At 41.3% G+C, this 72,089-nt stretch overlaps 2 protein-coding genes across 2 annotated transcripts; both read right to left on the bottom strand.

Moving 5' to 3' along the window:
* Positions 1 to 46,703: 46,703 nt before the first annotated feature.
* Positions 46,704 to 53,691, bottom strand: LOC131750546 (zinc finger protein 502-like). The gene is given in 3 exon segments (XM_067025208.1): positions 46,704 to 49,001; positions 49,004 to 49,909; positions 53,671 to 53,691. Coding segments are annotated over 2 exon segments (1,617 nt in total). The 5' UTR covers positions 49,782 to 49,909; positions 53,671 to 53,691; the 3' UTR covers positions 46,704 to 48,162.
* Positions 53,692 to 54,857: 1,166 nt separating this feature from the next.
* On the bottom strand, positions 54,858 to 70,857 carry FRMPD2 (FERM and PDZ domain containing 2). The gene is made up of 6 exons (XM_059051979.2): positions 70,750 to 70,857; positions 68,765 to 68,912; positions 66,547 to 66,761; positions 64,245 to 64,343; positions 60,606 to 60,949; positions 54,858 to 54,939 (listed from the first exon to the last, which is right to left on the bottom strand). The coding sequence occupies exons 1-6, from the start codon at positions 70,855 to 70,857 to the stop codon at positions 54,891 to 54,893; spliced, it is 963 nt and encodes a 320-aa protein (XP_058907962.1). The 3' UTR covers positions 54,858 to 54,890.
* Positions 70,858 to 72,089: the final 1,232 nt, after the last annotated feature.

The raw sequence follows: 72,089 nt of genomic DNA, 5'->3' as shown, positions 1-72,089 counted from the left end.
TATTGTATGGCTAGCCATCAAAACATTTTATAATGTTCTCGATAAAGGCAATTAACACCTTTTCTTAGATTTACTCCTACATACTTTATAGCTGGTATCATTATAAATGTATTGGTATAGATTATATAATTATATATGCTAACTACTGCATAGTGAGTAAACCACAAGTTTTTTTTTTTTTTTTTTTTTTTTTTTTTTGCTGTACGCGGGCCCCTCACTGTTGTGGCCTCTCCCGTTGCGGAGCACAGGCTCCGGACGTGCAGGCTCAGCGGCCATGGCTTACGGGCCTAGCCGCTCCTCGGCATGTGGGATCTTCCCGGACCAGGGCACGAACCCATGTCCCCTGCATCGGCAGGCGGACTCTCAAACACTGCGCCACCAGGGAAGCCCAACCACAAGTTTTTATAGATAGTAATTTTGTTTTTATTATATTCTAAAATTTTAAACTTCCATTATGACTTCTTCTTTGACTCATGAGTTAGAAGTATGTGTCTTTAGTGCAGCGTTGGTGGTATAGTGGTGAGCATAGCTGCCTTCCGATCTTTTCCTGAACAAAGAAAAGGAAAAGAAGTGATCAAATGCAAAGGGCGACAGAGAAGGACAGTTTGAGCCTTAGCGAGAAAAGCCAAGCTACATGAGGGGAATTTTCACCTACTTCTCCTGTTTTAGTCATCTCATCTTTATCTCCTATATTAATCATTGTTCTCCCTGCTTTGAAAAAATAACAGCAAACATGATCCTTCTTCTAGGATCATCCTCAGAAAGTGGATTTTTGAGCAGTCCGTTTGTTCCTACTTCCATATTATTCAAGAAAGTACCCTTGGGCTTCCCTGGTGGCACAGTGGTTAAGAATACTCCTGCCAATGCAGGGGACATGGGTTCAATCCCTAGTCGGGGAAGATCCCACATGCCGCGGAGCAACTAAGCCCATGCACCACAATTGCGGAGTCTGTGCTCTAGAGCCCACGAGCCACAACTCCTGAAGCCTGTGCACCTAGAGCCTGTGCTCCGCAACAAGAGAAGCCACTGCAATGAGAAGGCCGCGCACTGCAACGAAGAGTAGCCCCCACTACTGCAACTAGAGAATGCCCATGTGCAGCAACAAAGACCCAATGCAGCCAAAAATAAATAAATAAAATAAATAAATTTATTTTTAAAAAAAAGAAAGTACCCTTCAAGTAAATTCTAAATATATACCACCTACAGAACCTATGCATTGGGATCTAAAGAATTCAATTTTTCTGTATTTCAGAGTCTCCTTCTTGGATAAAGAATAGTATGTTATGTGTCTCATTTTTACATCTTGCATTGTTAATAATAAATAAATTAGTAATATGTTAATGTACACAAAGTTGTTTTAGACTTTATTGAAGAATGTAATATGAATCATCCCTAGGAAACTCTTTGTTGGTTTTATTTTAAGATTTTTATTAATTACTCTATTAATTTCACTGCACACAATCTTTCATATAGTAGCCAAGGAAGATATTTTTCTCTGATCTTAGAACTGATCACTCAGAGTACTGCTTCTTATATCATGGCAGCCTTAAATATTATGATTTAGAAATTTATGACATAGCATATTAAAAAATCAACAATAAAAAGTATAGTAAAAATATAGTAAACAAGTACTTTAGAAACTAAAAACTGCATTTCTTAAAGTGCCAAAAAGGAAATCAAATAGAAATTATGAACTATTACAGCATATGAGTTAATTTTCTAAGTATATAGTAAGAAATATCAATGAAAAGACAACATATCAAAACTAACGTGAAATAGCTAAAGCAGTGTTTAAAGGGGAAATGTAGAGTTTTAAAAACATTTTTAAAAAGACAAAAAAAATAACAAAAATTAGTTTCATATTCAATCACAAAGGCCAAGAATAACTGAGGAAACCCCCCCCAAAATAGAAAGATATCATAAAGAAAAACAGCAAATAGAAAATAAGATAAAACAATAGAATAATCAACAAAATCCACGACTGGTTCTTTGAAAACAAAGACTTAAAAATATACAAAACTCTTTCACTACTCAATAATATCAAAATGAAAAAAAGGCACAACCACAAATCCAATTATCATTTTAAGAACTAAAAAGAAATTACAATTAGACAAATTTGATAAAATGGAAACTTTTATAGAATTATAAATTATCAAAATCTACTCAAGAATATACAGAAAGCCTGAATAGTATAATAACTATTTAAAAGGTTAAACCAATAATCAAAAGTCTCACACCAAGGAGGAAAAAGGCATCTGGACCCAAACAGACTTCTAGATGAGATTTTACCAAACTTCCAACAAACAAAAATCTCTTCCTTATACAAACTGTTTTAGAGAATTTTTTTAAGTAAAGGTATTTAATTTATATTAAAAGGTTAGTAAATCCTCACATGAAAACCAAACATGTAAAATACGAGTAAGAAAAATTGTAAGCCAAACTCAAAAATGACCATAGATGCAAAAGTCCTAAATAAAATATTACTAAATGGTGCAGTGGAAAAAATGCATAGACTAAGATTTATCTCAAGAATTCAAAGTATACTCAGTTTCATAAAAATCTATCAATGTAAATTGGCATATTAACAAATGTTAACAGAATAAGAGACAGAAATCATATTATCATCTGAACATATAAAGAAAAATCATCTGAAAAATTCAATAATCTTTCAAGGTAGAAATAGAAGAAAACTTCTTTAACTTATAGACAAGGTTATCTAATCAAAATATTGAGCCAACATTATCCTTAATGGTAAAGCTTTAGAAACATTCTCACTGTTTTAAAGAAAATACAGGAAAGCCTACTACTTATTTAACATTGTATAAGATACAGGGCCCAAGCAATGAAAAGAAAGAAGGAAAGAAAATAAAAGCCATAAGGATTGGAAAAAAAGCAAGTTAACTGTTATTTGCAAATATTGTAATTGTCTACATAGAAAATTAAAGACACTCCATGGTCAAACACTAGAAATAATAAAAAAGTCTGACAGAAGAGATGACACAAGATCAATAAATTAGAAACATTCCATAGGCCAACAATAATCAGCCAGATACTGCAACAAAAGAAAATATGTCAAAAAAGAAAATGTCATTCACAATAGAAATAAAAATATAAGGTAACTAGAAATAAATCAAACCAAAAATATATATTGAAAATGGCAAAATTTTGGTGAAAGCTACAAAAAAATAGAATAAATAACCTATATTCATACAGGCAAAAACTCCTATCATAATAATGGTAAGTACCTTCTAAAGTAATCCACAGATTCAATGAAAATCTACTCAAAATTCAAGCAGGATGTGTGGGTGTATTTGTGTGTACGTATGTATGTGTGTAGAAAACTAGAAAACAGAAATCTAAGAACAGGAAAGACAACTCTGGAAGAGTAGAACAGAGAGAGGGCATTTGCCCTGTAAGATATCAATACTTATTATAAGCTAGAGTAATCAGAACAGTGTGAATTCGTGTAGGGATGGAAAAGATCAATAAAAGAGAGCTGGGATTCAAAAACAGTCTCAATCAAGCACATAAGAGCACCTACCATTTGATAATGATGGCAATGCAGATCAGAGTGGGGAAAGTACTAAAATAAGTGGGGTTGGGACAATTGGCTTTCCTACCAGAAAAAAATGATCATATCCCTTTCTCACAGCATAAGATCAAAGACCAAAATATGCAAAATAAAAGAGGCTATTTTTGTTATCTCAGGTTAGGGATGGATTCTGGAATCATGAAAGCACAAATTATGGTATAAGAAAATATGGATAAGTTTGAATATTCAATTAAAAGACACTATCAACAAAAAATAAGCATTTACCAGGGAAAAGTGATACAACAGATGACAGAATTTATCTAGGATATATAGAGAATTCTTGAAATTCAATATGAAAAGCAACCAACTATCACTGATTGACAAATAAAGAAAATTTACCACATGTCCTCTGGGAAACTCCTTTAACCACCAAAAAAGCTGAGTGATAAGATATTGTCCTCTGAATGCTGTGGGGTGCACATCTAACACTCCTGATGCTGAATGCTAAAACTGCACCATATCTTCCTAAAGTCCCTTACTTTGGATAACACTGCCAATATTAACTCATACCAAGATTTAAAGGACAGGGAGCTCTCCAAACCTAAGAAGGAGCTTCAAATTCTAGGGAGGCCAGTTACAAGGAGAAGAAAATGTCTAGAAGAACTATAAACAAGCAACTCATAGAAGTAGAAAACGTAAAGGCCAATAATGGTATGAAAAAATGTCCACCATCACCTAATAAACAAAGAAATGAAAATTAGAATAACCTACCACTGACTTTCACTTCTGCCCATGAGGGATTTACTGCTGCAAATTTATGCACAACCAGAAAATAGGACAAAATACATGTGATGACAATTTTCAGATGCTGTACAACAGACTGTGATCTCTGAAAGAGGGAAAACAAATGATGTGAGCCTTATGATTACCCCAGATTAAGGCCTCAAGGAGTTTCCAGGCTAGAGATCAGGGAAAGAAACCTTGAGAGTCTGATCTTTCTTTCACTGAGTTGAGAAGAAAGAGGTCAAACTTCAGAAGATTAGGGCAGTTAGAATTTGTAGGGCAAAATATCAGAGAGAAGGGAGCTAGCTGTACAGAACAAGAGAAGTCTGAATATTGGCAAAGAAATCTTCTCATGTCCTTTACAGAATATGGATCTGCTTTTATGTAGAGGACAATCCTTGACACCCAGGAAGAGTCACTGGAAAGCAGCAAGCCAGACAATTCCTAGAGATTAGTAAGGGCTAGGAACAGTGTATGTTCTCACAGCGAGAATAAGAACTTGTAAAACATGGGGGCACTGGAGAGAGTGCACAAAAAAGATACCTCCTAGTAGTAAAACTAAGTTATCCTCAGAATAAAAGCTACTCTGGACCACCTACAAAAAGTTTAACAGCAAGCCTCAAAAAGGATCAAGTTACCCAAACTTCAAGTAACATAACTGCAAGGCAGAAAATACTTAACTTTTATATAGGAATACAAAAAAAAATTCAGAACCCCAAATTGTATAATTCACAATGTCCATCATCTTGTCAACAGTTAACAGGCATGTAAAGAAACAGGAAAATATGGCCCATAACCAGATAAGTCAATTAATAGAAATACACTTAGAAATAGCAGATGATGAAATCTGTAAACAAGAACCTTTAACAAGCTATTATAACTTTTATAAAGGTGTTCAAGGAAGTAAAGAAAACATCATGTAATGAGAAGAGAAATGTAAAGTGTAAAAATGAGATCCAAATGGAACTTGTAGAAATGAAATGAACAATATATGAACCGAATGGAATTAATAGCAGATAAGCAGAGAAGAAAAGATAAGTATATACCAACAGATAGCAATAGAAACTATCCAAAAATGAAGCATGGGGGGCCAGTGGGGGGAGGAGACTGAACAGAGATTCAGCAAACTTTAAAAGAAGAGAAAAGGGAAAGAGATACCATGTTAACACTAGTAAAAGAAAGTTGGAATGGCTAAATTATTATAAAACTAGACTTCAGAACAAAGAATGTTACCAGGGATAAAGAGGGACATAACATAATGATAAAGAAGTTAATTCATTAGAAATATAACAACTCAAAATATGTATATAACTAATAGCAAAACTTCAAATTACATGAAGTAAATACCAACACAATTGAAAGGAGAAAGACACATATGCACAAAATTCTCTTTCAGCAACTGACATAACAAATAGAAAAAAATATTAGTAAAGACATGGAAGACTTGAAACACCCTATAATTCACATTGTCCTAATTTAAAAGAATAGACACTTCACCCTAAAACAACAGAATACCCATTCAAGCACACATGGAACATTCTCAAAGATCACATACTAGGTCATAAAACAAATTTTAATAAATTTCTAAGCTATTAAATAATACAGAGTTTATCATATAAATTATAAAATATATCATGTAAATATCTTCAATTCACAATGAAACTCAAAACCAGTAATAATAAGATATATGGTAAATCTCCAAATATTTGGAGACTAAACAACAAATTTCTATTTAACCAATGAGTCAAAGAAGAAATCACAGGGAATCTAGAAAATATCTTAAACTTCATGAAGGTGAATAAAACAGCACTTTGAAATTTTAAAGAGGGAGCAAAAGTAATGGTTTTGTAAATGTACAGCACTGGATACTTCTGTGAAAAAAATAGAAAAGCCTAAAATCCATGATCTAAACTTCTACCTTAAGAAGTTAGAAAAAGAAGAAAAAATTAAATTTAAAGAAGCAGAAAAATGGATATGTTGGTTAGAACAGAAATCAATTAAAAAAGGAGAAAAAGAAAATGGAACCAACGTCTGGTTCATTGAAAAGATCGATAAAATTGGTAAGTATCTTGACAGATGAAGAAACAAACTAGCAATCTCAGGAATGGAAGGGAAGAACTTGTAATACTTTCAATAGAAATTTAAAGGATATTAAAGAAATATTATGAATAACTTTAAGTTAGTAAGTTTGACAACTTAGATGAAATGAACAAATAATTTGAAAGTCACAATCTACCATAGCTCACCCAAAAAGAAACACATAATCTGAATAGCCCTATAGCTAGTAAAGAAACTGAATTCATAATTTAAAACTCTCCCACAAAGAAAACACCAGGCCCAAAGAGTTTCACTGTCAAATCCAAAACATTTATGGAAAAAATACCAATTCTACACCAACTTTCAAAAAAATTGAAAAGAAGGAAACACTTCTCACCTCATTTTATGAGGTAAACACTACTGTATTAGTTTGTTAGGGCTGTCATAAAAATATACCACAGACTGGGTGGCTTAAACAATAGAAATTTATTTTCTCACAGTCCTGCAGGCTGGAAATACAAAATCAAGGTTCCAGCAGGTTTGGTTTCTTCTGAGGCATCTCTCCTTGGCATGTAGATGGCCTCCCTCCTGTTGCGTCTGCTTTGATCCCAGTTCTGTCACTTGATGTGATCTAGACCAAGTTCCCTACACTCTCTGTTCCTCAGTTTCTTTATCTACAGAACAGAAATACTAACCGTACCTATGTCACAAGGATGTCGCTATGATTAAACAAGATATACATGAAGTGCTCAGCACAGCACTTGACACAGGGTCAGCATTTAGTAAGTTGGTTACTACTATTTGAGTTTCCAGAATTAATTTTCTTCATTTACATTTTTCAAGAAATATTTATTCCATTAAACCATGTGATTATTTTTCAATTTATTTTAAAAAAATATCCAGAGCATAGAAACAGTGATACTACATCAGCAACAAACATGCCCAGTGTCCATATCTTGATTTCTAAATGTTATTATCCAATAAGAGAAAATTAAGTTCTTAGGAGAAATGGCTGCATCTAGGGCTGGGACAGGAGGAAATGCAAGTATCTTATAATGCAATAAGGTGGTCAAAAAACAAAAGGATGGGTTACGTCAAAGGAACCCAGGAGTCAACCTGAAAGAGCTCTCAAGGACCCAGACTAGAACAATTTGAACAAAGTAAATAACATAACAACTAGATTATAATATAAAGTACAAAATACATATACTGAGTCCATACCGATATAAACAAATAACTGAATAAATAAATAAGTAGGGGAGTAGAAACAAATCTTCTTTATAGGGCAATCCCAAATAATGTACATATATTATTCCCTTGTCTAGGAAGCAGAGCTACCTCCCTTCCCTACCTATGAAAGCAACCTTGTTGTTTTGACCTCTTGAATGTTACTCTCCTTTTCTAATGCCACAACCATTGTCCAATTTGTCACCATGTGTCTTAATTACTGCCACAGCCTCTTAACAAGCCTGCTATTTTCACTCTTACTATCCATCCGATACATCTTCAACATTGAAGCCAGAGAAATAACAGATAATAGAAACAGACAGATAGCAGTTCTAGATACTGGCATTAACAAATACAGACTTTAAATGTTCTATGTTTAAGGCATAAAAGACGAATGAAAATCTAGGAAAGAAACTGAAGAAAGACTTCTATGGTTTGAAAAGAACACAATAGAAAGACTAATACTGAAACTAAGACATCAGTGGTGAATTTAACAGCAGATTGCATACAGAGAAACAGAATATTAGTTAACTGAAAACAAAGTCAGAAGAAACATTTCAATAAAAATACAAAAAAAAAAAAGACAATCTAGAGCCTGGGAGATCTTTGACTTACATACTAAAGATAAGATTAGCTATAATATATAAAATCTACAAACTAAAAAAAAAAAAAAAAAAGCAACCCAGGATAGAAAGCCCAGAGATAAACCCATGCACCTATGGTCACCTAATCTATGACAAACGAGGCAAGAATATACAATGGAGAAAAGACAGCCTCTTCAATAAGTGGTGCTGGGAAAACTGGACAGCTACATGTAAAAGAATGAAATTAGAGCACTCCCTAACACCATACACAAAAATAAATGCAAAATGGATTAAAGACCTAAATGTAGGACCTGACACTCTAAAAACTCTCAGAGGAAAACACAGGAAGAACACTCTAACATAAATCACAGCAAGATCTTTTTTGACCCACCTCCTTGAGTAATGAAAATAAAAACAAAAATAAACAAATGGGACCTAATTAAACTTAAAAGCTTTTGCACAGCAAAGGAAACCATAAACAAGACAAAAAGACAGCCCTCAGAATGGGAGAAAATATTTGCAGATGAAGCAACCGACAAGGGATTAAGCTCCAAAATAAACAAACAGCTCATGCAGCTCAACATCAAAAAAACAAAAAACCCAGTCAAAAAATGGGCAGAAGATCTAAATAGACATTTCTCCAAAGAAGACATACAGATGGCCAAGAGGCACATGAAAAGATGCTCAACATCACTAATCATTAGAGAAATGCATATCAAAACTACAATGAGGTATCACCTCACACTGGTCAGAAAGGCCATCATCAAAAATCTACAAACAATAAATGCTGGAGAGGGTGTGGAGAAAAGGGAACCCTCTTACACTGTTGGTGGGAACGTAAATTGATACAGCCACTGTGGAGAACAGTAGGAAGGTTCTTTAAAAAACTAAAAATAGAACTACCATATGACCCAGCAATCCCACTACTGGGCATATACCCTTGAGAAAACCATAATTCAAAAAGACACATGTACCCCAATGTTCACTGCAGTACTATCTACAATAGCCAGGTCATGGAAACAACCTAGATGTCCACTGACAGATGAATGGATAAAGATGTGGTACATATATACAATGGAATATTACTCATCCATAAAAAGGAACGAAATTGGGTCATTTGTAGAGATGTGGATGAACCTAGAGTCTGTCATACAGAGTGAAGTAAGTTAGAAAGAGAAAAACAAATATTGTATATTAATGCATATATGTGGAATCTAAGAGAAAAAAATGTCATGAAGAGACTAGGGGTAGGACGGGAATAAAACACAGACCTACTAGAGCATGGACCTGAGGAGATGGGGAGGGGGAAGGGTAAGCTGTGACGAAGCGAGAGAGTGGCATGGACATATATACACTACCAAACGTAGGGTGGATAGCTAGTGGGAAGCAGCCGCATAGAACAGGGAGATCAGCTGGGTGCTTTGTGACCACCTAGAGGGGTGGGATAGGGAGGGTGGGAGGGAGGGAGACACAAGATGGAAGAGATATGGGGATATATGTATATGTATAACTGATTCACTTTGTTATAAAGCAGAAACTAACACACCAATGTAAAGCAGTTATACTCCAATAAAGATGTTTAAAAAAAAAGAACTAAAGTTGCAGGTAATATATGTATAAGTTATATCAGAAGTAAAGTTAATAATTTAATAATATCATTTTGTTAAGATGTCTGTCTGACAGAAAAGGTTTTAGTTTCAATACCCTGTAGAATATTAATCAATTTTATTTCTAATTCAGCAAACATTTCAAAATTCCCTTCCTAGTGGATCAAACATACCCTGTTCTCAAAAATGCTCTTTCAACCAGCTTTTATCCTCTCACTATTCCTTGATTATTTAATGAGTTGAATAAATTATTTGAGAAAGGTTCTTCCTATATTTATTTGTATGGGTCTTCCTCTAATATAAGGTAGCTAAATGAACTGACACTTAAGTGCAGAGTGATTTTTTTCAAGCATATATGATTTTAACCTTTAGGAAAAAAGGATTGTGTCTTCTTGTCTATGATGCTTTTGAGAATTTTGTCAAATTTTAAGCTTTTTAATTTTGATTTCAATAAATGAAGAGCCCTCAAGTTTACCAGACCTTGTATATACTTTTTAAGTAACCTACCTTCTCTAAAGGAATGCAGGGCTCTGTTAAGATTTTTTTTTTAACTAAAACAAAAACCTTCTAGATTTCTGACCCGCTTTTTTTGCCTATGCCAGACAGCTTCCTGTCTATTAATTTAAAGAATAAAATGGTATTTATGGGCTTCCCTGGTGGCGCAGTGGTTGAGAGTCCGCTTGCCGATGCAGCGGACACGGGTTTGTGGCCCGGTCCGGGAAGATCCCACATGCCTTGGAGCGGCTGGGCCCGTGAGCCATGACCACTGAGCCTGCGCATCCGGAGCCTGTGCTCCGCAGCGGGAGAGGCCACAACAGTGAGAGGTCCGCGTACCGCAAAAAAAAAAAAAAAAAAAAAAAAAGGTATTTATTGTCATAATGGCATCTTATTGTCTAGTTAGATTTTACATTAAATAGTCTAGCAATCCCTCAAGAAGATTCCCTTATATAATTCTATTCAATATTGCATAGGTTTGTGTTAGATGATCATGATTTCATCATTGCATATCACAGACCATTAACATGTTAAGGCAGAGTCTCACTCTGTAATCCTTGTTCTGGCTTCCTCACTCTGGAGCACTACAGAGTGGGTCCTCCCGCCATAGCTCCTGGCATCTCTGCACACTGGTGTAATACCTACTGTTAGGTTCTCTTCTCCAGGGTAAACATCTTTAGCTCCTTATATTACTCCTTCAGATTTTTTACTTATTCTACATTGAAAATAAACGTGAAGACACTTCATGTCTGAGAAACCCTTTATTCTAGCTTCCAGTGAGATAATTTGATAAATTGACAATTTGATGCTAATTTCACTCTAGAGCACATTCTTTTACATGTAACTTGTTTTATTCTCCACCACTGGAAGCTTTTAGGATCTTTCCCATGTTTGGAGGTTTCACAATAATATGCTTTGTTGTGCTCTTTTTCCTTTCATTTTGCTGGGTAATGGAACTTAATCTCAATCTGGAAACTCACCTTAGTCTAGGAGCTTTTCTTTAATAATTAGCTCCTCAGTCTCCACTTTTTTTCTGAATTCCTGTTAGTTAAATGCAGGCTCTTAGATTCATGCTCTAACTTTCCCTTTTTTCTATTTTCTATCTCTTTATCTTTTTGTTTTATTTTCTGAAAGATATATCCAACTTTATCTTCCTCTCTTGAATTTTTTCATTTCTGCTTACACTTCTCTATTTCCAACCTAGAACACAGTGCCCAGGCCAGAACATGCAGTAGAAAAATGTCCATGGAAAAATGAATTTTGTTAGCAATTATCATTGTGTGATTAATATTATTATATGTTTCTCTAGCAATAAGAGTATTTTTCCCAGGTTTGGACAAATGCAAGATGCTAGGCAACAGGGAAAGCTTTTCTGTTATGGTAGTAGGGGATGTGCCCTTCCAACATGGATTCTAGATTAGTAGACTAGAATAAACAAGGTATTTTCTCAAAATCATGATAATCACTTGGCCAGAAGAGTCCAAATCAGAATCAAATAAGGAAAGTAACAGGTCAAAACTGGAGAAGGGGTGCTAAGCGTCAGTTCAAGGAATGAAATATGAAGTGGAAAGCTAGAAAACCAGAAGTCATATAAGACACAGAAGGCCATAAATTAATGGGGTCCATGACAAATGAAAAGACATCAGAGAGCCATTTTTATGTGTGCTCATGTGTGGCTTAGGGGCAGATATGAGAGTTTAAAAGCACCAGCCTGCATAGAACACCCCCTTCTCCCTTCCTACTCATTCCTAGATACCGTAACCTTGGGGTAAGGCAAGGGGTGTCCCTTTTTTGTCCAGTCTGAGATCCTGCCCCTAAGAAAGCTTGTTTGACCTCACGTTCCTATGAACTCCTATGGTGTCCAGCCTTTCTCCTTGGCTTGGCACTGGAACAAGCCCTGGTGGAGGCTATTTGTGGAGCACATCCTGAAAGTCCTGGCAGCATGCTAATGCCCCGAAGACTGGGTATGGTCATAAAGGGATGGTAAGGACCAGTGAAAGACAGAGAGAACAGGAACAGATGAAGTAGTGGTAGTAGAAAGGTAGCAACCTTTATAACTTCAGTGACTCAGGAAGAGTTCAGAATGCAGTCTTCAATGTTCTTGAAGGGTCAGGTGATACAGATTATATGGGAGCTGAGTGAGTCTAGGTTGCCTATGGGATGCTTTCTACTGGTGAGCAATGCTATGTCAATTGAGTCCTACTAGCAGCCCCTCATGTGGTATCCTATAAACCCTTCTTGTGAATTGAAATTCCTTAACCAATGGCCAGAGTCAGGATGGCTCTAGATACAGTACAGAACTAAGACTGAAGGACATAATTACCATGAAAGATGTGTGGACTGATTTAACTACCTGTTGTTCATTAACGCTGCATTTGGGAGCTATGTAACCTGTCATTTTACCCATATTAAAGGCACAGTATCAATAGTACTTCACAGTGACTCCTTTAAATACTCCACTTGGCTTATTGATAGATGGACATGAACTTATAAGGTCTTAAAAATTACAAGTTACAAATGTGGCCCTCTCTCAGACACATGAGTGGGAAGGTTAGAAAAAAATTATCTCAAGAAAAGTAGGGTCGGTTCCGGGTCGTGGCGCGGCTCGGGGCAACAGGGCTGCTGCTCAGCTGGCCAGCGGCGGTGAGTGGCTGGGGCATGAAGGCGAGCCCGGAAAGCGGCTGCTGAGCCGGCCGGGAGGAGCGCCAGTCCCCGAGGATTCCGAGAGTGCGGAGCTCGGGCAGGGGCCGGGAGGCGCGGGGGAGCCGAGCCCCCACCTCAGGAACGTGTCCCAGGGCCGACCCGGCCCGTAGTGTGGCAGCAGCTTCAGGATGATAATGAGGGAGCACAACTGAAGTCTTGGTGAGGTCTTTTCAGGATGCCAAGCTTTCTGATTCTAATTGACATGCTTAAAGCTGCACAACTGATTACTGGCAGACTCCAGTGGAGAACAGTTCAGATCTAAAATGCTGCTTCTCTCTTGATGGCAGTTGCTGACATATAGGAGACTAACAAAGAAGAACTGAGGTGCAGACTTGAATCTTGAAGCAATGTGAGGTGGAGTCACACCCACCTGGATTTGAATATTGGCTCTGTCGGTTATTAACTGCGTGATCCAGACAATGCAAAATGAGGACAGTACTGCCAGTCTCATATGATACTTGTGAGGATTAAAGGAAACAGTTTATGGGACTTGCCTGGTGGCACAGTGGATAAGATTCCGTGCTCCCAGTGCAGGGGGCCGTGGTTCGATCCCTGCTCAGGGAACTAGATCCAACGTGTATGCTGCAACTAAGAGTTTGCACGCCGTAACTAAGGAGCCCACCTGCTGCAAGTAAGGAGCCAGCAAGCTGCAACTAAGGAGCCTGCCTGCCGCAACTGAGACCCAGCGCAACCAAAATAAATTTAGAAAAACAAAACAAAACAAAAACTTAATGCCTGTAGAAAGTTGTTATTGATTATGTTGTGAGAGTGTTTGGTTACAGGTATACTCTTATGATTTGAAGTTTAATGATTTAATAAAACTCTAATAATACTCACAAAAAAAAAAAAAAAAAAAAAAAGAAAAGTAGGGTTGACTGGAAAAACTAAAGATGAACCAGCACAAAGAACCTAGTGGTCTGTTCTGGCATAGATATTTACTATGTTCTCCTCCAGGATACTCAGGAATTGACAGAGGGTAGCATAAACCCTGGGCTAGCTAGCTCAGGTCCTACATGGTACCACATAATTCAGATTTTGGACCTGATGCAGTAAGATAACCAGAAATTTCAGGTCACTGTGGTTAAGTTTTAAAGGTGCCTGAAACATGAAGAAGGCCGAGGATCTTCACATAGACTTTGCCAATGGGACATCTAAGTGACTAGTATACTAGTTCAACTAGTAAATGAATCTCCTGTGTATTCCACAATTTTTCAGAATTATAAAAGGATGATTTCTAATTTCAGCATGCATTGCTAGGCTCAAGCAACTATTTGACCTTGCAATAGGGTTCCAAGGGAGGCTTTAGGGCCACCAGATGTTCCAAGCAAAGAATTTCCAGGGGTTTGGTGGTTTGAGTCATTCTAATCTTAGGGTGACCAGGAAGAAGAATGCCTACTCCATCAGGATAAGGAGAGCTTCCTCTTGATCCAGGGCTTCTCTAGACTACTCTAGTTAGAGGCTGGTTTAACCTATCTTGCTCTTAGTGAAACTCAGTTAGTTCTTAAATATCACTTCATTCTTTCCTAAGGGCTTGAAGATCACTTCATTCTTTCTATTACAAACATCTGTTTGGTAATAGAAATTTACTGTAAGTCAAAACTGCTAACCTGTCATTTGTTGAAGGACAGCATATTGCAGAAACTACAGGTTAGTACCTCCTCTGTTCTGTTTCCTTTCAACACTACGAGCAGCTCTGAGATCATGTTCAAACCAACAAATACTTATTAAACATCTACAATACACAAAGTACTGAGCTTGCTTAAGGAAAGAGGAAAAAGACTCAATCTCTATCCTCAATGAGTCTGCAGTTCAATAAGAAAATATAAAAATGAATGAGGCAATAAAACATACACTCCAATAAGGATATAAATAAAGGCGTATGGGAGCCAAGAAAAGAGAATACAAATTTCAGCTGGAATTCCATAAATACTATAATTTCAATAAGGGATAATAAGTGATTTGGGGACTGTGTCTGTGACTAAAGATTTTGATCCATTTAAAGGAACCTGGTAGGCAGAACACTGACATTAATCACAGCAAGACCCTTTTCGATCCACCTCCTAGAGTAATGAAAATAAAAACAAAAATAAACAAATGGGACCTAATTAAACTTAAAAGCTTTTGCACAGCAAAGGAAATCATAAACAAGACAAAAAGACAGAGATATGGGAACATATGTATATGTATAACTGATTCACTTTGTTGTAAAGGAGAAACTAACACACTATTGTAAAACAGTTATACTCCAATAAAGATGTTAAAAAAAAAAGACAAAAAGACAGCCCTCAGAATGGGATAAAATATATGCAAATGAAGCAACCAACAAGGGATTAATCTCCAAAATATACAAACAGCCCATGCAGCTCAACATCAAAAAAACAACCCAATCAAAAAATGGGTGCAAGATCTAAATAGACAATTCTCCAAAGAAGACATACAGATGGCTAAAAAGCACATGAGAAGATGCTCAACATCACTAATTATTAGAGAAATGCAAATCAAAGCTACAATGCAGTATCACCATACACCAGTCAGAATGGCCATCACCAAAAAATCTATAAACAACAAATGCTGGAGAGGGTGTGGAAAAAAGGGAGCTCTCCTACACTGTTGGTGGGCATGTAAACTGGTACAGCCACTATGGAGGTTCCTTTAAAAACTAAAAATAGAGCTACCATATGATCCAGCAATCCCACTCCTGGGCATATATCCAGAGAAAACCATAATTTGAAAAGGTACATGCACCCCAATGTTCACTGCAGCATTATTTACAATAGCCAGGACATGGGAGCAACCTAAATGCCCATCAACAGAGGAATGGACAAAAAAGATGTGGTACATATATACTATGGAATACTACTCAGCCATACAAAGAACAAAATAATGCTATTTGCAGCAACATGGATGGACCTAGAGATTGTCATACGGAGCGAAGTAAGTCAGACAGAGAAAGATAAATATCATATGATATCGCTTATATATGGAATCTTAAAAAAGGTACAAATGAACTTATCTACAAAACAGAAGTAGAGTTACAGATGTAGAAAACAAACTTATGGTTACCAGGGAGTAAGGGGTGGGGGGAGGGATAAACTGGAAGGTTGGGATTGACATATACACACTACTATACATAAAATAGATAACTAATAAGGACCTACCATATAGCATAGGTAACTCTACTCAATACTTTGTAATGACCTATATGGGAAAAGAATCTAAAAAAGAGTGGATATATGTATATGCATAACTGATTCACTTTGCTGTACACCTGAAACTACACATTATAAATCAACTATGCTCCAATAAAAATTTTAAAAATAATATTAATAAAGTAACTTGATTCTTGCTCTGTCACTCTCTTATTGTGTACTTTAAATCCATCTATATGTTTAACTTTTCAATTTTGCTAATCATTCTCTTTCCTTGAGAAAAGAGATAATTTGCTAGGTGGCAATAAAGAATAAAACTATAAATTACTACAATGTAGTACTTTTTGAATACAGAAAAATATATTCATGAAAAGTTCTGATGACAAAATATGAGAATTGCTAATTTTATTTTAATTTCTTTTAAGGAAACCCACCCAGTTTGGCCACTTGCATATTAATTTGCAAATGTCTTAAGAAAATTAATACCTCAATTATTTTTTTGTATGCTGTTACTGTCCTTTTCACAGAAGCTAAAACAAAGGCATGGAGTGCTTAGGATGTAACAGAAAGAAGCCGAGTCAAAATTATATTTTAAAAGACTCCCATAAAATTTAAATTTCATCAGATTCTTGAATAGAAGATCAGAAGATAATTGATAGAACTGTTAATGCACAGTTAGCTCAAAATGGAAAAAGTATCAAGCAGAGTTTTTTTAAAATCAGGTTACACAAAAGGAAATAGATAATCCTGGACAGTAATCACAGCAATGTAAATTGAAGGAAGCTCAAGGCATCATTTCATAACAAGTAAATTAACATATAAACCACATTTATTTTTGCTGTGATAACACCAAATGTGGTAAGGTTACAGTATAACAGATATTTTGGGGGTAACGTGCTTAACCTTTTCTAAAAATAATATCACAACAGGTAGTAAAAGTAATACAAAATTAAGATTCATTAGCTCAAGTATCCCAATCTGGAGAATTTATCCTAAAGAATTCAACCAAAGAATAAAATCTATAAATGTTAAATTAACATGTCAATAATAACATATATAACTGAAGGAAAAAAAGACTGGAAACAACATACATGCTATGGATAAGTAATATCATGATGAGAAAGAAAGCTGCCTCCAGGCCTTTCAGAGTGTAAACAGGACCAGAAGTACTTCTGAAATCAGACCTGCAAGGCTAGAGCAGCAGCCTGGCAGGGAATGCCCTATGTAGACCTCTGGCTTAAGCCTCTAGGGGAAGTGAACAGCACTGATTACAGGGAGGCAGGGTAGAAGAGGAACCAAGGGCTGAGCTGTACAGGGAAGAGAAGAGAAAAGACATAAAAGAAATGTTGAGAACTGATAGCAAGCTACTAATGAGTGAGGCACAACAATGACACCTTGAGTCAGCTGGGAGACAGTTAACATCTAATTGAAACACTGCATTAGTATTATATACCAAAATCCTCCTTTTTTTGTGCTTTTACGTACTTTCCAAAGTACATAGTAATTTCTGCAATCAATATATATTATATCTACAATCAGAAATAAGCATTATTTGATCAGAGTAAAATAAAACTTATGTAAGAGTCTAATCCTTGCTATTCTAAGCATGGTGGCTTGTTAGAGATGCAGAATCTTGGGCCCCACCACAGACCCAGTGAATCAGAATGTGCAGGTTAACAAATCCACAGGTGGTTCATGTGTACTTACCGTCTGAGAAACACTGCTCTGGCTCCTCCTGTTCCCCATGTCCACCAGTGCACAATGCATAAGAACCTACCAGACTCTGCTGTAGTGTTCCCTGATGGAAGACATGTTGTCCGCATCCCCAGATGAGATGGGTAAAAGGTTTCTGCAGGTACTGAGCCTTGTGTTCTCAGAGTCAGACAGAAGGTCGAATTAGTATCCTGGGGCCAGCACACAACTGTTGTTCACCTGGTCAAACATACAACGTAAAGGAATTTTAGACAACTCGAGTTCTCTCAGTTTTGACATATTATTACTCATTTATTTAGTCACTGTAACTCAGTGAGTTAATTCTTTTAATGCCAAACTTATTCTGAATTAGGTGCTGGAGATTCGATATTAGAGGGTAAGAACTAACTTCAAAGCCTATCTTCAAGGAGGTCATGTTCAATCTATAAAAAGTCCTCACACAGGATAAACATTTTTATCTCTTCTAATCTTTGCCATAATAGGCCTGTAAGATGATGTTACATTACTCCCATTGGTTGAAATCTAGAGGTTTTTTTGGTCTGGTGACTCTTTCAACTAGTTTACCTGCAAATGAAATAAGATTACTATAATCTTAATCTAAAAGTTAATGTTTGGAAACATATATTTTAAAACTTTGATATAGTATGTTGAGAAAGATTATTTAAAACATGGAGGTAAAGCAAAAACATACGGGGCATATCCTTTCAATGTTATATGAGGGTGATGTTTAAAAGGCCCTCCCAAGGATTATTTAATTATATAAAGAAATTGTACTTTGTACAACTCATTGTTTACTGTTGATTAAAAGTCCTAGACTTAGTAAAATTACGTTAACCTATAGATTTTCAGCCAGTTGGGATACAAATAATTTCTGAGAGAAAAGATGATACCAAAGATTATAATTTATTGCCCTGTCAGACATTAACCAGGCTTTTAAAATCTAACCTAGCATTCTTACTCTAACCTTCGTTCAAAATACATATAAAAGCCTAGATCCTCAAAATGTTCTCTGAACTACCTTGACCACCTTCCTGGTGGCTTCATTAATAAATAAATTGAATAAATCCTTAACATGGTTTCATTGCAAATTTTAATGAGTCACATTTTTTATTTTTGAAAATTCTACTTTTACAAAGGGAAAAAAAATCTCTTTTTACAACGACAGCAGTGGCCTTGTGACTGGTACTGAGGTAATGGACTTAAGTGATAAGCCTCCTCTGGAAATAACACAAAAAGTCAAAGACCTCATTGTTAAATAAAAATCACCAGGAATGATGTCCAAGCTTCTACCTCCCAAATACATGACTGAAAATATTTTAAATGATTCAATCTTTTTAAAAATTTTTTATTGAAGTATAGTTGATTTACACTGTTGTATTAGTTTCCAGTATACAGCAAAGTGGTTCAATTATATATACATACACACACACACATTCTTTTCCGTTGCGGTTTATTACAGGATATTGAATATAGTTCCCTGTGCTATACAGTAGGACCTTGTTGTTTATCTATTTTATATATAGTAGTTTGTATCTGCTAATCCCAAACTCCTAATTTATCCCTCTCCCACCCCCTTTCCCCTTTGGTAACCATAAATTTGTTTTCTATGTCTGCAAGTCTGTTTCTGTTTTGTAAATAAGTCCATTTGTATCATATTTTAGATTCTACATATAAGGTATATCATATGATATTTATCTTTCCCTGTTTGACTTACTTCACTTAGTGTGATAATGTCTAGGTCCATCCATGTTGCTGCAAATGGTATTACATCATTCTTTTTATGGCTGAATAGTATTCCATTATTTATATATCCCACATCTTATTTATCCATTCATCTGTCAATGGACATTTAGGTTGCTTCTGTGTCTTGGCTATTGTAAATAATGCTGCAATGAACATTGGGGCTCATGTATCTTTTCAAATTAGAGTTTTCTCCAGATATATGGCCAGGAGTGGGATTGCTGGATCATATGGCAATTCTATTTTTAGTTTTTTAAGCAACCTCTGTACTGTTTTCCATAGTGGCTGCACCAATTTACATTTCCACCAACAGTGTAGGAGGGTTCCCTTTTCTCCACACCCTCTCCAGCATTTGTTATTCGTAGACTTTTAAATGATGGCCATTCTGACCAGCCTGCGGTGATACCTCAATGTGGTTTTGATTTGCGTTTTTCTAATAATTAGTGATGTTGAGCATCTCTTCATGTGCCTATTGGCCATCTGTATGTCTTCTTTGGAGAAATGTCTATTTAGGTCTTCTGTCCATTAAATGATACAATCTTAATTAAAGACAGTTAAAAGGAATTTCCTTCAGAAATGTCAGATAATTTTCAGATGCTCCTTGATAACTGGAGATACTCTTACTATTTAAATACCAGTGTTTAAATATGCTATCCAGTGCATTCCACCAAATAAACATGTGAATGGCAACCAAACATCTTATCCTCTTTATATAAATGGGCATACACACAACACAAAGACAAATTAGTAAGATCTCTCTTGCACAGAGATGAGTAGACTGAAATCCATCTCAATCTATACCAACGGTCACTAATTTCAAATCTTCCATAAGAGTCAGCAGTACTTCCAGAACAATCAGCTTTGATCAGAAACACATGCCCATTTCTGGTGTCTGTTAGTACAGTGAGTTTCAGATAACCCTACAGAAACACAAGAACCAAACTGGATGAATTTCTCTTCTCTTATATTTGACATAGTATATCATAGAAGAAATAAACAAAATAATATCAATATTAAGCTGATTAACATTTATTTCAGTTTTTGAGTTACAACCACTGTACTAAGTCAGTAATAGTGTAAGACTATAGAATTCACCACCAACAAATGTGTACTGATGCCTAGGTAGTCAATGAAGTCTACAAAAGTAAATTATACAATAAAAACAGAATCTTCATTTTCTTATAAAGCAAAAGAAAACTTTTCAGGAAATATAGTTGAAAGCTTCTACTGTATTACCCACTTCCCCCCATGTTTTGGCTAAGTAAGCCCATTCTGCGCTTCTACTATATTTCTGTTTATAATGATTTCTTGGACACATCTCCCCAGGTTGGACCATGAGCATTTGAGGGCAGGCACTGTAACTTTTTTATTTCTTCAGTGACTAGATATTTTACACACTCAAGAAGTGTTTGATGGATTAACTAATTAGTTAATTCTGTGAAAAATGTGTATGCATCACCAGGCAATCTGCATAACCATTTCAAGAACACAGAAGTCAGACCCCTAAAATAAAGACTGCCCTCCAACTCCTGGAGAAGGTGCTATAGTGTAGAAAATCAGGGAATTAACCCTGAGAAGAGGGAAGTCTAAAAGAAATTACTTGGTTTTTGGATACAGCACTGAAGATAGAGGAGAAAAGCTCCAACATGACACAAAGTGGTCTCACGTGATCATAAGAGGAGGAAAACACATGTATTTAGTTTGCCCAGCCAACAAAAGCAAGACATTTTTCTTCAGGGGTTACTTTGACATAGAAGAGCCAATGAATACTATACGTATTCTCAAATTCTCAGCTGGGGTACTATTTTCAACTTATCTTAAACTCTCTCAATACTAGAGCACATACTAGCAAAGACCATTTCTTCATATCGACTGTTAGATGCAAGATGCACCTTGCCCTGGCAATTCTGACCTCCTGGGCTGAGCCTACTTCCAATTCTTTTTTTTTTTTTTCTTAAGGCAGGAGAGTGAGTTTATTCAACAGGTATTTACTGAGCCCTTACTATGTGTCAGGCACTATTTTAGGTGCTGGGAATACATTCCATTGATTAAAAACATAACAATAATCCCTGTCTTCATTGTGCTTACACTCTAGAGAAAGGATACCAGACAATGAACATAACAAATAAGTAAATTGCATAGTAAGTTAGGAGGTGATGAGTACTACAGAAAAAAAAATAGAGCAGTCATGAGAATGAAGACAAGTCTTATCTGGAAATTTTCCAAAACCAGACACACTCACAAAAATATGCTTCTTTCTTGGGAAGTCTATGTATGTGTCGGTGACCAAAGAAAATATTTCTGGCCCCTTAATGTTCATGGGATTTTCAAGCAATAAATTACAGGGATTTAAAAAATATGAAAATGGAATTGAAAACTAAGAAAAGTAACTTGCATAAAACAGGAGCTCAATACAGATTTCTTGAGGCAGTGGAATCTGTGCTTACTGTAGGAGCAGAGCTTCCCACAGTTCTGGCAAATTCCATGATTCTGGCCACATTGCCAACCACAGTGGATCTGAAGAGTCAAATCTGTTGAAAAGAGGTTACTAGGGTCAGAAAACGTGGAAGAACTCAAGCAGCTTTTCAGGATTTTTTGTTTTATTTCTATTTCCTTTTTAAAATATAGCGCCCTAGTTTTCGTGATTTTCTTATTTTGTTAAAGAAGGGTGAGCTCATGAGAAAGCAAAATTGAAAAATAGAAATGCCCACATTTCCAACTCCATCTCCAATCTCAAATTGTTCAAGATGCACACGTTTATTGTATATCAGTAGACCCAGGTCTTTTGACACCATTATCAGAGGTTGTTGGCTCTAAACTACCAGGAAGATTTTTTTCTCCTTTGATTTAAATTCAAATTTCATTTCAACAAAGCAACCAGAACAATTAATGAATTAGGTTCTCTAAGTCAGAAGTGAAAATAGAAAATAAATGGTGTTGTCATCTTTGATGAGAAAGTCATATTTTCAGCAAAATGGGGCAGAGGCAGAAAGTCCAGTTTGCAGGACCAGGAAAAAGGAGTGTCTAGCCACAGGATACTTAGAAATTGATGACTATGACAGCAGTCCTTTCTAGAGTGTAATAACATCATTAGGTTGTGATAATCCTCCAGAAACCCCAACAGCCCTGGATTAAGAACATCTGGAAATTGTTCAGATGATAAAGATTTCTGTTTCCTGATGTTAAGGCTTCAGTGATGCCTCTCTGTGGCAGCTGTCACCATCTAACTTCTTTGCAAACCTCCTCCTTTCAAATCAGGAAGTGTACATAAAGTGCAAGTTAAGATTCAGTCCCTCGCCTGTGCTTCCAGGTTCTTGCTTTGATACCCAGGATTACCAAATCTGACAATTAAACCGGTGGCCAGCTAGGTCGTTTGCAGGGATTTCTGGAGTTAGCAAGTGAGTTCATCTGGTTAAAGAGAGTGAAAGTAGATGCAGTCTTGGCAAGAAAACACACGGTACTGTACGCAAGACAGGGATGTGAATGATGCAAGCAGGAGGGGAGTTCTCATCACCGAGTCACGAAAGAAGAGGCCTTCTTTGGATCTCAACTCTTAAAGTGAATTCAGGACTTGTCACTATAATGAATGAGGCCAGCGGATTTCAGATCAGGGTCAGTCCTCAGTGAGGGCAGGTTCAGTTTTCCTAGTTAAATTCCTGAATTTCTTTTTGGCTTCTGCCCTTGCTTCAGCATCAAAGTACCAAACAGTCATACGGTGTATCTGATTGCATAGGAAGGCTGGACTTCACGTGGGTCCCTGCGGTCTGACCCGAAGAACAACAGTCTGTCAAAAATGGGCTCCATGTACACTATGAACGATTTCTCTTCTGGAAATATCCGCAGGACCCCACCATGTAGCTGGGCATCCCAGTTCTTGTTCAGATAGTAGATGCAGGGGATGCAGTGGCCGTCACCATTGGGGTTGTCCACATGTCACACATAACCTGCTCCATTTCCTGGGTAGCAAGCCACCAACGCCATCTGCAGATCAAGGACACTGCATGCTCCCAGACGGACCACGGAAAGAGCCAAAGTGCTTTGGTAATTTTTCTCCTCTCTGTAAACCAGAAGTCATCTCTCACCTCTGAACTGTCACGTGGAGGCCCCAGACACCCACCTCCCAGGAAGGTAACTGATCCCAATTCTTTTAAAAGTTCTATCTCGACCCACTCTCGGAGACCTATACTGGCCTGGAGAGAAGAGGATGAAAGAAACCCCAAATGCTCAATATTGAGTAATCTTGCTCCCCTTTTCCTTCCTGTAAAGTCTATATTTCCTGTGACCAAACTGCTAGTATAAGCTTCTTGGACTATTATTAATTATTTAACATGTTTTGTACCTTTTAATAACTATTTTCAGTGTAGTTGTATTTTTTTAAGGAATAATGTTGCTACTTTTTCTGATTATAAAGATAAGCAATATTCATATTACCACTAGGAAATTTCATTTTTGCTCAGTGATTTATTATTCATTCTCTGCAATATGAGTGTGTGAGGGATGGGAGCGGGGTGAAGCAGGGAGGAATGAAGTGTTGAAGTGCCACCTCAAGAGCCACTGGCAGTTCTGGCCAGTGCAATCAGGCAAGAATAAGAAATAAAGGTATTCCAACTGGGAAGGGATAAATGAAATTATCTTTATTCATGAGATAAAGATATTTGTACATACTTATACCTCAATAAAGCTGATATTTAAAAAGTCATAAAAAGCTAAACAATCTACTTCAATAAGAGTAAAATAAAACAGAGATAATTACATAAAAATAATTTTAAAATCAAGTTATTAATGAAAGTTTAAACATTTAAAAATAATTGTTACCCATCAATCATAGAAGTGAGGACCCCTCATGGGTCCTTACCATGCTATTTGTATGAAATCACTGCATTCTGTGTTCTTTCTGAGTCACTGAAGTTATGAAGGTTGCAACCTTTCTACCACCACTACTTCATCTGTTCATGTTCTCCCTGTCTTTCACTGTTCTTTACCATCCCCTTATGATGATACCCAGTCCATGAGGCATCGCCATACTGCACCAGGTTCTCATGGGGAAGAGTGGAGAAAAATACCCTTGTGTTTCAGACAAATGGAGGGGAAAATGAATGCACCTAGAAATGCACCTAGAGCACTCTCCCAAAAAAAGCCCTGCCCTCCTATGAAAGGTACTTGACTAGAGCCTTATTTGACCTGGAGGAAAGGCAACTGGTCAACTCTAGCCCCCTCTAGCCATCCTGTCTCATGTAAGAGGAGAAAAAAAGAATAAGAAAACACTTCTAAATGTCACATCCCAAGGACTCAGGCCCACTACAAAAACTGAGATTTAATCATTAGGTTATACAATGCTTTTCATCCTTGAAACCCTACCATATCAATTGGGTTTCAGTGTGTTAGCAGTGGACTATAAGTGAAAAAGTCGCAAGTTATAAATTCTACTTAAGAAGGAATTCTTAGGGAAAACAAAAGACAGTAGAAGAGGGAGGAAAAAAAAAACAAGTAAACTAGAGTAAACTGCAGCCTCTGGCACCTATAGCTATAGAAAACATAAACAGAGCCCAGCCTCTAGCCAGATTAACATAAAACCTCACTCTGAAAGCCTAAATATCTTAGTTCCTATTACTCAACACAGCATGTCTGACTTTCAACAAAAATAATAAAGCACTCTAAAAGGAAAACAACAACATCTGAAGAGAAAAAGCAAGCATGAGAACCAGACTCAGATATGGCACACATATTGAAATTATCATATAGAGATTTAAAGTAACTAAGAGTTCTAATGGAAACTGTAGACAATGTGCAAGAACAGATGGGTAATGTACACAAAGAGATGGAAACTCTAAGAAAGAATAAAAAGAAAATGCTAGAAACTAAAAACACTGTAACATAAATGAAGAATGCCTTTGATGGACTCATCAATAGACTGGACATGGCTGAGGAAAGAATCAGTGAGTCTGATCAACAGAACACTATAGAGTGGAGTATTTTCAAAGTTAAAAGAAAAATCCACAAACTTAGAATTCTGTATCCCATAAAATCATCCTTCCAAAGTGAAGGAGGAATAAACGCCTTCTCAGACAAACAAAAACTGAGGGAATTTGTCACTAGTAGACCTGCCTTGCAAGAGATGTTAAGTTTGTTTGGATTTTTTTTTTTGGGGGGGTTGTTTGTTTGTTTTTTCAGCACAAAGAAAAATGCTACAGGCTGGAAACTAAGATCTACATAAATGAACAGCAAAACAAAAGGAATAAATGAAGGTGAAATAGAATCCTTCATCTTTCTTATTGTTAATTGATATAACAAATAACTTTTCAAGGTAATAAAAGCTACAATGTATTGGGTGATTATAGCATATGGATAACTGAAAATAATGACAGCAATGTTGTAAAGAACAACAGGAGAAAATTGGGACTACTGTGTTACAAGGTAACTGCAGTACCTGTGAAATAACATAGTGTTATTGGACAGTAGATTTACATTAATTGTAAATGTATACTTCAAACACTGGAGCAACCACTAAAAAAAAGAGTAATTTTTTAATTAAAAGGAGATAAAATGATTTAATTGATAATAAAATGATCACTTAAAATCAGAGAAGGCAGAAGAATGGCAGAAGATAATGAAACAAGAAGTGCAAGAAGTTGAAAAGTTACAAATATGTAGACATTAACCCAACTATGCTAACATCACTTTAAATGTGAATAGTCTAAATACATTTGCATATCAGAGTAGATTAAAAAAGACCCAAATATAAGCTGTCCACAAGAATCTCACTTTAAATATAAATATAAAGACAGATTAAAAGTAAGGGAAGGAAAAAGATACAGCATGCTAACGCTAATCAAAAATAAAGCTAGAGAGGCTATATTAATTTCAGGCAAATCAGACTTCAGGACAAGGAAAATTACAGTATCAGTGACAAAGAGTGGAACACTATGTAATGATAAGTACTCCATTCTCCAAGAGGACATAACAATTCTTAATATGTATGCACCTAACAACGGAGTGTCAAAATATGTGCGGCAAGTGATAGAACTACAAAAAGAAATGAACAAACCTACTGCTACAGTTGTAGACTTCAGCACCCTTTAATCAGATTGACAGATCCAGCAGGCAGAAAATCAGTAAGGACATAGTTGAAATGATCAATACCAGCAATCAAGTGTATCTAATTGACATTTATAGAATATTTCATTTAACAACAACAGAATACATGCTCCTCTCAAGCTTATATGGAACATTCACCAAGAGAGGCCACATTTGGGGCCATAAAACACAATTTAACAAATTTAAAAGAGTACAAATCATACAAAGTATGCTCTCAGACCACAGGGAAATTAAACTAGAAATAAATAACAGAAAGACAGCTGAAGATTAAACATTATCTGATTAACACAAAGGTCAAAGAAGTCTCAAGAGAAACTGAAAAATATTTTGAACTAAATGAAAATACAACTAATCAAACTTTGAGAGATGCAGCAAAAGCAGTGTTTAGAAAGAAATGTATAGCACTGAATGCATATATTAGAAAAAAAAAGAAAGACATAAAATCAACAACTAAATGTCAACCTTAGGAAATTAGAGAAAGAACAATGTAAGCCCAAAGCAAGCAAAGAAAGAACTAATAAAATTAGAGCAGAAATAAATGAAAATGATAACAGAAAATCAATAGAGAAAATAAATGAACCAAAAGCTGGTTCTTTGTAAAGATAAATAAAACTGATAAACCTATAGCCAAGGTAACCAAGAAAAAAAGTGAGAAAATTACTAATTACTTATACTAGATATCACTAATATCAGATATGAAAGAGAGGTCATCACTAATGAGTCCATGGACATTAAAAGGATAACAAAGGAATATTATGATGCCCCCAAATTTGATAACTTAAAGAGACCAACTCCTTATAAAACAGAAACTACCACTACTCACAAAAGGAAAAGTGAATTACCTGAAAAGGCCTATGTCTATTAAAGAACTTGAATCAATAACTAATAATCTTCCAATATTCCAGACTCAGAAGGTTTCATCAGCGAATTCTACCAAAAATTTAAGGAAAAAAAACTATACAAATTATCTCAAATCTCTTCCATAAAATAGGGCCATTGGGAACACTTCCAAACTCATCTATGAAGCCAGCACTGCCCTAACACCAAAACCAAATAAAGATATTAGAAGAAAGAAAAACTACAGACCTACATCATTCATGAACATAGATACATAAATCCTCAACAAAATATTAACAAATTGAATCCAACAATGTATAAAGAGCATTATACACCATGACCAGTGGAACTTATGCCAGGTATGCAAGTTTGGTTCATTTGAAAGTCAATTGACGTAATGCGACAAAACAGGCTAAAGAAGAAAAATCATATTATGATATCAATATATGCAGAAAAAACATTTGACAAAATCCAAAATCCATTCATGATAAAAACCTTTCAGAAAACTAGGACTAGAGGAGGTGAACTCCCTCAACTTGATAAAGAACATCTACCAAATAATTTACAGGTAACTAGATGGTGAGAAGCTAGATGCTTTCCTCTAGGATGGTAAACAAGGCAAGAATGTCCTCTTCTCACCACTCCTATTCAAGTTCATATTAGAAGTCCTAACTAATGCAATAAGACCAGACAAGGAAATAAAAAATATACAGACTGGGACAGAAGCAATAAAACTGTCTTTCTTCTCAGATGACATGACTGTCTATGAAGAAAATCCCAAAGAATCAATAATAACAACAAAGAACTCCAAGAACTAATAAGCAATTATAGCAAGGTTGCAAGACACAAAGTTAACATACAAATGTCAATTCCTTTCCTGTATACCAGCAATGAACTGAAATTGTAAATACGTAACATTATATTAGCTCCCCCCAATAAAATATATACATATAAATATAACAAAACATGTACAGGGTCTATATGAGGAACTCTACAAGGCCAATGAAAGAAAGCAAAGATTTAAATAAATGGAGAGCTATTCCATGTTCATGGATAGAAAGAATCAATGTTGTTACTATCTCAATTATTCCCAATGTGATCTATAGACTCAATTCAATCTCAATCAAAATACCCAGCAAATTATTTTGTGGTTATCAACAAACTCATTCTAAAGTGTAAGTGGAAAGGCAAAAGATTCAGAATGGCCAACAAATACTGAAGAAGGATTAAGCTGGAACACCAATGCTACAGATTTCAAGACTTACCATAAAGCTACAGTAATCAAGACAGTATGGTACTGGTAAAGGAATAGATAAATTGATAATTGAAACAGAATAGAAAGCTCAGACACAGACCCACACAAATTCAGTCAACTGATCTTAGACAAAGGAGCAAAAGCAATTAAATGGAGAAAGAATATTCTTTTTGACAAATGGTATTAAAACAACTGGACACCCACATGCAAAAAAAAAATCTAAACATAGACCTTACACTTTCATGAAAATTAAGTCAAAATGGATCATCAGCCTAAATGTAAAACAAAAAACTATAAAGTTTTTATAAAGGTAACTGTATTGGTGCCCAAAGGCTACCATAACAAAGTACCATAAACTGGGTGGCTTAGAAGAAAAGAACTCAAAGCTCAACAAGAAAACAAACCAATTTAAAAATAGGCAAAAAAGCTAAACTGAATATGTACAGATGTCAGAGAATTTTCTGGCGGTCCAGTGGTTAGGACTCTGTGCTTCTATTGCAGGGGGCATGAGTTTGATCCCTGGTTGGGGAACTAAGTTCCCACGTGGCGTGCGGCACGACCCAAAAAAAAAAAATGTACAGATGGCAAATAAGCAAATGAAAAGATGCTCAACATCGTATGTCATTAGAGAACTGCATATTAAAACAACAATAAGATGTTACAACCTAACTATCAGAATGGCTAAAATTCAAAAAAGTGACAACACTAAATGCTGTTAAGGATGTGGATTCATTGCTGAGAACACAAAATGGTACAATCACTCTAGAAGACTGTTTAGCAGATCCTTACAAAGCTTAACTTAGTATTGCCATGTGATCCAGCAATTGTATTCCCAGATATTTATCCAATTGATCTGAAACTTATGTCCACACAAAAACATGCATTCAAATGTTTATAGTTGGTTTATTCACAATCAACAAAAACGGGAAGCAATCAAGATGTACTTCAATAGTTGAAGGGATAAACTGTGGTATATCCATACAATGGAATATTATTCAGTGATTAAAAAGAAATAAGCTATCTAGCCAGAAATAGATATGGAGGAATCTTAAGTGAATGTTGCTAAGGGAAAAAAGCCAATCTGAAAAGGCTATATACTGTATGATTCCAACTCTATGACAAGTCCTTTATCAGATATGTGTTTTGCAAACATTTTCTCCTAGTGTACAATTTGTCTTTATTTTCTTAACAGCATCTTTCACAGAAGTTTTTAATTTTAATAAAGTCCAAGTTACAATTTTTTCTTTCTTTTGGTTTTGTATCTAAAAATTCATTGCCAAAACCAAGACCACCTAGATTTTCTCCTGTGTGACTGCTTCCCCCCAAAAAATATTTTAAAGTCCTAACCCCCAGTACCTGTGAATGTAAATTTATAGGGTATTTCCAGGTATAATCAAGTGAAGATGAGTTCCTAAGCCAATGACTGATGTCCTTATAAGACAAGGGAAATTTGGACACAGACACAGAGGAAGAAATCCATGTGATAACAGAGGCAAAAACTGGAGTCATATGTCTATAAGCCAAGGAACACCAAAGATTACTGGCGACCATTAAAAGTTAGAGAGAGGCAAGGAAAGATCCTTCCATAGAGACTTCAGAGACAGTATGGCCTTGCTGGCACCTTAATTTCAGAATTTTGCCTCCAGAAATGTGAAAGAATACATTTCTCTTTTTTAAAAGTCATCCAGTTTGTAGTACTTTGTTATGGCAAACCTAGGAAACTAATACATATTATGGTTCCAGAAAGTGTGGTGCTGTTGTAATAATTACCTTAAAAATGTGGAAGTGGCTTTGGAATCAGGTAATGGGTAGAAGCTGGAAGAGTTTTGAGGCACATAATAGAAAAAGCTTAGATTGCCTTAAAAAAACTATTGGTATAAATACAAATGTTAAAGGCAATTCTGGTGAGTGGTCAGAAAGAAAAGAGGGGAATTTTAGAAAAAGCATCTACAGTCTTAGAGAATACATGTATCATCAAGAAAAGACTGTTGCTAGAAATGCAAACTTGAAAAGGTTCTTCTGGTGAGGGCTTTAAACGGAAATGGTTAACATATTATTGGACACTGGAAGAAAAGTGATCCTTGTTACTAAGTGGCAGAAACTTGGCTAAAAACTGTGTTCTGCTATTGGGTGGAAAGTAACACTTGTAAGTAATGACTTGGATATTTAGCTGAGGAGATTCCTAAGCCAAGTGTTAAAGATGTGATCACGGTTTCTCCTTGTGGCTTATAGTAAAATGAAAGAGGAAAGATATAAATTGAGGAAGAAATTATTAAGCAAAAAGGAACCAACACTTGATGATCTGTAAAATTCTCAACCTGTCCAAGATATCATGCTCTGGAAACAGGACTAAAGAATCAGCTGGACAACATTTCACCAGAGAGATTAGGTGTAAGACTCATGGATCCAGTCATCCTTCCCAGCAGAAACACTGCTAGCCTGGAACAAAGAGGACAGAGCTAGAATGAAATGTAGGAAGGCTGTCAGACTTTTTGTATTGTACAGTCAGGAAACAGGCCATCCAGAGGGTGCATCTCATCTGCTGCTGCAGGCCAAGGTCAGTTACGTCGACTTCACTGAGGGCAGCTCAGAGGCCCACAGGGCCTCCATGGGCCCAGAGGGTGGATCAAGCCAGAGAATTATGCCCAGGCCTTGAAACCTAATGAAATTGGTCCTGCTGTGTGGACTCACTTAGGACCTGTGAACCTTTTTTCCCCTTCCATTTTCTCCATTCTGGAATGAGAATGTCTTATCCTATGCCTGTAACACCACTGTCTTCTAGGTTTCAAGACAAACAAACGGAGATGAATTCTGCCCCACTATAGACCATACTCAGGGACTCACAAACATCTGATTTGGATGATTTATAAGATAAGATTTGGGACATTCTGAGTTGATGAAATTTTGATGAGACTTTAGACTCAGAGTTGATGCTGGAATAGGTCAAGCCTCTTGAGGATGTTGAGATGGAGCAAATGTATTTTGTATATGGTAAGGACATGACTTTTGGGGGTGGAGGGAAGACTGCTCTGATTTGAATGGTGTCAACTGACTGAATTGTGCTGCCAAGGACTGGCAACAACCATCAAAATAGAGGGAGAGGAAAAAAAAGGTGCTCCCCAAGAGCCCTCAGAGGGAGAGCATGGCCCTGCTGACACCTTGATTTCGTACTTCCAGCTTCCCAAACAGTGAGAGAATATATGTCTCAGGACGTTAAGAGCATAAACCACAAAAGAAAACTTGCTAAATGGACCCATAAACATTAAAAACTTCTGCTCCTCAAAAGATATCATTAAAAAATAATACAAAGAAAAATCATGACTTGGACAAAACACATATCTGAAAAAGGACTTATATCCCAAACCTATGAAGACCTTTACAACTCAAAAAGAAGAAAATCAACCCAATATTTTTTTAATGGGCAAAAAATTTCAACAGACACTTTACAAAGAAAAAATACAGATGGTACATAAACATATGAAAAGATGTTCAACACCACTGGTCAACAGAAAAATGCAAAATACACCCAATAATAAGATACCACTTCATACCTATTAGAATGTCTAAAATAAAACATACACAGACAAAACAATACAAAGTAGTTCTGGCAACGATGTGAAGCAACTGGAATGCTCATCATTGCTGTTAGGAACACTCTACTCGTTACCTTATTTTATTTTTCTTAAAAGCACTATGCATTACCTTAAAGTCTGCTTATGTACGTAAGTCAAAACTTATCTGCTCATATGTTTACTGTGTATCTCCCTCAGTATAAGTACCATGAGACTGGTTACTTGGCCTGTCTTGTTACCACTGTGTCATCTCAGCACCAAGAAAAATGGCACAAACTGGGCACTCAATACGTATATATTAAGAGGCAGGAAGGAGCAGAAAGGACACTAAGATATGTGAATGTATGTAGGCAAGGAACCCAGTCACAGCACTCTACAGAGGGACAACCTACTGGTGTAAAGGAAAATGATTAGACCACCAGAAGGCTACATGGTGTAATGCAGAAACTATCAATTTTAGCTGCACATTAGAATTATCTGGATAGACAGCTTTGCAAAATCCCGATTCCTGGCTATACCAAATCAATGAAATCAGAATCTCTGAATATGGGATCCAAGAATTGATCATTAAAGTTCCCCAGGTAATCCAACTGTGTAAAGTTAAGAATCACTGAGGAAATGGAACCTAGACTATGGAGCTGTACATATCCAGGTGTAAGTCTTGGGTAAGTTACTTAATCTCCCTTAGCCCCCAAATTCTCACCTACAAAATGGGAATAATACACACCTCCCAGAGTTGTTGTAAGATTGAGATTACACATAAAGGTCTCAGTGAATGTTAATTCTCCTCCCCAGGGAAAACCTGATGAAATCTTCATTGCCCAGTGATAAATCCTAATTCAATCATCAATTCATATCTTTCTTTGTTACCTGATTATTAAATTGAACATCTGCATTGGGAAAGTTTAGAAATACTAATTTTTTTCACTCTCCTGATAAGATGATACCTGAAGCTATGCCTATGTTAAATCTAGGAGTAACTAAACTATGGAGGGAAATCTAGCTGATTATTTACACCAGTGATTCTCAAACCTGGCTGCAGGTTAATTTCCTAAGAAGATTTTTTTAAAATACCAATACCAAATGTCCAGACTTTGCCCAAGCCAATTGACTCAGAAACCCTGGGGTGAGTCCAGAGCATCAGTATTTTTAAAAAAGCTAACTGAACAGTGATTTTAAAACACAGGACTGAAAAGCACTGATTTGCATTAATGATATCTCATGCTAAATACACATCTGAGTCTTTCAGGGAGCTCTTAAAAAATAGATTGATTCCAGAACCCCATCATGACTTACTGATTCAGAATCTGGGGATGTGAAGCCTATCATTTTGCAAAGCTTCATAAAACTCTCCTGATTATCCTGATGCAGACCCATTGGGAACCATTACTTTATACCATGCATTTAGTCTACCTGCTGTCTACCAGAAAACATCTTTTAGAACTTTCACTGGCCTCCCATGCCAAGGCTGCTCAGTTGCTTTTAGTAACTGAAGCAACACATCACAGCAGGTCTCAATTTTACAGATCGTTTCAGAACACATTCATGTGCAGCCCCTTGACCCACATCATTTACCATACACTGTGCTCAGCACTGGTTATATATAGCCCATTGGCCTTTCTAACCAAATCCCTCTAATAGACTGCTGATCTGGGAAGGGCAAAATGAAATCACATTACTCCCCAAGTGCCGCCAGCCGCGGCGGGTCCTCAAAGTGCAGCAACAATCGACGAGAGGGGGTAGGGAACTGAACGCACCAAGGTATGGGATCAGAAGGGCACAAGCAACTGATGGTGGCAAGGCAAGTTTAACAACAAAGCGTAGCCGTATATATACACCCCTAAAGCAGGGAATTTGCTTAGTCATGCCTTATCGGCATCAGCTGGTTGATTGGCTTCTCAGCTTAGTCACGCCTTATCGGCATCAGCTGGTTGATTGGCTTCTCAGCTTCTCCCTCAAAGGCACCAATTTCCCCTCCAGGGTTGCTTTTCCTAGCTTTAGGGAACAACCAGGAACTCCCAGTAACTGAGCAGGTCCCTGGAGCTATTTGGCCAAAGGCCATCTCCCTTTTTACGTTCATACCATAAAGTCCAGGATGCATACCTGAGGCTTATGAGGGTCTTAATGGTGCCTTCCTCAGAGGGCAATGCTCGCCACACCCAAGCCTTATTTCCCTTTAAGTGGTACTGCAATGCCAGGACAAATTAAATGAACATCAGTGGTCAGATGAATCTGAATGAAATCCAAGTTGTTTTCTGCATCTAGAAGCAAATTGGTATGTTTGCTTCCCTCAGAGAGATAATCAAATCAGAGGAAACAAAGATCCTCAAGTTAGGAGTATTCCTAAACTCAACCTAGACCAGTAAGTAGGAACCTTAGAGAATGATTTTAGGGGAGTCAATCAATCAGTACACATACCACCATGGCTGCACTACCAGGTAGGTGGTAGGGCAGCATTTACGTAACCAGGCATTAATTTAGGGTTCTTAAGTATATTAATTCATGTGATCCTCACAAGAACCCTATCATCAGGTACGATTATTATTCCCATTTCACGGATAAAGAAACAAAGGCACACAGAGGTTAAATAATTTGTCCAAAGTCACAGAGCTAGTATGTGGTAGTTTTTGAACCCAGGCAATCTTGCTTCAGTCCATTATCTTGCCTACTCCACTACAGCGTAGATGAGTGATGGCCAAGGTCTTTAAAAAAAAAAAGCTGAAGTATGCAGCAGAAACTGGAGATCAGACCATGTGTACCTTGGGCAAGTTACTTAACCCCTCGGAGCCTATTTTTGCATCTGAAAAATAGAGATAATAGTAGTACCTGCCTCATTGAGTTGAGATGACAGTTAAACAAGATTATGCATATAATGTGCTTATAACAGTGCCTGGCACTTTTAAGACCTGTCAATGTCAGCCATTATTATTATTTGTATCATAATACAGCCCAAGCGGTCACGGAGAAATTACAACCTATGAAACTAAAAATTTCCCCTGGTGATCTGAGATCCATAGATTCTGTAGATTGCCATTACATCAGATCCAACAAGACATGCAGTAATAAAAGATATTCATGAAAACGTATAAGAATTGCCACTGTGACCAACCCCCAGCCCCTCCAGTCCAAGACTATGAGTTAGTCTGAAAATGGAAAGCTCTATTTGCTATAGTTTGTCTCTTTTTAGCAAACATACCCAATTATCAAGCTGTATAAATGTAACCACACCAGGAGCCAGACTTCCAAGTAGCTGCAAACTGTGGTGGACTTTGGTGTGATCGGAGAACATGTCACAGGAGAAGATCCTCTCAAGTGGTAAATGTCAGCCTTCCTCAGTCACATTTGTACAAACAAAAGAAAAACAAAGTAAGAATTCAAACAGGTAACATTCATCATGTGCTTGCCACTGTATTAAATGTTTTCCATGTATTACCGCACCTAAACTTCACAACACCCTTCCCACCCATGGGAAGCCACACAACCCCACTAGGTTGATCCCAGTCTAAGTTCACGACTACACATCTCAAATAGGCACTCAGCACTGCCTAGCAATCCAATTCCATTTCCGTACTTAGTTCACTTTCCCATTCTCCAGAAGGACTATGTCACGTGTCTCCTAACACCTCTTCTCCTTTCCCCTGCTGCCCTTGCTCTCAGCCAGTGACTGCCTTCACACACAGATGATGCCTCTTACCACCTGTCCGCATCTGCATCTGTCTCGGCTTTCCCTCTAGATACAATGGAATATGTGTTCCTGTTCATTTCAAAGCCAACTGCTCACCTACTCTGGAGTCTCTTCCCCTCTCAGGTGTTCACATACCTCCCCTGCAGTGTTCCCCTTATCTGCATCATTTCTCCCTTTCTATGAGTTCAATCCCACTGGCATATAAACATATTCTAGTTTCATCCATCTTAAAAACAAAATTCCACTTGACCTTAAGGCCCCTCTACTCCATTAAAGTTGTTCTTGTTAAAATGATTAAAATCCTCCTAATTGCCAAACTATCTTGCACAGTAGCATTCACCATGGTTGGCCACCACCTCCCTCTTTTTTGGCTTCCTTCCTCTTCTCTATGTACACTCTCAACCTAGGTGGTTTCACCTAGTCCTTTAGTTTTAATACCACCTATGTGGTGATTATTCCAAAGACCAATTCTAGCCATAACATCCCGTAGGACTTCAGACTCAAATTTCCAATGGCCTATTTGACATCTTAACTTAAAAATCTACTAGGTAATTTAAGTTATGTGTATTTTACCACAATAAAAAAAATCTACCATGTGATTAACAGATGGAGAGAGGGATGGTGAGATGAACAGGCATGTGAAAAAACAAGTGTAGCTAAATATTAATGGTAGGGTCTAGGTGGTGGGTGTATGGAGTTTAGTGTAAAATTCTTTCCAAGTATATTGTTCATATGCTTCATGTTGGGAGAAAACCTACTAGGCATCTCAACATAATATATCCAAAACAATTTTTGATTCCAACCACTCCAAAAATGAAACCTACCTCTCACCTACAGTTTTTCCCATCTCATTAAAGAGCAAGGCAAAAGTAGGCAAGGCAAAAACCCAGAACTCAGCCTTGACAGGCTCTCTCCCACCTGGAATATAATTCCATAAAGTCAGGGACCCTGCCCATCTAGAACCGTCCTAGCACACAGGAGGTGTTCAAAAAAGCTGTGGAATTAATCATGAATTACCGCTCTGTTTCTCTCTAGGCCCTTCAGCCCTCACTGGCCCTTAAGTGAGAATGGAGCTCTTGGCTTCCAAACCGCCCCAGCCCAGGCAGCAGAGACTGTGTCTTAGTACCTGATTATGGCTTCTTACCAATCACAGCGGTTCCATGCTCCTCAGCGAGAGTTCAAGGCCTTTCTTTACCACAGAGCCAGTGTTTCCTGTCCCAAACCTGTGACACACAGGACCCATGACACATGTCACAGCACAGCTGGGCATCACACTGCCCAGGCTGTCTCCCCGCAAGGCTTCAGCGGGCCTCACCTTGCCCAGGGCCCGCCCAAATCTAGCCCAGGAAGCCTCCCTATGGTGGCTGGAGCCACAGTCCACTCCTTCAGTGGGCATCAAAGCATCTTCCTCTCAAGGCCATTGGGTGGGCCCAAGCCCGCCCTCTCACGCCCCACCGCAGCAGCCCCCTCTACCCTCCCCCACGTCCGGCCGGGGCCCCGCCACCTTTCCTCACCTGGACCAGCCCCGCTCCGGCCTGCCCCTGCACGCCCAGCTTGGCCCCAACCAACACACCTGCTCTCAGTCCCCTTGCCAGTTGGGTTCGCGCGGGAGCCCGCCGGCCCTGCGAGATCGGTCCCATCCAATCCTGGAGGCGCCCATGAGCCTGCGCACTGGAGCCGCACCCTGCGCCTGCGCCCTCTGCAAGCAGGCTGGAGTCGGCAGTGCCTCCCCCTGCTGGCCTTCCGAAGCACTGCAGCAGTTACCGCGGACCCGGTGGTGGATGCTTTGCGGTTCCTGGTCCACCGCCCTCTCCGTGCCTGGTCCCAAGCCAGGGTCATATGCCAGCAACTCTCTGAGCCATGCCCAAATCCTGAACCACTGAGGACTGTGTTCTCTAGGGGTGATGGCCTGGCTCACACCTGCCCCCTCAACTCCCTACTCAGTTGGAGAGGGGCCGGAGTAGAGGACTGGTTTGCAGTGTCAGAAAGGGGCAGGTAGTGTTTGGGCACTTTGGACAGGATAGACGATTGCAGGAGTCACTAGACTGTGCCAGAACGTGAGGTCAGTTATAGCTCCTAGGTCGGGTGAGACAGTTTCATCTAGGGTGGTCAGTGTAGGTGGAATTCAGCGTGTAGACATTGCCTCAATACAGGAAGCCAGAATCTTTTTATCTTAACAAGCGTACCTCTCTCCGTTTGGTCCTGACCAGACCTACTCTGGTGGATCCAGTTCCCTTAAAGGCATGATGAGACCTGCCTGACTTAGCCCACAGCCTGATCCAGGAGAGCCATATCCTTGAGCTGAGCTGGGACTGAGCCAAAACAGTCACCCTCTGTCCAGGCGTGGAGAGGTCAACTTCCTGCGCCATGAGTCACTGACAGCAGATGCCTTTTCTCCACCAGAGGCCCTGCCTTTCCTCAGCAGCCAAGGCTCCCTCCCATCCCAAGGTAGAGATCCTCCTTAACGATGGGCCCCCTTTAAGGGGATGCCTGTTGCTTCTCACAGCGTCTAATGTCAGAACTTTGCATGCCATCACTATTTCACAAATCTGAGCAGCACGAATGAATCAGAATGTTCTATTGTTGTGTTCCTACGTAGATGGCTGTCATGGGGACACAAACACAGACTTTTCACCCACGGCATCAGGAAATCGCTAAATGGAGACTGAATGAATACTTGGTGGGAGTGAACCCTGAGGTCTCATCATGTCCCTCAACTTACTGTTAAACCGCATCATATTCCCAGTGGCCACCGACCGAAAAGGCTGCTTCTGTTTTCACAAGTGAAAAATTCGAAGAATTATAAAGGTTAGTTCTTTATCAAAATTTCTGCCATTCATTGGAGGCCTTTTCAAATCCCTATGACTTGCTATTACCAGCAGTGCAAGGAGTCTTGCAGGCCTGGACTTAAGTCCCTGATCTGCTACTGAAAGGTCCCCTTTCTAGCCTGACTGAAGAGTAGCTTGGTTGTCCCCTCCCTGCTGCCCCCCAGACACCACCTTCTCATGTGCTACTTGGTCCCAGGCTCACTGCGGATCCCTGGGGAAGCTCAACTGGAGTAGCAGCAGTGACCAGCACAGAGGTGATGCAGATTCTGGAATCTCACAGTCTGCATTCCTGACCCTGGTCTGAGCACCCAGATTCCCTCAGGATGGACCTTGAGAGCCAGACATACCTCTGCTCTCCACTGAGCTGAGACCCGTCTGCCCCTTTCAAGTGTAAGAATTTACTGCCCAAATGGCCCCTCATCCCAAGCTGTGTGTCTCCAGACACAATCACAGCGTCCCTTGAGGGCCTCCCAGACCCCAGTGGACAACTTGTACCCAGGACCTCAGGACCCAAAGTCATTTCTTCACAGCCCCTAAGACCCATGATCAAGCTCAGGGTTTTCTAAACCTGGTTTGGGGCCGGGTAAGAGTGGATAACTAAGAACAAGAAACTCTGACCAAAAAAAAAAAAAGAATCATTTCAGCAGCACTACCCTTCCACGGCTCCATCCTGGTACAGGGCTCTGCTTTGCAGCCTGTTTATTTTTAGATGGTGTTCTTCACACCCAGCACCATCAAGTGTGAGTCGATGAGGACTGTGAACTTGGGAGAAGCTGTGAGACCTTGTCTGTGTGTTTCTTTCTCTCTGCTCAGCTTTGAGAGACTTCACATAAAAGACTCTATAAGAATAAATTGTGGAAAGTACAAGGCCAATAAAAATCCCAGTAGAGGCTGAACACTATTTTATTTAGAAAGCAGAAGGACAAGCACTTACCTCATTCTGGATTCCCAGATGCCTAGTTCCTGAGCCTGGCACATGGGCAATGCCCAATAAATATCAATTGATTGATCCATTAGTTGGCTACTCACCAGTTTGCAGAGCAACGACCAGCCCACCGCTCTGCCTGCACACACCACAAAGAGAGAGAATCCTTAGGCTTTGATGGGAGAGTTGTTAATTTGGCAGGTGAGCCTGCTACAAACCCTTGCCTATAAATGCCCTGCCTTCTACTTCCAGCTCTGCTTATTAACAGTAAAATAATGATGTAGCAGAAAGTGAACTGCAAACACTGCCAAATTCTAAGAGAGGAGCTGGATGCATGCCTTTTAGTCCTCATGTATTCAGTCCTCCTGGTCTGTGCCAAGCCCTGTGCTTTACAGCAAGAATTCAGATGTCGCCATCTTACTGCATCTTATTAGCTGGACAGAATACGGTGCACACAGAAGGCAACTTCTTTGTTTCTTTTCAGTGTCATTCAAACTCAGTGCCCAGATGCATTTTTTTCCTGGGTTCTTGAATATAAACTCTTGGGCAGGGCTTCCCTGGTGGCGCAGTTGTTGAGAGTCCGCCTGCCGATGCAGGGGACACGGGTTCGTGCCCCGGTCCGGGAAGATCCCACATGCCGTGAAGCGGATGGGCCCGTGAGCCATGGCCGCTGAGCCTGCGCATCTGGAGCCTGTGCTCCGCGACGGGAGAGGCCACAACAGTGAGAGGCCCACGTACCACAAAAAAAAAAAAAAAAAAAAAAAAAAAAATTATTGGGCAGGTCTATAACTTTGAGCACCCAGAGCAGTCCCATTTCAGTGTAAGATTCCCTCTGACTTCTTATCTAACTCTTAGGCTCTGTCTGTCTCGAGGCCAGGACTGCTTTGGACTGGAAATAGGCATGGGAAATGGGCACATCAGTTTCTCCTTTCTCACCCAACTTCACACCCACATCCTACCCTCCAGACTCAGTGTCTCACATCTTTGCAGCTGGAATCCAACACAGGGCTCTCTGGCTTCTGCAGATATTTTGAGCTGGCTGTTTGCCTGAGAAAATCTTATGGTTTCCCTAAGAATTCCCTTTTGAGGTATCTCCAAGTGCAGCTCCATGGCCTGGGTGATGTTGCCACTGGCCAGTGTTTACAATGCCCTCCCTCTGTTCCTGCCTCCCATGGGTCCATTCCAGGACCATGAATAAATGTGCCAGACAAATGAGTAAGTGGAAGCCAAAATGCAGACTTGGCTTTGTGCCCCCATGAGGGGCTTCTCAAATGGAGGAAGGGCCACCTTCGGGTCATTCATCAGCCACAGGAGGATGCCTTTCTGTGATTCTCCCCAGTCCACCCTCTGTGAGCTGAGGCTCTGAGTCTCTCTTTGTTTGGGTCCATGTCCCTTCTGCTTGTTTTAGGGCAGTTCCAGATGGTGCCCCACCTGTAGATCCACTTGGCTCTAAGAAGGGCTTCCACGTCCTTCCCCTACCAAAGGTATCAGTGGTTACAGTCCTGGGCAGTCCTCTTCCTCTTTGCTCTCCCACCAAGCATGTTGTTTCAGCCATCTCCTTTCACCTTTCGATTGCTTGGGCATGAGTCAGACACCAAGCTCTTGTGTCCCCCCAAATTGCTGGAGACACATATCAAGCCTTATAAATTATTCTCCTGAAGTTCCTGTTATGCATGCAGAGGTCTTGAAGGAGAAGAAGCACTGCCTTCCCTCTCCCCTCTCCTCCCCAGGGCTGGGAAACAGGTGTGGAAGGGAAAATGCCATGGCATTCCAACAACTCAGAGGAATCTTCCATTCCTGGCCTCCTTACCCTCTAATCCCTCACAGTCTATGGATGGGTGATCACCAGTGCTCCTGGCTTGCCAGGTGAGATGACTCTTAAAGCATGAGTAGGTGTTAACTGAATGAAGAAGGGAGAGTGGCCTATATGGGCGTGTAGGGCACAGAGCAGCACAGGAAGGAGCATGAGAAAGCGTGGCATATTCTAGGAGCCCCATGTGACTGCATGAGGAAGAGAGAGTTTGAGGGATGGCCAGAGATGGAATTGCAATCTGAGAACCAAGTTGTAGTCACATCCTGTAGTATTTTGCACACTATGCTAAGAAATTTTAATGCTATCCTATAGGATTAGCCATCAAATGGTATTAATCAAGGGAGTACATGTTTGGCCGTTAGCATGCTGTTTTTGGCTGCAATGTGGAGAGGCATGGTGAGAGTAGAGACTTCTTTGGTGTGAGCTGATCAGAGGATCTTCCAATCAGAAGAAAGAAAATCTGGAGCTTCCCTGGTGGCACAGTGGTTAAGAATCCACCTGCCAATGCAGGGGACACGGGTTCGAGCCCTGGTCTGGGAAGATCCCACATGCTGCAAAGCAACTAAATGCGTGTGCTACAACTACTGAGCCCATGTGCCACAGCTACTGAAGCCCACGCACCTAGAGCCTGTGCTCCACAACAAGACAAGCCACAGCAATGAGCAGCCTGCACACTGCAACAAAGAGTAGCCCCCACTCGCCACAACTAGAGAAAGCCCACGCGCAGCAATGAAGACCCAATGCAGCCATAAATAAATAGGTAGATAGATAGATAGATAGAAAAATAAATAAAATTTATTTTTTAAAATTGCTGTTAAAAAAAAGAATAAAGAATTTCTGACTTTTTTTCTTATTTCTCAAAGTCTTTCTAATACAGTCTTGAAAGCCACACATTCTCCTTGGTTTGCCAAGTTCTTAGGGAGGCATTATGATCGAGAGATTTAATTGTGATTTTATTTTTTTATGAAAAGAACCAGTGTCAATCCACAGACCCTCTGAGAAATCAGGCTCGCCAGGCCAGGCCAGCAGCCCCTCTGCCCAACTCAGAGGCTCAGTGGCAAGGGGCGGCTTTATTCCAAGTGACCTGGGTTTTATTTCAGCATCACTATTTACTTGTGACCTCAAACGAATATTAAATTTCTCTAGGTCTCAGTTCCCTCATATATAAAAATGACCCTAAGAATGTATGAGTCAGAATAAGCTAGGTTATGCTGCTGTAATAAACAAACCATCAAATCTTAGTCACTTAGAGCAGTAAAGGTTTGATTCATGCTCTCAGTGCATATCCAATGTGGGTCAGCTGGAAGCTCTGCTCTGTGATCCCTGACTTCAATCCGCAGGCTGATGGAGCACTCACCATCCCACACCCTGTGATCACTGTGGCCAATGGGGATAGAGATCTCTAGGGGGTTCAGCAACTGCAATTAAATGTCTGGATGTATCTACAGTTAGTCTGGATATGGTATGCGTTACTTCTGCTCACAACTTTTTGGTCGGAACAAATCACATGGTCCCACTCCACCACAAATACCTACCCCACAAGCCTGTGGTGGGGTTAAACACAGAGTGCTTGACACAGAGCATCAAACCCACCAGGCTCTGACAAAGCTCTTCAATGGAGAGTGTCCTCTGCCCACAGGGGTAGTTAAGACTTCCAACTTCTCGCTGAGACGTACTTTAGGAAAAGGATTGTATCCTCAACAACACAGGTAGACACTGGGCCTCCCATTTCAAAATGATAAAAGGAAATTTGAAAATTCCAGTGAAGGAAAGCCTGGTTGAGAAACAGAAATCCAAAAGGACCAGGATTGGCAACGGTCTCTACCTTCGAGTTGTAGACATAGAGTGTCCTAATACAGAATTTGGGGAAAGGCTCAATATTTTGTAATAACCTATAATGGAGAAAAATCTAAAAATGTTATACATATGTATATGTATAACATACGAAACGAACACATTGTAAATCAACTATATATTAATAAAAATTTTTTAAAATACTACAAGTACCACAGTGATGGCACTGACTATGTAGATGGGCTGCTGGAGAATCATGTTTGATTCAGGCAGTTGGTAGTGGAGGCTTAGCACCCTCACTCTGCACTCTGGGTGGATGGATCTGTAACTTTCTGTAGAACCCGCCCTGCCAATATGTGAACAGCAATGGCATGGTTAAAGCAGAGTTGGGAAGACCACTTTTCAAAATTAAACTTTTTTATTTTGAGATAATTATAGATTCACATGCAGTTATATGAACTAATACAGACGATTCCCTGTACCCTTCACTCAGTTTGCCCATAATGGTAACATCTTACAAAACAAGTACAACATCACAACCAGGATATTGACATTGATGAAATCCATCCCTCTTGTTCAGATTTCTAATGTTTTACTTGTAGTCATTTGTATGTGTATTTTAAGTTCTATAAACCCTGAAATTTACATACATAATATTGTATATCAGCTGTGTTTCAATTTTTTTAAAAGTTCTATACAATTTTATCACGGGGGTAGGTTCATGTATCCACCACCAAAGTCAAGATACAGAAGAGTCTATCACCATCAGGATTTCTCCTGGTGCCCTTAACTACACCCACTTCCCTGCTACCTGCCCATCTCCTCCTCTCCTTCCTCCCAAACCTATAGTAACCACAAATCTGTTCCCCATTTCTATAACTTTGTCATTTCAAGTATGTTATATAAATGGAGTCATGCTGTGAAAACTTTTGTGACGTGCTTTTTCTCTCAGCATAATTCTCTAGAGATCCATCCAAGCATGTATCAATAGTTCACTCCTTTTGGTGTGAATGTACCAAAGTTTATTTAACCATTCACCTGCTTAAAAGGCATCAGATTATTTGCAATGTTTGGCTATTACAAATAAAGTTCCTATGAACATTCAGGTACAGGTTTTTGTGTGAACAAAAATGAATGAATGAAATGGAATGTTTCCATTTCTCTGAGATAAATTTCTAATATGCAGTTGCTGAGTCTTATGATAATGGTATATTTACTTTTTTATAAGAAATTGCCGAACTGTCTTCCAGAGTGACTGTACCATTTTATATTCCCACAGCAATGAATGAGTGACCCAGTTTATCCACATCCTCACTAGCATTTGGTATTGTCATTATTTTTTATTTAACCGTTCTGACGTGTGTATAGAGATATCTGTGGTTTGACTTTGCATTTCTCTAATAGCTAATGAGATTTAACATCTTTTCATGAGCTTACTTGTCATCTGTATATAATCCTCAGTGTAATATCTGTTCATGTCTTTTGCCTATTTTCTAAGTGGACTTTTTTTGTATTTTACTGTTGAGTTTTGAGAGTTCTTTATATATTCTAGATACTAATCCTTTGTTGGATGTGTAGTTTGCAAATACTTTCTCCCAGTTTACAGTTTGTCTTTTCACCCTCTTAATAGAAACTTTCACAGAGAAAGGATCAATTTATTAATTTTTCCTTTTATGGATTGTGCTTTTGGTGTCAAGTCTAAGAACTCATTGCCTAGCCCTAGAACCCAATCCTTTCCTTTTTTTTTCTTCTAAAAGTCTCATAGTTTTACATTTACATTTGAGTCTGTGATCCATTTTCAGTTTGTTTTTGTACAAGGTGTAAAGTTAATGGGACTGATGGAGTTTTTTTGTTGTTGTTATTTTGGTTTTTTAGTGTTTTTGTCTATGGATGTCCATTTGTTGAAAGGCCATTCTTTTTCCATTAAATTTCTTCTGCACCCTTGTCAAACTTAATTGGGAATACTTGTGCAGGTCTATTTCTGGGTTCTTCATTCTGTCCCATTGACCTATCTGTCTATCCCTCTGCCAGATTACACTGACTTGACATGGTAGCTATATGGTAAGCCTTTATATTGAGTACGGTGATTCCTCCCACTTTATTCTACCTTTTCAAGATTATTTTAGCTGTTCTAGGGCTTGTGCATTTTCAGAGCATTTAAAAATTTTTATATAATGTAAATTACACTAAAACTATAAAATAAAATTTATAAAATGGATTTTAGAATAAGCTTATCTATGTCTACAAAATGCTTTGCTGGGAATTTGATAGGAATCACATTTGACCTCTAAATTAATTTGGGGAGAATTGACATCTTTACCATGTTTAGTTGGGATGTCCACTTTTGCTGTACAGTTTAGTGATGAATGTGTGTATGTTTGAACAACCTCATACAAATGGTATGCTGGCAGATAATAGAAGCTTAATAAATATTTATGGCAGAGAGGAAGGATGGGAGAGCCAGGCAAAATCTTGAAAAATCTGGATCAGTGTTTCCCAAATCTGGCCACACATACAATCCTCTGCTGTGGTTGGTAAAAGTACAGATTTCTGGGTTTCACCTCAGCCCTGCTGATTCAGAGTCTCCAGGGTTGAGGCCAGTGGACCTCTATTTTTAACACCCTCTATAGTTGATTCTCAGGTACAGTCAGGTTTGAAGATGTACAATACAGAAGCCAAACATGGACGCAGTTTGCAGGCAATGAGCTGAGTCCCTTAGGACTATACTGTTCTTTCTGACATTTGCCCTGAAACAAAGCAAGTGGCAGCTGCAGTCAAGTTCATCTAAGGCAAATGAACATGTCCTTCATGAGATATGGCTCAAAATGAGTAAACAGACCCAGGGAGCCAGGAAGCTCCTTTCCTATAAGGAGGAAGACTAGATTCATTTTGAACCTGTAGCCACCCATTTCTTTTCTGAAGAGGAAATAAGCAACCAGAGTTCAGCAGAGTACAAGCAGTTGCAAAGTTGTAAATACTGTAAATACTGTTATTTTCTCACTGCATTGCATACTTGATTAATCCCCTAACCTTGAGGTCCATGACACTGTGCAATTTTTCCATGAGCATAAAATATAAAGTTTTCATAGGGTTATTTTTGCCCATAAGATATTAATTTACTCAATCATGAATTGCCCTATGGCAAGTTTGAGAACATAATCTTTATAGCTGGAGAGGGAAAAGTATGTTATTTCTGCTACATTCCCATTTTTGGTAATTAATCGCTCAAACCAATGCTTGTAAGACACTTGCTCTGGAAGAAAAAAATCAATGCTGAGTTCCAAATAACCATTCCAGAATTAACTTACTTTAGTTTTTTAATGGTCATATTTTAAAAACTGTATAAGCTTCAGCGCATAGAAACTATTTCAAATACTAGTCAAAGGCTATCCTCACTTAATCTTCCAGAGCTGAATCTCTGGGTAGCAGTTAAGAACATGAAAGAGAATGGGGAAATAAGGGGAAACATGCCCTTCCTTTCTCTCCAGAGAAGAAAATACCATCACAGTCATGGCAAGCCGTGTTATCTCAATTTTCAGGAATTTGAAAAAGAGGTAATTCTCTCTAGAATTCTTATCAAATTCATCCCATGAGAGGTGTTTCCCTAGATACTCCTAATCTGCAGTGAATGATAAATATCCTGGAATAAGAGGCCCAATAAAAACAGAAATACCTGAGATCTAATGAATCTATGGTTAGAGCCACCAATGCCATGCTTACACAAAACCTAGCCATCCCACTACAGTGACCACTTCATCACAAATGCTTTCTCCTCTCTAAAGGCTAACAAACCAAGTCCCACTTTGTTAATCCTAGTGGGCCCCTCTCCCCTGGTCCCTGTGCCCTAGTGCCCCAGCCAAACTTACAAGAGACAGGTGTACGCCCTAGTCCAGGACAGGGGTATGTGGGTGGCTTGCTCAGTCACAGGCAGGCTTCCTGCTCTGAGGTTTCTTACCACTAGCAGCCTAGCACAAACCATTTTCTTTCTGGGTAAGATAATATTCTTCTGGGAAGAGGTTAGGTCTTCTTCTCCACGACTCTCTGAGCAGATCTGACTTCCTTCCCACAAACTGACATCATTCAAGAGACGTCTCTCTTGATCTATTTCCTTCTTAGCCCCAAGTCACTCTCCAGCTTGAAAGGATCAGGAAGCTCTCCCTCACCCTGATAAAAGCCTTCTTCATGAACTTTTCTGTAGCAATCAGCCCAGCTCTTGCCACATATCCCCTTATTTGTTGAATAGATGAATGACTAACGATTCTGTTTTCACTTGTTTCTATCTCCCCTTCATGGGACTACTTCCACAGATGGGCAGCCTCCCCATGGTGGCATGGTCAGAGCTGCCTCGGGCATCTGGAGACTACTCAGAACTACCTCAGAGCTGCTGCCACTTTCACACTGACAATCAATTTGGAAAATCACCTCAGCCTATGACCAGCAAACACAGGTGAAAAGTTGGGAAGGTGAAGCAGGGGTGTAATAAGGGAAACACAGTGCTAACTTAAATGACACCTCCAGGTATGAGAATGCCATGGAGACAAAGGAATGGCAAAGAGCAAGGATTTCTCTGAAAAGTAGAAACTTCTTTCCTACCCTGTATTCCCAGATGCCCACCTGAAGTAGGCTGTGCATTCTCCAAGCTCCCACCTCCATTTCTCAAAATACCCTCCTGAGTGCAGTATCCAAGGCTCCTTTATCCTTCCCTCTAGGAACTCTTCCTGTCCCTCTTCCCCAGCAGGATTCCTAGTCACTCTCTCTAGAGAAACTGTCATAACCTGAATGCCAGGTTTATTCACCACTGTGAAGTTTCTGATGTCTGAAAAGGACTGAACTACGTCTGAAGAATTTTCCACATTCAATGCACTCATAAGTCTTCACACCAGTGTGAATCCTGTAATGTTCACTAAGGTGTGCATACTTGCAGAAGGTTTTCTCACACTCACTACACTTACAGAGCTTCTTGCTAGTGTGATTTCTATGATGTTCAGTAAGAGACGTGTTGTGAGCAAAGGCTTTCCCACATTCTTGACATTTATAGGGCTTTTCTCCAGTATGAATTCTCATATGCTGAGTGAGGCAGGTATTCTGGTTAAAGCCCTTCCCACATTCATTTCATTTATAGGGTTTTTCTCCAGTGTGACTTCTCTGATGCTGAATAAGACAAATGCTTTGAATGAAAGCTTTACCACATTCACTGCATTGGTAGGGTCTTTCCCCTGTATTAATTCTCTGATGTTTTGTGAGTGGGGTACTCTGTGCAAAAGCTTTACTACATTCCTTACACTTATAGAGTTTTTCTCCAGTATGAATTCTCTGGTGTTTAATAAGGGATGGGCTCTGACAAAATGCTTTCCCACATTCCTTACACTTATAAGGTTTCTCTCCAGTATGAATTCTCTGATGCTGAGAGAGGTTTGCCTTTGTATGGGAAGTCTTCCCGCATTCATCACATGTATAGCGTTTTTCCCCAGTGTGAGTTCTGTGATGTTGTGTAAGATTTGAGTGTTTGCGAAAAGAAGAGCCACATTCGTTGCATAAATAAGGTTTCTCACCAGTGTGAATTCTCTGATGATGAATGAGGTGTGTGTTCAGACTGAACACCTTCCCACATCTATTGCATTTATAAGTTTCTCTCCAGTGTGAATTCTCTGGTGTTCAATGAGATGTGAATGATTGAGGAAGGAATTCCCACAGTCATTACATTTATATGGTTTCTCTCCAGTGTGGATTCTCTGATGCTGAGTAAGCAATGATCGATATCGAAATGTTTCCCCACACTGCTCACATCCATATGGTTTCACTCCGGTATGAATTCTTTGATGTCGAACAAGGAATGAACTACTACTAAAAGTTTTCCCACATTCTTCACATGTGTAGGGTCTCATATGAGTTCTCTGATGCTGGGTAAAGGATGAGCTCTGATTAAAAGTTTTTCCACATTCACTACATTTCCAAGATTTTTTCTGTGTAGAGAGGGTCGGACATTTACTTTGGTCTGAAATCTCATTGGTGTGTATGCTACTTGTCTCCCACTGATGTAGGCTCTCTTCTGTAGAAACCCTGAGATGTGTAAGAAGACTTGAGGTCAAAAGCAGGCTTCTCTCAAATTTATATTCTTATCTAATCATTTCTGGAGGTGCTTCTTTGTGGATGAAAGTTATTCCCCCAAAACCTTCTTGGAAAAGGCATGGTCCAGGAACCTCTCTGGGAGGGTTTTCCTTCATGCTCTCACATACATATTTTTATGCAAATGTAGGATCCTGGTATTCATCCTCTTGGGATCTCTTTGATGCTATTCCTGGCAAATCAATTTCAGAGCCATCCTGCTCTGGAGCAGGCTTGTTCACCCAACCTGGACAAATCTCTCCTTCAATCTCTCTCTCTTCAGCTCCTTGCATATTCAACATCCACAAATCTTCTCTTTGCTTTGATTGTAGAAGACTTCAAGGTTGAAAAACTGGGAGCCCATGATGTCCTGGGGCTCCCCGCAGGGTGGCGACCATGGTCCCGGAGGTACAAGGAAACCCCACTGCTCCTATTTTTACATTAATTTTGTCACTGTTACTATACAGAAGTTTTAACTTTTTCAATATTGTCAACACTGTAGTTCTTCTTTGTTATACTCTGTCTGTTGCTGGCAGCCAGAGGAAGTTATTACTCCTCTGTATTCTGATAAAACTAGAATATATGTTCTACCAGTTTTGCTATGCTTTTTTATTTAATCAAGCTGTATGTAATTTTAGTAGATGACATGACTTTTGAATCTAAGTCATCTTTTCCATCTATCTTAGTTCGATCTATGAAGTTGGGCTCCCTCCCCCACATTGAGACTGACTGCCATGCGTCCCCCATTATATAGCACTGAGTGTTCCTTGGCTCACATTGTGGTCCTCCAGGTCTATTTCTTTTGTACACTTAATAACTCCAACCTTTAGCTTTTTACTTTTTTTTGTTATGGTGGTGGCTATATGTCCTAACATCTGATAATGCTGGATCTGCCACTTCACTCTTCCTTTTTCTTAGATGTTCCCATCTTATTTTTCTTTCATATAACTTTTAGAATTAGAACCCCAAAGGAAAATGTTTTTAAAAGAATGTATAACCATTTGGAGTTGCATAGGAAGAACACAGAAAGATGACAAAACACATTACTCCCGTGGCCTTTGAGCCAAGTCTCTCAGCAGATTCCCTCGAGGGAAATGGGGGCACTTTGAAAACCATGGAACCTCCTTCAACCAATGGAGAACCCAAAAGTGCCAACTGGAACAAGGCATCTGTCCCAGAAAGTGTGATGAGTGCACCAGCAAGACCGCACCCTGTCCTGGCTTATCTTGATGTAGGAGGTTGATTCTCAAATTCTTTCACCAGGCAAAGGCCCCTGTAAGTATGCAAGGGCACGTGCACACACACACACACACACACACACACACACACACACACACACACAGAGCTTTATTCAACATAAACCCCAGAACTGAAGAGGGGTCACGACCACTATTCAAAATGAGTTTCAGAAGTGACAGGCATGATTTTTTTGAAGTTACTTCTTAACAACTGGGCCAGACACTCCATCCCAGGTCACCTTCTCAGGGCCCCACTGGCCTCTTTCCTTATTGTGGAGTATGTGGGTACATTCTTTGGACCAACATCTGAGGACTCTTCCATTTGATCACAGTCAGAAGGATGTCCAGGCAGAAACCCTCAGGTTCTGCCTTGGGAGACTGTCCCACTTTCTCTGTTCACCTAAAACAATAAGCAGCTTTTACTGGGTCACCTTGCCATTTGGCCAGCAGCCTTCCCTAAACAGAACAGTTCAGTTGCCTTCTTAATCTCACTGGACAGCAGGGGTTGTTTTAGCCTCATAAGAGAGAAATAGTAGGACTCATGACACGTGATGGAAAGACATGTGTGTTACACAAGTCTACGTGGACAGGCATATTCTAGGGGAAATGTAAAAATGCACCAAAAGTAGAATCAGATAGCAGCAGTGTGAATCTGTCCCTGCTAGCTATATGATCTTGGACAAATTAAATAAACCTTCCAAGCCCCGTTTATGAAAGAGGAATATGAATACTGCTCAAAGTTGAAATGAGGATTAAATTAAATCATTTATAGAAACCACCTGTATACTATTACTATCTTAATACCTAAAAGGACCAAATAAAATAATTTGTTATACAGTTTTAAAGGATGCATGACTCCATCCGTAAGCAAAGTCCTCTTATACCCTCCAAAACTTCTCTGTACTTCCAGGATGAAAGAGAGAATATATACAACCAGGCCCTTAACTTTGGGGGATTTGTTCTCCTAGAGAACTTGGAGAATGTTAAGAGCTGCTTCTTCCAAAAGAAGCAGCAAGTCAACATTCTAACTGTAGAGCTCCCCCGGTGTCTTGAAGCACATCTGTGGGCAGCTTCATGGAGCCCAGTCTGAGAACTCACACCTTGAGCACCCACAAGTGTAGGCCCGCCTTCTGTCAGCAGGGAAGGTAAGTGACTGTGACAGGACTCAGCCTAACTATGTCCCAAGCCGTCGTCCATAGCTGAGGGCTATTCCGTCCACCCTGGATCCTGACACCTTTGCCATAAACCATTACTTCTCCTCACCCACCCCACACCCCATGTTAGGGCACCAGTCCTTTGTCTACATGGATTTAAAAATGACGGCATTGAATGCGTTAATAAGGTTGCATCATCTCACTGCAGTAGTTTCCTCCTTTATGATTAAAAGTAGCTAACACGTTTTGAGTCGTTACTACATGACACACAGTGTGCTACACATGTGAGCCATGTTGTCATCTAACCCTCCCAGGAAGAGCATGAGATCGATTTCGTTACCTCCACTTGGCAGTCAGGTAGCTGAGTCTTAGACGGTTTAAAAGTCACTTGCTGCTGGCCATTTAGCTAGTGAGTGGCGAAGCCTGGCTTGGGGCCCTGCTCTCACTACTCTGCTCTCTGCTGCCTCCCCCCACGGCACTGCAGATCTCCTGGGACATTTCGTAAATACTAACACTTACAGCCCTTAATTACTGCCCTGTGGATCCCCAAAGCTTTGCTTACCCTATCTTCTTTTAGCTCCCCAGCCCTGAGGAGCCCCCTCTGGGAAGACTGCCCTCCACATATAAGCTGCTCCCTGATTGCTGCACACTTCCATGAATCTGTAATGCATCATTCCCAAAGTTATCAGAGTGTCTGACTTCTGCATAAATGGCAAACAGGGTCTTCAAAGCCTCCATGGCATCTCCTCTATCAACGTGTTGCTTCCTATTTCAGATAAGAACCAGCCCTTTCGTCATATTTGAACTTCAAATATCCACCCACCTTATCAGCTTCCCTGCCACTCTCCTTTAAGAGACCAGTTCAATCATTTGTGATGAAAATGTAGCTGGGACACAATGAAATGAAAGTGAACAAGAGTGTTTCAATTATACCTAAACCTTCACAGCCAGTGCCTTGGTAAGTTTCGATGTGTCTTGAAAATGCATTTATCTGAAAGTTTCTTGAACACTGAGCATTTTTCAAATACTGGAACTATCTATGTTGTAGGCACTTTAACAGAATGCTGGGTGGTTTATCAACTGGTCAAGAGTTTAACCCTCTCTAGAAAGTGTCTGACGGTTTTTGTTACACTTATTCCTCTACTTGAAGTCTGACGGTTTTTATTACACTTATTCCTCCCACATCTTCATCAGTCTGATCTGACACCAGCCTGGTCACCCAGTCCCAGCTTCTGGCAGCACCTTGTGTCAACAGTTTGACTTTCTTGATCAAGAAAGAGCTCACTGTGTTGAGGCACAGGGGCTCTTGAGAAGGGCCACATTACATGACACCAAGACTCTTCTCTGAAATACATTTAGCCCAAGGGCAGTCAGGAGCAGACAAAGTAGGAATCAGAACTTTACCAGCAACCCACCGAAAGAGAGAGGCCCGAGGAGAGATGGTGGGCCCAGCCACATGCAGGAGGCCACAGAAGAGAGCACTGAGCAGGGGGTCCATGGAGTGGGAGACCTGGGGTTGAATTCTGACTGTCACTTACTTATCTGTCACTTACTATATGACCCTAGGAAAGTCCTAAATGTGTCATCTGTAAAATGGGAATGACAATAACCCTATCTCATAGGGTCGTTGCCACGGAACATGTACCATGATAAGTGCCATGATGAGGTATGACCCGAAGAGGGAATGCAAGGGGAACATGGTAATGTGCATAGACCATCACCCAGCCAAAGTGGAGACACTGAGCCCCACTAGAAGAATTCAGCCCAGACTCATTCCACCCAGACAGAGTGCTACCCACCTGAGGGTGCTATCATGTGGGTCCTCAGCCTCCTCAAGTTCTTTCCACTCAATGTCACTCTCACGGGACTCTTCTAGAGGCAAAGACTCTCAGAAAGTACCCTAAGAACAGAACTGTGGTAAAGGAATGGTCCCTGAATCTGCCTTCAAACATTCTCCACAGGGTAGCTGGTCTTCCAATGTAGAGTTGATAGTAGGATATGCTTCATCCTCCAAGGTGAGAGAAGGGGCTTCAGGTAGATGGCACATGTCACCTTCATCATCATCACTGTACGATTCAGGACTAGAAAACAGAAACCCACGTGTCTTCCAGCATTGGTCAGAAATTCCTCTCCCCACCTTCCCTTGTTTTCAGGATGCTCATCATGACACATCACAGGCAAGCCAGCCAGGCTTGAAACAATTCTTGCCAGAGACTGCTCTGTGGTCAGGAGGTGAACAGTGAATACGGCATGGCCCTTGACCTGGAGGAGCCGCTGATTTAATGGGAAGAGCGAGCAGTGAACAAATGTTAGAATCAGGTAGTAAGTGCTATGGTAGAGGCAGCATAGAGACTTATGGGAGCAGGGGGAGCTCCTTACCGAGTCCAGAAGACAATGCGAGAACTTGCCAGAGGCCATGGATCAAAAGCAGAGTTATGACCCAGTTTTAGGACTAACACTTCCTATGGGAAGACAGTCAGACCTCAGGCAAGTTTATTAACTTCTCTAGAACCTCAGTTTTTTCATCTGAAAAATGGCAAGGTTAAGAAACTTATAGGAGCATTGGGATGCTTACATTAAATAATTCTGATACAGCCACCCATGGCTCCTGGTACAGGGTAAGTTCTCAGTAAATGGAAGATGTCATGATTACTACTATGAATACGTTTGCTCTTTCAACAGAGAAATTAGATGGAAAGGGACAAAGCAAGAGGCTGGGAACAACTCAAGCAGGTGACCTTCAAAGCACTTTGCCAAAATATCAGGTCCTTTTCAGAGCACTGAAACAGTGTCTATTTGTAGAGGCAGCCAGCTGGAGTGACATTTACTCCCTGTGTGACATAGGAAGCAGATGAACGATGAAGCTCATTGGTTGGCAACGAAGACGCAGAAGCAACAGGGAAAGAATAAGCCTTCTAGGGGCTGCCGAAAGTCACCACACACGTTTTTGATTAGAAAGAGCAGTCCATGAAGATGACAGAGCATTGGGCACAGTGCTTCCAACATGCAGACAGGGTACTCAGAAAATATCTGTCGAGAGTCTGGTTAGAGAAGATGAGTAGGAGAATCTAAAAGAAATGCACATAGATTGAGCTTTGTACCAAATACATGGATCCTTGTTTATCAGCCTCCTTCCCCATCCCCAAATCAATAGGTTGGCTTTGTCAGTGCCCCTGCCCTCCCTTTCCCTTTCCTGCAATACATTTTTCCCTTAAAATCAGCGCTGGTACCTCCTTATAGCTACAAGCCACCAAACAACCATGTAGCTGGCCCTCCTCCCCAGTAGGGCTGGAGTGTTGGTTCCAACCTGAGTTTTGCTGTCAAAGAGACATCATTTCTGCTCATGAGAGATACAGAGTTCATGTAAATAGGCATTTCCTGTAAATATACATGCACATGTGTTTAGTCCTTATATGCATTTGGACTAAAGAGGAACATTCACTTTAAGAAAACAATCTCTTAAAATTGCTAAACTCTTTAAGGAAAAATTGATTTAACACCTTAAAATATTTGACCAAATTGTGCAGAAAATGTGTTTTCTTATAAACATAGGGAGGGAATACCATGGAAGTTTTGTCAAAGGACAGGAAATCTAGCTGGTGCCCAGGTCCACCCTGCCACTGCTCCCCTGCCCCCAGCAGCAACCCTCTCCTTCCCTTGCTGCAGAGAAACAGGTGGCAACACTGCAGCGCCTGGCTGTCCACGCCTCACCTCCCACTTCCATGCTCCTCCAACCTTTGTAATTAGCTCCTTGCTCTCCAGGTTGGATTGGGGCTCCAGCTACTGACCCTGCCCGGAGAGAGACCCAGGGAGGCCATCAGCCTGAGAGGCAAGAGGCAAGGCCGTTGGGTGTCAAGAGGGGGCTCAGTGGTCTCCAGGGTGGCATCTTGGCCATTATCTCAGGGAGAATAACTGCCTTTCCATCCACCCTTCCACCCAGGCCACCAGGCTGCTCTTGGAGCTCTGACCTGGAGTTTGCTTGTGAGCCTGGGGAAAAGGAAGTGAGGCAAGAAGAGGTCCAGAAAGGCCCGGGAGAGCCCACCAGGCAGAGCCTATTTCACGGAAGGGGTGAGACTTGGAGATTTGGAGAAGTTGATAAGATGTTTTGGCATGTGGACACGCCAGGTAGAGAGTTGGAGTCCTTCCCCCAGGGCTCAAGGCCAGCTCAGGACATGGGGATAATGAAGCAGGGCTCCATCTAGAACCTGAAGGGATCAGAGTGCTCTGAGCTCTCTGTTTACCCCCAGGTACATTTTATGACCTCCGCTGCTCCCTGCCCTCATTCTCTCCCTCCCAAGCTGTCTGACCAAAGGAGCCTCCTGTAGACAGATGGTACTTAGAGGAGAATCTGGAGACCCCACCTGGGTCTCCTCAGGTGTGCCCAGCTGCCTCCTCCACACAAGCTGGCAGGGTCCTGGCACCAGGCCTCCCACCAGATCCTGCAATTCTTCAGCGACTGCTTTTAAGGAAATGAATCCCGGTTCAGCTCTGAGGTCAGTGAAATCATCATGAAGCCTCTGCTTGCTACAGGTTATTTACTGAGAGTGGAAGACACCATGCCCAACGTCCCAGGAGAGCTGTTCCTTAGAAACTCAAGCCACCCAAATCACATTCACCTTTCAGGAAGACAAGTCAAATGAGTAGACGGCATTTCAGGCCTGAAATACCGGGTATTGTAATTGCCCTATTTACTGCGGGCAAACTCACAGCAAGGTCGGGTTTTGTGTCTCTTCATGTGAGGCTCAGCCTTCCCCAGCTCTCCAGCACCAGGCCCGCCCCAGATCCCCATTAGCTTGGTGAGTGCCACTGGGACTTCCTGCCAGTGCCAAGTTTAACATCTAGGGGTTGTGTCTGCAGTGTTTCTAAGACATCAAGTAGAGATGTTCAGTGGATTGCTGGGGGTGAAGTTCAGTTGATAATCCTGAGCTGGAGTTCAGTACTTAGGAGTCGTGAGAGTGGGTGTGTATGGGGGTGTCCCCGGGGAGCCTGGCAGCTTGCGGAGAAAACCCAGCTGAAGGCAGCGCCCAGCCCCAGCCTGCCATGGGCTCTGCTCTGCTGGGTTAGACCACTGCCGCTCCTGGCCAGGCATCTGCCCCACTCACTCCTCTCAGTCACACTTTGGCTGCAGCGCAGGCCTCCACAGGGGTCCCCTGTGTCCTCCCGTTTGACCGACAGCCCTGCTCACCTAGCAGCTCATTCAACCCTCAGCCAGCTACTCTGAGGTCACACCTGGCATGGCAGCTGCAGTTAAGTTAGACCCTTAATCTCCTAATCATCCTTTGCTATTCCAGGAACACTGCCCTCCTCAGAACATACACAGTAACTTTAGGTTCATTTCAAGGACCTGGTTTCATTTTGCACTTCTTAAATAACCATGAAGACTTACATTCTCACTTTCTCTAAATGATACTTGATGAAAATAGATGCATTTTAATTACAGGAATATAAGTATATATGCAAGGGGAGAGAGACACAGACAGAGATAAAGGAAGGAAGGAAGGGAAGGGAAGAGAAATATCCTTAAACACTCTGCAACGACCAACTTCTCACTCAATGAGTGTAAGCCCTGAATCGAACGTGAGTGGGAAACTTGAATCTGCCGTCCCTTCATTCCTATGATGCTAGCATTTAAAGATAAGGATTTTGCAGTCAGCATGGCCCATAAATGCAAGTCACCAGACTTTATCTGAGGCTCAACCAAAGAAAAAGTAATCTCCTCCCACACGAAGGGAGAAAAACATCACATCTCCCAAAGTGATGTTCAGGGTAATGTGACTTGATATGATTTTACCTTATGCCCTACTTTAGAAACTAACCTTGTATAAGATGCAACTCCAGCCAAGTACCAAGTCCTCTCTCTGGAAGATACACAATTCCAGTGTTCCTCCATGAAAATGTACTGTACAGCTTTATTACATGTTTTACAAAGATCTACTACTGTATGGCAGTAGTATGTGTACAGTGTGGTAAAAGAAGAGAACAGGGAAAGAAGAGTAAAACTTCATCTTCTCCATGAACACTCTGGGTTTGCTGGGGTGCTGGCAGCCACTAGACTATAGGAAGTAACCACCTGGTCGATGGTAAGATCTGGCAGTTTGCTGGGAATTTTAATGATTGGGACTTGTTTTTTAGCTGAAAATGGCTCAGGAAAGGGAAGGAAAACTGACTTGAGTTCCTGTTGCATGCCAGGCTCTGGACTAGTGCTCTGCATGTGTTATTTCTTTTGAAGGGCACAGCACCCTGTGGAGTTGTCGGGGTCTTCATTTACATTTGGGAAGCCTCAAGCTCAGGAAAGACAACTCTCCAGACACACTAGTAAGTGGTAGAGCTGAAACCAGGGCTATATGATCAAGAAGTCAGTACTCTTTTTGATCTAAACTGCAGAAAGAAAACTTCACTCAGGGATGCCAGAAATAAGAGGCAGTTACCTGGGGCAGCCACCTCAGAACTGAGCAGTGAATATTCAAGGGAGATCCACAAAGAACCACAAACCCACTTTGGAATCCTAATTCTGACCCTATTCAGGAGCTGGGGGAACTGTGTCCAGGGATTGCTGAGCCTGTGCCATGCTTTTCCTCCTGTAGGGGGCAGTCACTAACTATGTGTGCTTTAAGTGCAAGCTAAGGTCCCATTGGAGGAGAAGCTGATAGGGTTTGAGTCCTTCCTTTGTAGAAAAAGAAAGGTTCCTGAATGGATGAGAGAAAACGCAGTACAAGTGAAACACAGTAAAAGGAAATGTGAAGAGGCAGAGCACTGCCATCACCAGGGCTGTGGGAGGTAAGCACAAGGGAGAGGAGTTGGTGATGGAGGGAGTTAGGGCAGAGAATAGCAAGGCTGCCCCCTTGTAACTCCATGGACCACATGGGCTGGGTAGCAAGCATGGGGCAACCACCAAGACGGAATGATGATCTGGGGCTCCACCAGAATGTTCTGAAGAAGCTCTTAGTATAGTTCTAGGAAGGGGCAGCCCCCTGTAAGGATAGCAGATTTTGGACATCTGGTATACCCTTGCAAGTAGGAATGCTAAGCCAGATTTAATTTGATTCAGAAATATAAAATGATGTAATGTTTCTTATTTTTTTAAAAAAGAAGTGATGAAAACATAGGAGGAAAACATATCAGGATTTATGAGTAGAAGATAGAGAAAGGCAATTTTCACATCAGTATAAGGAAGAACTTCCTGATCAACAGCTACACGATGATAAAATGGGCCACCTCAAGAGGCAGCAACTTCTGCCTCCCTGGAGATATTCAAGTAAAAGCAGGCCCCCTACTTCAGGAATGTCACAGAGCAGATTCCAGCATGGGATATGACGTTAGATGAGACCATTTTTATATGGAACAACCCTGAATTTCTGTGAGTCCATAAATGAGACAGTGACAACCTACAGTAATAATTAGTTTAAATACTATTATTAATAAGTAATAATTATATTATATTAAAGGCACATGGCAAGTCAAACTCCAGGCTTATACCTAATCCTAGAGTCACTTTATAATCCAGTCCATCACCCCAAACTATCTATCAGTAAAACCTTTAAAAATCCAAAAGAGTGGCCCCATGTCTACAGGGAAGTACCACTCCTTTTATATTTCCTACAAGATCATACGAATAGTTGTCCTTGGATAAATCTCTGTAGGTTATTTCCTTTATCATTTGATCAAGTATATCAATTACTGCCTAGAATGCAAATGTAAGGAACTATACATACACTCGTGCTTATGCATTTTCAAACAATGAAAATGAATACCACTGATGAACATGCTTGCCCACCCTGTTCTACTCCGCAGAGTAGTTGGATTTTGGTTAGTTGCCACAATACAGTATACTTTAAAAATTGTATCTGGATGCTTCTTGGAAACATATTCCTGGCTCCTGTCTGTCACAGATCTCACCCTGCCTAATTGCATTACCCCAGCCGCTTCATAGTTCATGTCACCTACTAGTCCCTATAGATTTGCCCTTGTCAATCTTCTAGGATGACCAACAATTAAGAGCTATATTTAATATCAGTGGGTTTATACAGTGTCAAACACAAACCATTGTTCCTCGTTGTTTGTCTGCTTTCTGCCCATGCCTCTAGTTAGCACACTCCTAGGAGCAATATCTCACCCTCTCTCAGTATTTGTACCCCTCTCTCTGCTCCTAACAGGTTTCTAAGTACCCTGGCTATGTGTAAAAATACTCATCAAACTGAAAGAAAGAGTTTGTTTTCCATCAGAACAGGACTGAGAAGTGGAAATACTCAGGGGTGGATGAGCACAAAAACACAGACTATGTTAAAAAACAAATGGCTATTAAAATGAATGTTTCAGTCTGGTTTTGAAGATGTAGATTTTTTTTTTTTTCTTAAGCTGGTGTTGATTATAAAGCATTATATTAGCAATAGAAATCATGTATACAAGGGAACATCTTTCTTACCATGGTGCTTCAAGAAGCCATGAGGGTTGCAGGACAAAGGTTTGTATGTGGGGAAGAAACCCCAAGGCCTGCCATCTGTAGTCTCCAAGGGTACGGGAGGACCTCTGGGTGGGGTTTGCTTTCCCAAAAGCTCACAAGTTGTGGTTACAGCAGCTCCAGATTGCATGCTTCTCTTGTTTCTTCCTCTCATACAATGCCCAGAACAGTCCTGGCTCAGCAAGCATCTGAGCATAGTTATTAATTGCTTGATTGTAATTTCTAGCAATGACATGCATATAATTTATAATATGTCTGAAAAGGGGTGATCCTTACCTTTCAAGTCTCCTGATATCACAAACTGAATAGCAGTTTTGCCTCATATTGTTTTCCAAAGAGGTAGCCAATGTTGATGCATCCATTTCTTGGTGAAGTCTGAATAAATGAGGGTAGGAATCCCGAGGACGAGTCAAGGAAGTGGCCCAGGGTCTCTCTGTGTCTTGGTCCCATTGTGCCTCTCTGGTGGCCTGTTGGAAAGACTCTGGCCTGAGACCCAGGCCTTCCCCTGCATCTGCGGAGGCACTGTCCCTCTGGCTATCCTCTTGATCCAGGCTGGGGCTCTGCTCTGAGTCAGTGCATGTTGCCCTCGTGAATTCTTTGTCTGCTGAGGGCACAGGTGTCTATTGAAAGAAATGTTAAGGATTACTGGATCCATGTTGCACACTGAGCAAAATCTAAATATTGCTTTGGTACCAAAGTTGGTACCAATCCACCCCTCTTCTGTGTTCTTCAAATGAGTGTCTTTACTCACTATTTCTGTGTCCCCTCCTTCTCCTTTGTACCCACTCCAACCAGGCTTCTGTCTCCATCATTCCACTGAAGGAGCTCTGATTAGGATCTCTAGTGACCTACATCTTTCTAAAGCCAAAGGATAATTCTCTGTCCTCATCTCACTCTAACTCTCAGCAACATTCAGCATAACTGGTCCTTCCTCCTTCTTGAGGATGTCCCTTATGAATTTACTCTACTTAAACGTTGAGTTTACCCTGAACTCCACCCTTACCTGGACCACTTCCCAGGGCCCTTCTCAGTCTCATGTGCTGTCTCATTTCTTTGGATCAGATCGCTCAGTGTTGGGGTATCACATGGCTCACTTCTCAGCCCTCTTCTTGACTTTTTCTGTACTCCTTCCGACGGTGATCTCATCCAGTTTATGCCTTTCAGTGGCATTATTTGCTGACAATTCCAAATTTGCTTTTTCCAGCCCTGACCTCACACCAGTTCTCCACAAACAACTACCTAACAGACATCTCCATTGAATGCTCCACAAACATTTAAGTTTACACGCTATCAAGAGCTTCTTCTTCTCCCCCATGTACTTTAAACGGCTCCCTCCAAGCACATCCTATCATGGTAAGTGGTGCCACCATTCATCCAAGTTGATCAAGCCAAACTCTACTCTCTGTCCTCACACCCATATCTAATCCAAAAGTCATCCCATGGGCTCTACCTCCCAGTCACATCCCAGATCTGACCACTTACCAGCTATTTGGCTACAACCTGAGTCTAAGCCACAATATCTCACCTGAATCGCTGCCAACTTACCTGCTCCACTCCATCTCCACCAGCAACCTAAGTGACCTCTCTAAAGTACAGACCAGATGAGGCCACATTCCTGCTTCACCCTTCACCCTCCCACCCCTCCCAGCCCAGTGGCTTCCTGTTGCAGCCAGGATGGAATCAGCACATTACCAAGACCTACAAGGTCACAAATGGTGCAGTCCCTGACTCCCTCTACAACTCCTCCCATTCCACACTCCCCTTCATTAGCTACTGTCCAGGCACAACCATAATCTTTGTGTCCTTCAAACCTCCAGGTCATTCCTGTCTCAGAGCCTTTGCACTTTCTATTCCTTCTGCCTGGAACGACCGTATTCCAGATGTTTGCACAGCCGCCTCCTTCTCATAACTACTTTATTTTAGTTTTGAACTAAATACTCTCTTCTTTGGTCTTCAATCTGACCTCTGGGGCCAAGTGAATGAATGAAAATTCTTGCACTTGGTCCTCAGGAGGAGAGAGGAAGCATGCCCACCATTCCTCACCCCAAGCCCTTCCCACTAGATGCATCTGGGCTCTCCTTGGGGGAGCTCTTCTCCAGGACAGAAGGACAACTCTTTCCCTGGCATTACCAGATATCTCACAAAAACACTGGGTACCAGCCCCTTGGCCTGATCTTTGTGTGTATGGAGCTTGACCCTCCCCTGCCCTGTTCATTTGTTTAACATAATTGCTGTCATCTACCTCCTTTTCCAAACTGGCAACTGGAAACTTTCAGATTTCCTTCCCATAGCTCTTTTCTCCCCAAAGTTGGTATCAAATGACCTCTTGGAGTCCAAGCATCAAGAGGATCTGGGTCACCAAGTCCCTGTGCTGTCTCTAGTGACTGTCACCCTCAGTGATGATAAGTGATTGATTTTATCCACATCTTATCCATGTCTCAGATGAGGAATCATGAGACCTAGAGAAGTCAGGCAAGTGCCCAAAGTCCTTGCAGCAAACAGAGCAGGTGCAGGTGATGCCAGGGTGCTCACACAGATTCCCCTCGACAAATGAGGCCATCAGCCCCCAGCTGCCAGGACTGCTGGCTGCTGGCAGCTTACAGCTATCCCCTCCACAGAAATTGTGCTCAGCTCAAGGGAACTGCCTCGGCCAAATTTAGGCCCCCTCCCTTGGGGCAGCTCTTACTCCAGCGCTGGTTGATGCAGAGAGCAAAAGTACAGGCACTTTTGTCCCAATTCTGGGCAGCTCTGTGGGGCCATCCCAGCTTCAGAGCTCCCTGTAGGTCAGCCGAGGCCCCTGTTGCAGCTGCAACACATTTACTTCCCCTTCCTCCCAGCCATGCTTCTCTCACCCTCATAAGGGTGTTCCCAAGAGCCGTCCCCATAAACTTCCTTCACTCCAATCTCTACAGCAGAGTGTGTGCCCAAGGACTCAACAGGTGGCATTGTGATGGTTAACATTATGTGTCAACTTGGCTAGGCCACAGTACCCAGATATTTGGTCAAACACGAATCTAGATGTTTCTGTAAAGGTATTTTTTCGATGAGAGTAGCATGTAAATCAGTAGACTTTGAGTGAAGCAAATCACCTCTATAATGTTAGTGAACTTCGTTCAATCAGTTGAAGGCCTGAAGAGAAAAAAGACCGAGCTCCCCAGGAAAGAATGAATCCTGTCTCCAGACTGCCTTAGGATTCACCCTGCAACATCAGCTCCCCACTGGGTTTCCAGCCAGCCAGCCTTCTCTGCAGAATTTAGATGGGCCAGGCACCATGATCACATGAGCCAATTCCTTAAAATCTCTCTCTGTCTCTGTCTCTACACACACACACACACACACACACACACACACACACACACACACACACACATCCTATTGGTTCTATTTCTCTGGAGAACCTAATACAGGCATCAATGTAAGAATTCTGAACTGTCCTGATTCCAATGCTTCCCTTCTTTGCACTAGACCATACATGCCTAATTCATGTTATAGAAGGGTGGACATATATCCTCCTTTTTTTTCTCTCCATTTCATTCCTCAGAATGGAAATTCTTACCTTCCCTTCATTTGGTTTTCTATCTACTCCCGTTGCTCCTGGTTTCCCCTCCCTGGTGCTTGGCCTGCCAGAGAACCTAGCTCTAGAAGTTTCACAGCCAAGATCTAAACATGTAACCATCTACAGGAAGAGCCAAATATTGGGAGAGGCAGGGAGAGGAAGGGGAAGGCAGAGGTAGGACCTCATGAACTTGTCACAGACTAATTGAGGTTTGGGGGCCAGCTACTTTCCTGCCCCAATGAAAGCAGGTGGCATTGAACACTACCAAAAGCAAAGTTGGGCTTTTCAGGACCCACCGACAAGAAAAGGAGTGCCTGAACCTGAGGCATGTGGAGAGAGCAGAGGGCACTGCCCCTTACCTGCCAGCCCTGATCCATCTCAGGCAGCACACCTGGCAGGGGTCGGCAAAGCAGGAGCGTGACTTCCTGTGAGGCTCCTCGCAGTAAATGCAGCACCTCCTATCAGAAACCAAAATCCATGGTTAGTTGTAGGGCTGTGGAGTGTCCTCCTCTGTGCTCTCCACTATCTCCCGGGCCCCTCCCCCCCACCTTGATCTGTTTCTTGGCTCCAGAGAACTTTGGAGGACACCGCTGACTTCCCAAAATGCATGGATCCAAGGCCATCGGCCTGTGTTCCCACAAAGATGATGTACCGATGCTGAGCTGGAAATGGCCAAGGTCTGCTTGGGGCCTTTTGATGGCAGCATCTGCCAATACTGATGCCTTTTCTTCAGCGAGAGAGTGAGTCAAGCAAATGACTGTTACCATCTCAACCTCCTTTCCCTCTCTACCCACCCCCACCTCAGGGGCCACCGGTCATGTAGATGCCACCACCCCAATCTCTAAAGCCTGACCCTCAGCCCTGAGCTTCTACCCAGGGGCAGCTCGGGCCCTCGGAACCTCTCACCTGTGAAACTGCAGTGACTTCCTCTCTGCTCCTGGCCTCCTCCACTGTCACCCACATCCCTTCCTCCACATCATGCAGTCGTTCCAAAATACAGATATAACCAGGTTCTTCTCCTGCTGAACCCTCTCTCTGGCTCACCTCACTCAACATAAGCACAGCACCCAGAACCTGTTCTTATGTGCCACTGCCTCTCGCCCTGCTCTCTCTCCCACCTGCTCCCCCCTGCACCCACTTCCTAAGCTCCCACCATGCTGAACCTCTTGCTCCAAGCCACCCTCTCAAAGCCCAGGGCATGAGGTTGCCTGAATAGCTCTTATTACCTATCTAGACCATGATTTCTCAACCTCTCAGCACTATTGGCATTTTAGGCTGGATAACTGTTGTCAGAGCTGCCCTGTGCTTCTCAGGATGTTGAGCAGCATCTCTGGTCTCTACCCACTAGATGCCAGTAGCATCCATTAGTTGTGAAAACCATAAATGTCTCTGGTCTTCACCAAATGTCCCAAGAGGCAAATTCACCCCTACCTGGAACCACTGATCTGGATACTACTCAGTAGCCCCAGCTGCAATGGACTGCCATAGAATGGGCTACTTCCCAGTTCCCTGGTACAAGCACTGGAGCAGGACCTTTTATCTCTCATGACACTTATTTCCCGCAGTGAGAATTGTTCTCTTGTCTATCCCACTACCCCCGTGAGCTCTGAGACCAGACCGTATGAACTGTCAACCTCTGTCTTCAGTTCCTCGTACAGTTGCTGGCCCAGCAGCAGTTCTCAGAGGATGATCCTGGATCAGATGAAGGATGCAGGATGGATGAAGGTATCCCCACCCTAATGCTGTTCTGAGGATTCTCCACCCCTTCCCATCCCACCTAGAGCCACTCTCCACCTTCGTCTGCCTTGCTCTGTGCCCTGGAGGTAGACCTGCATCGGCTGCAGAGAGGCTTCCTGCTGGGCTCAGCCAATGCGAGGGTGAACAGGAATCAGAGCCGAGGAGGAGAGGGAGGTCCAGGTTTGCTTTCCTGCCTTCCTCTCCATGGGGTTGTCACAGGATGACTTATATCCCTGCTCCACCTAGCTCACTCAGTTTCTAGGATTTGGTAACTGCTCCTACCCATCTCCCTTTGGACTTCGGGGGTAGGGAGAGTGAATAACTGCACCCACTGTTCCCAGCCCCAGGGCTCTATACTCTCCCTTGAGTTTCCCAACAATCTCCACACCTTTATTAAACTTTCTCAAATGGCCCATTTTCTGCCAGGACCCTGACTGATATGTACAATATTTCATTGAGATTTTATGCTATAAGATTAAGAAATGTCCACCTTTTACTTTCTTTTTTATTACATTTTTGATCATACACACGACAACCAATGCAACACTACACGTCAAAGCTGTAAATTTAGTAGAGAAATGGGAAGGAGGGCAGAAAGGGACCCAAGGCAGCCCATTGAGCCCTCACGCCCACCTCTGGGAGTGTGTGTTAGGAGACCTTTAGCCAGCACAGAAGCCAGGGTTTTATCTTCAGTTTCATTACGAACCTACTGAGAAGCAAGGCTTACTCAAGGTCAGATACTTAAGAATTGAGATGGAAATTTTAATATGAGGATGTTCTGCCAATTTCTCTCTTTACGTGATCAAATCCAGGCTCCACGTGTGATTTCCGGGAGCCCAGAGTGTTCCCCATGGTGGGTGGCCCTGAAAGGAGCATGGCTGACCTCAGCCTGCACACAGGGCTGCATCCCTCATGGCCTCCCACCTGGAAGTCGAGGCCTTCCGTGGGCCTTCCGTTCACAGCCAGGATAATGTCACCAGCTGCAATGGCCCCATTCTCCTCTGCCGGCTGCCCTGGGAAGAGACGCTTAATCCTCACAAGATCGTTCTTGAGATGGCCACAGCGTTCACTCTCCATCTGCACGAAACTGAATCCCAGACCACTGGCGTTCTTTTTCAGCTTGACTTCAAACCTGGGACCTGTATCGTGGGATGTGAATGAGATCCATCCTTCAGTAGATTATAAATGAAATTGGCCAGCCTCAAAATGCAAATTGTCAAGTAAATGAATTATTCCTGTTTTACATTAAAAGATTTCATTTTGCTCATTTTTATGACACAGTCCATTATACCTGTTATAGGTCAGTGTCATCCAATGGAAATGTGTGAACTGCATATGCAAACCACATACATAATGCCAAAGTTTTCAAATAGTTACATTTTAAAAAATAAGAGGAAATGGGTAAAATAAACATAATCATATTTTATTTAACCCAACATATCTAAAATATTACCATTTCAACATGTAACAACATGAAAAAATTATTAATGAGGTACTTTACATTCTTCTTATGAACTAAGTCTTTAAGACTCGAGTATATATTTTATCAGTTTGGAGAGGTCACACTTCAAGTACTCAATAGCCACATGGGCAAGTGGCTACCATATTGGACAGAGCAATTATAGACAATCAACAAAGTTTATATGTAAAGATATAACTTAGAGACATACACAATAGGCCCAAATCATTTAGTAAAACTTGGTTGACATATATTCCTAAAGATATAACTTAGAGACGTACACAATAGGCCCAAATCATTTAGTAAAACTTGATTGACATATATTCCTATTACCCTTTTAGAACCACAGTCATTTTTTAGTATATTTGAAAAAAATTTTTGCATAATTAGACCATGGAGATAATCATGGCTAACTCTATGAAAATGTTTTAGCTGCCATTTTGTTCAGCCCTATGTAGTGACCGTAAGACAAAACAGCTGCTTCTGGGCACCCAAGATGGACACAGCCCAAAGAACTTATATAGTCTGGCAGCCAAAGAGGCCTCTGGGTCTCCCCTACTCTGCTTTCACCACCTCAGTTGGCAATCAATCAATAGAGGGACAGAGCACTGATTTATAAACTATGATTTGAGGCAAGAATGAAAGTGTCTGAAGCAGTTAGGTTCAGGTATGTCATATGACCAGTTTCACCATCACCATCGTCTGACCCCTTTAGCTCATTCTGTATTCAATTTCTCAAAGGCCCTCACTGGAGTGAGCCAAGGAGCAATGAAAGAAGAAACAGATTATTTTATGCACACGCTTCTCCCCCTCCACCCAACCCCATTGCTCACTATGGTTACCTCGCATTCAACCTGACTTAACACCTTCAGGAAAATCTCTATATAGGGGTTGACAAGTAGCTCAGCTGCAAATCATGACATACTAAGGAAATAAATGTTTTCCTAGCAGGAAACAAAATCCCAGGGAAGTGCAGAGAGGCAACCCATCAGATGATGTGTAAACTGATCATGGGTTTGCTTTTTTATTATTATTTTATTTTTTTGCGGGACGCGGGCCTCTCACCGTTGCGCCCTCTCCCGTTGCGGAGTACAGCCTCCAGACGCGCAGGCTCAGCGGCCATGGCTCACGGGTCCAGCCGCTCCGCGGCATGTGGGATCTTCCCGGACCGGGGCACGAACCCGTGTCCCCCGCATCAGCACGCAGACTGCCAACCACTGTGCCACCAGGGAAGCCCGGGTTTGCTTTTTGATGCTAGTAACTAGGCTAGGTTTCTGAGCACCTTCCTCTCCCCACCCACCTCATCTTTACTCAGATTTTTGTTACAAGTGTCTTGGCTGAAACGTGGACCCTTTGTCAGGAAAGGCATGATCCTTTCAATCCAATTTCAACTCCAAATACTTATTTATACACAAACATTCCAGCGGCTGATCAGAAATCCTCAGAAGGCTTGGGGGCAGAATTATGCCTGGTCATCATTTTGGGGATAATGCATTTTTCTAGAAACATGTTCCATTAGATTGGCTTCCATTGCATCAGAAAGCTTGCCACATGATGACCACCACTGCTCACTATCTTTTGAGAACCCAGACAGAGCCTTCCTGCTTTCCCTTTGGAGTTGACAATTCAAAAGCAGCACAGGATAACATGACAATAGTAACACTCAATCCTCTCTCCTCTCACCATATGTCGCTGAGACACTGCTCGCAGGCCTTCCAGGCAAGACTGTTGCCAAGGAAACAGCCGTGCATTCATCTCCCATCCTGTCATTAGCAGAAGGACACTGCTGTGCAGTCCTGGGGCCTCTTCTCTCTAAGACCAGTCTTGCAACCTAGAAGGATGGGTGGACGAACTCAATTTACACCTCATATGGCAACCAGGAGTCTCTCCCTCTACTCGGCAAATGCTTCGTAATTTTCTGATACATCCAGTAGCTGCTTCATTTGAATCTCAAATCAAAATCTCCAATCTAGCTTATCTGTTAGGATCCAGAGCCATATTTCCAACTGTCTGTTGGACAAATGCTCCTGGAAGTAACACATGTACTTCCATTTCAGTGTATTCAAGGCCAAATTCATCTTCTTCCTCTCACTCACCCTCACTTCCCCCTCCTCATTTTGCCTAAAACAGTCCTCCTCTTGCCTTTGCTCTCTCAGAACACTGACCTCAACTAACCTCCCAGGGGCCACACTTGCAGTGGACCAGCTCTCCCCCTTCTGCCCTCCAAATACCCAACTGGCTTCCAAGGCTTGCATGTTCTCCATCAGAAACATCTCCCTCAGTGCTCCCCTCTCATCCATTCCCTCTCCTGCTGCCAATGACCAGCTGGACTGGGGCAAGCGCCCTCTAACTTGACTTCCTGGACCCTATCTCCTCCTCCTTCAATCCACTCCCCTCAAGGTTACCTGTGGATTGAAATAAGACACAAGCTGAACATGCAACACTCTTGATTAAAAATCTCCAGTGTTTTCCATCACCTAAAATCCAAACCCCCAGCACAGTATCCCAGGCCTATGTCAATCTGGCCTCCCCCTTTCTTTCTGGTTCAATTTCCCTTTCTTCTTCCCCACACACTGTATATTCCCGTTACCCAGAGCATGACCCAGTGGCTAGACATCGCCTGGAAGCTTTGGAGAAATTTTGAGCTTCCACTCGGGGGACTTGACCCTGACAACATCCTCCTGCAGCAGTGGTCATTCAGCACCAAGCCTGTGACCCCAGAGTGACAGTTCCTACCTGTCATCACCGCCAGTATGCTGGCCAAATACATTCTCTAAGCATGTCCGTCAGCAAAGTTCTGAAGAATAGAGAATACTAATAAATTATGACTTTGTTCTCAAGATATGTCAACCAAGGTTGCCAAGACAAGTAAATCTCACCACAAAATAGAAGAATGGTTTGGGAACGGAAGCAAAAGGGGGCCCTTCCACCTCTCTGTTTGCCAGAGGGGTTCCTAGGAGCCCTTTGCATCTCTGATGATTGCCCAGTTGCCAAGAGGGAGACCCCAGCTCTGTGGCTTGGGCCACCATGGCAAGTAAAGGTTCCCACGCTCAGGCGGAGGATGGGACAGAGTATAGTAAAATCCAGATGCTGCCTGGGCACTGCACAGAATGAGGACCTAAGGGTAAATGCTCTTGGCATCTTGAATTTCTACCTCTTTGTAATAAAAGGACCCCTAGGACAGTGCAGCCTGTAATTACACAGGTTGATGGGAACAGCATGAACTTGGAGGGGTGGGTGTCAGCATGTGCCAAGGCAAGTGCTGAGAGGCCCTGAGAGCAGACGGAGGCATTGGTCAGTTACAGCTGGAGCAGAGGGCGTGAGGGGGCGGCCAGAGCCAGGCAGGAGAAGTCACTTCACTCAGTCCTCTCAGTCCAGCTGTCTCATTCCAGAATCTAGGCAAGAGACAGTAAGCTTTTCAAGGCTCCTTAGAGGAGGTGAGCTTCTCTGCCTGGGAACATCTTCCTGCTTCCTCCTGACTTTTACACCTCCAAAGAAAAGCACTGGTAAGAGGAAGATGTGAAAGGGAAAAAAAAGACACGAAAGAAAGTCTCGTTGGTTTCCTGCCTACCCCCCTCCCACCTAGAGGCAACCACAGCTTCTGATGTTGTCAAGGAAAACTCTGGGAGGAAGGAAAGCTCCCCAGTAACCAGTAACGGTGCACTCACCTGCCCAGAGCCCTTGAGGCACTGCACGGCCTGCTTGTGGGTGAGGCCGCACAGACTCACTCCATCCACCTGCAAGAGCCGGTCACCTGGGAGGGGGACAGATGTCATGTCCCCGAGCTCCTGGGGCTGCAGGAAGGACTCTTCTGTGAGGCCCCTGCCCAGCGCCCCTCCACACAGCCTCAAGGAGGGGTAGGGAGCTGAGCTGGGGGGAACCCCGCCTGGGCCCTGCCAGCCTCCCCTGTGAGCACCTCCACAGATCAGTGATCTAGAAACCTCTATCCTTGGCTCACAGAGCAGTTAAGCCAGCTAACAAGTACAACCTTATCCTTTCTCCTGATTTCCTGTGAAACCATTTTTGAAAGTTTTTTCAAGTCTCTTAGGGGTGATATTTATATCTCCAGGATGTTTTTTATTTCAAAAAATGTCAGGGAGACCTGGATGATGCCAGAGACCCTGGAATTCTAGGGAAAATGGAGATAGGTAAGATCGTAGGTGCCCTTTTTAGCTCAATTCTAGCCATTTTGGAGAACAGTAAAAATCCACCCCCCCCCTTCCTTCAGAGCAGTGGATGTGAGGAAGGGCAGAGAGGAGGCTTGCTGGTGTCCTCCCCGGATACTTAAGTGGAGGTCACCAGTACCTGCTCTGTCCTCCATGGGGAGGATGGCTTCTCCCATGAAAGCCAAACAGCAACAAGTTTATTTAAAATTTCATATTTTAAATCACCTTATGTTTCCCAAGCATTTGGGTCCCATGTTAACATATCAGGTAGGTGGGTCAGGTTAAATCATCTCCTTTTCCAGGTAAGGAAACCATGACCTGGAGAGGCAATCATTTGCACAAGGCATCAGAGCGAGAGTGGGGCAAGGCTTGAAGGCTGCACCCCCCGGGCCGGGGCTCATCACACCACAGAACAGAGAGCCCAGCATGACTCCATCCTCACCCTGCAGGATTCGCCCTTCCTTGGCTGCTGGCCCTCCGGGAATGATGGATTTCACATAGATACCTCCACAGAGCACACTTGTGTTAATGCCACCCTGGAAAACACAATGCAAAACTCACCATCCATCTGCCCCTTCCTGAAGGGGCCTCCCCCACCTCCCTGACTCAGAGAGCCCCCATCCGCCTTCCACTCTATCCCATCACCTCATCTCCATGTGACACCATCTTATATATTCACTTGTTTGTTTAGACTTTATTATCCACTGAGCAGAAAGTTAGATGATCATAAGAAGTATAACGATATGAGCCGTGTGAGGGAGCTGTGTCATATCCAGCCCAGCACTGGCCAATGGCAGGTACTCAGAAATGAGTCACATCAATGTACCACATCGTCTCTCCAT

Source organism: Kogia breviceps, chromosome 2 (assembly GCF_026419965.1).
Source record: "Kogia breviceps isolate mKogBre1 chromosome 2, mKogBre1 haplotype 1, whole genome shotgun sequence".
Taxonomy (NCBI): domain Eukaryota; kingdom Metazoa; phylum Chordata; class Mammalia; order Artiodactyla; family Physeteridae; genus Kogia; species Kogia breviceps.
The sequence above is the reverse complement of the archived record's forward strand: the minus strand, read 5'-3'. Positions and strand labels throughout refer to the sequence as shown.

Coding starts and splice junctions, on each gene's coding strand:
- FRMPD2 (XM_059051979.2), bottom strand. CDS start 70,857: ATGACATCTGTCCCCCTCCCAGGTGACCGGCTCTTGCAGGTGGATGGA. Junction 68,913..70,749: donor GCCTCAAGGGCTCTGGGCAG/GTGAGTGCACCG, acceptor CCATCCTTCTAG/GTTGCAAGACTGGTCTTAGA. Junction 60,950..64,244: donor AGATGGATCAGGGCTGGCAG/GTAAGGGGCAGT, acceptor TTCTTTCAATAG/ACACCTGTGCCCTCAGCAGA.